The sequence below is a fragment of the Cricetulus griseus genome, chromosome 2, assembly GCF_003668045.3.
Source record: "Cricetulus griseus strain 17A/GY chromosome 2, alternate assembly CriGri-PICRH-1.0, whole genome shotgun sequence".
Taxonomy (NCBI): domain Eukaryota; kingdom Metazoa; phylum Chordata; class Mammalia; order Rodentia; family Cricetidae; genus Cricetulus; species Cricetulus griseus.
Genome location: NC_048595.1, coordinates 173,407,260 through 173,479,348, shown reverse-complemented (window position 1 = coordinate 173,479,348; position 72,089 = coordinate 173,407,260). Strand labels below are relative to the sequence as shown.

General features: G+C 42.7%; 2 protein-coding genes across 4 annotated transcripts in view; both read left to right on the top strand.

Moving 5' to 3' along the window:
* The window catches only part of Sec11c (SEC11 homolog C, signal peptidase complex subunit), a 16,519-nt gene extending 16,365 nt beyond the window's left edge, over nucleotides 1–154 (top strand). For both annotated transcript variants that reach the window (XM_027402715.2, XM_027402716.2), the window contains exon 6: nucleotides 1–154. This exon is cut by the window's left edge and continues 51 nt beyond it. In XM_027402715.2, coding sequence (XP_027258516.1) covers nucleotides 1–3 — 3 coding nt within the window. In that variant the 3' untranslated portion in view covers nucleotides 4–154.
* A 48,211-nt stretch (nucleotides 155–48,365) lies between these two features.
* Nucleotides 48,366–61,038, top strand: Grp (gastrin releasing peptide). 2 transcript variants are annotated; one of them, XM_035439030.1, is made up of 3 exons: nucleotides 48,366–48,510; nucleotides 54,448–54,659; nucleotides 60,719–61,038. In XM_035439030.1, the coding sequence occupies exons 1-3, from the start codon at nucleotides 48,366–48,368 to the stop codon at nucleotides 60,770–60,772; spliced, it is 411 nt and encodes a 136-aa protein (XP_035294921.1). In that variant the 3' UTR covers nucleotides 60,773–61,038. The 2 variants fall into 2 exon arrangements, with proteins under 2 accessions (XP_035294921.1, XP_027258515.2); XM_027402714.2 differs by having other exon boundaries at nucleotides 54,448–54,674.
* The last annotated feature ends 11,051 nt before the right edge of the window (nucleotides 61,039–72,089 follow it).

The following is a 72,089-nucleotide window of genomic DNA, read 5'->3' as shown; positions in this document are numbered from 1 at the left end:
TAACACGAGAAGCCGTCCCTGGGACCAGATTGAAATGAATTCTGTTGAAAAAGAGAAAAGCTAATATATTTGAAATGTTCCACTTTCTGTATAAAGGGAAACCAGGTGGAGATGTTTTTGTCTTGTCCAAATAAATGATTCACCAGTAAAGATGGCTTCCCTTTGTGGCCTCTGATTGGAGTCTGCTCAGTCTCTGAACTGTTGGAGGTAGTGGCTCCTACATGGGGTCGGCAGCACTTCTAGACCCCGGGCCATGTGTTGTGGCCTGGCCTGGAGGAGGGGGCATGGCATAGTCCGCATGATACAGTCCCAGTGACTAGTTTCAAAAATAAAGTTCCAAGTTTACAGATCACTGTGTCTGAGGGAAACAAGCTCTTCAAAGAGGATGACTTTTTATTCATTCACGCATAATCTGATAAACAAATGAAGTCCACAGCCTTTTAGAAGGAGGAGATGCAATCTGTTTTGTTTTTGTGGTATATTTGGGGATGGTTTGGCCAGCTATTTAAAGCATTCAGTAAATTATAAAAACAGCGCGGAAGCTGGAGAGATGGCTCAGTGGTTAAGAGAGCTTACTGCTCTTGCAGAGGACCCAGGTTTGGTTTCCAACACCCACATCAGGCAGCTCATGCCCTCTGGCTTTCTCAGGCACCTGCACACACATGGTACACATATGTTCACATGGCAGATATGCATACACATAAATAGACAAATGAATAAGTAGATATAAAAGAGTGCATACATCTTTGAAAAAATGTAAGAACACAGAAGTAAAGGGAAGTCATTCTTTCTCTCACTCCTTTCCATTTCTCAGGAATTTCTTTGGTGGATTTAGCTATTTCTACTCTAACTGGCCCTGTATCAAAAGCAGTTTCTCATGGAAATACTGAATAAGTATCGAGACTCCTGCCACTGTCATAGGTGCTGGAGACGCACAGCCTTGATGGAGGTTCCAGGGTAGTAGGTGGAAGAGAGAAACAAATCTGGAGTTTCAGGTGGTGATAATGACCATGAACAAAGACTAAGCAGGAGAAGCAAATGGAAGGTATCAGAAGTTACTATTTGAATTATTGGTGGTGGTGGGGACAGGGGAGATAACTCACTCAGTAAAGTGCCTTGCGCTGTAAGGGCCAGAGTTCAATCTCCAGGCATAGAGGTACTCACTTGTTAGCACCGAGCAGATAGACAGATTTGTCCTTGGTGCTCACTGATCATACAGCTTAGTCCACTGGGAGATATCCAGACCAGCGAGAGACCCTGTCTCCAATAAGAAATTTTAAAAAAAGAGAAAAGGAAAAATGGGGGATGATGCCTGTGTCTGAGGACAAACACACCACAGGGTGGAAGGTCTGGGGAAATAATTCAGTGGTAAAGTGCTTGCTGTATAACCATGAGAATGTCTGCTTGGTCACTAGAACCAGTATCCAGCACAGCCAGGAAGGGTGGTACATTTCTAATACTGGCAGAGACAGGTGTGTCCCAGGGCTCACTGATGACCCAGAGTAGCCTATTGGTGAGCTCCAGGCTCAAAAAGTAAGATGGACAGTACCTGGGGTTGTCCTCTGGACTTCACATATGCACACGTGAACGTGTACACCTACACACATACAAATCTACTCTGCATACACAAACACACATGTAAAGAGGTTATATGGAAAATAGGGATGCTTCTCTGAAGGCAAGCTGCATCGATGTTACATTAAAGATTGAAAAAAAAAAAAAAAAAGAGTAGCTTGAACCAAGATGGAGTCCAAATTTGAATTCTCCACTTCTCTCCCTTACCTTCCATCTGTCTATAGTTTGTGATCTGTGGTCTGTCATGTGTGTTCTGTGTCTGTTCCTGTTGCCTATCTGTTCCTAACAAAGGGCACATAAAACATGGGTATGAGAAAGAAATGAAATATTTTCTACAGAAATGTTTAGCAATTTTGCAATGAAAGAACTTTACTGACCCCAACTGACCCAGAATAACACTCCTAAATACACACATTACCAACCTATGCTGATGTTTCTTCCAACACGTACAGGATATTTGTTGTTTGAGGTTGCTTTCAACTTGGCTGGTTTCAGAAAATGATTACCACAACCCACACCTACACCTACGCATGTACATTAGTCTGGGTCCAGGGCATGGAAAAATACTTAATCAAAGCTATGTACTTAGGTTAAAGCTGATTGCATGGGAGGTATAAGGCATAGTAAGGTTGGTTACATAACAGCCAGTTAGGTTGAAACAGGCTGAGCACAATAGGATGCAGATTGAATACATAATCTGAAATTGTCTCAAGGCATATTATTAACTTGGCTGCAAAGTCTGGCAAAAGTTCTGTTTCTTTGAAGGCGTGGGGCTCTCTGCAAACACCACAGCCAGCAGAGAGAGGCAAGAAAGTTCAGTTCAACATGACTCAGTGGCTGGTGTTGGTTTAGACTTTGAAAGTCTGACCTTGAGTAGTTTATTTTAGGCACATTTAAGCATGGTTTCCTGGTGATAACTCAATCCCATGTGCACATCATGTCTTAACATGACTACTTCGAAACTCCTTGTAAAGTGACATCTTCCATAAAGATAGGTTCTATAGATTTACTGAGAAAATACACAGTGAATCTGAAAAAAACTCTTCGGCCACACAGATGGCACAAAAGCCACCAGGCTATTAAGCATGTCTTCTCCCAGCATTCTGGGCCAGAAACAGGTCATAGATCTCTCCCTTTGAAAAGACAACCCTGTGTGTTTAACATTCATGGTTTCCCTAGTGTTTATCTGTGAGTGCTGAAACCTCCATGCCTCTAAAATTAAGGCAAGACGGATTTTCAGAAAGGTATTACTACAGCAAGCATGTGGGTCCTGGAGAAGAGCGTGCCAGCCCACAGGGACAGCAACTGTGAAGCAAGCAGGTCAACCGAGCTCTTCTCAAGCCTGCTGGAACTCGCAGGTCTCTGGTTGTGCTGATGGATTCTGGGTCAGAAGGTCTGTGATTCTATATTGTAACATGCTCCTGGGAGAGATGCTGAGGTGCCCAGACCACAGGCTGCACGGCCAATGTTAGAGGAATGAAAAGAGCCAGTGGTGTTTGAATATGCTCCATTGTTTTCTGAGCACTGTGACATCCATGTCTGGGTCAGAATTTAATCACCTTCAGTCTTTCTTTGGGATTTGTTCCATCCTGATCTAAGAACTTAAAATCTCTGAAAGTTCTTTGATTACCTTCAAGGCCTTAGGCAAATTACTTAACTTTCCTCAGCTACAGATAGAAGATACAAACAGCATGTACCAAACCAGGCCATCATGAATAAAGCAATAACAGAGTGCTGGAAGCATAGGGTTTGACCTGTATACACTTTTCCCTTAATGACTGTTGCCCTTTTGTCAGTGGTCATGGTGGTTGCAAGCCAGATGCACAGGTCATTCATACTTTGTTGCCTTTATAATAGTCTTCTCAGCTGCAAGAGGCTTCTAGCAGATTTCAAGGAGAGGGATCCCCTTTTTCCCACAGTCTTCATGTTTTTCCCTCTTTCTGGCCTGCTTCCCTTTCAGTGCAAGCCTGTACCATGTCATACACCAGCCCAGTCCTTTCCCCCTGGCTTGTGACATATTGAAGACCAGCAGGGGCGTTCTGTTGGGGGCCACCTGCCTTCCCATCCTTTCTGTCTGTTAAATAGGCTGTTGCAACAATAATGGGCCTCATCCTGTTAAAATCGGCCAATTGAAAGGGGAAAAAATGTTTAAAGACTGCTCCCTGAAGATACTGTTCTCCTTAATAAACCGTTGAGAAAAATCAAGTTTTCTTTTCTTACCTAAAAATAGAATCTGAAAATGTTGGGTCAGAACTTGATAATTTTATCATCTTCTTGGGGCTCTAGTTGGTTCATATAAACTTTAAAAGGGCTCTTATTACCAAGGTACTAGGAGTTAGATCCCTGACAGGCAAGCAGACAGGGAAAAGAGGCTGTAGGTGGGTGGTTGTACTTTCCCTCTAAAACATTTAAGGTGACTGACTTCCTGCTTCTTCAAGACAAAGACTTCATGGGCTTTTTCCCACCAGGAAGAACTATTCATTGGGACTTTCAAATCTCCCATGAAAGAGGCTCCTGTGGTAGGATCCAACCAGCTCCCTTTCCTTTATCTGAGGGGAGAAGAGATCTCATCTCATCCTCAAAGACATACAAAAGTTTTGGCTCTGCCAGACAAAGTTGGATTCCCAGGTCTGGACTCTTCCCAAACTTCACCCATCCCTAGCCCTGGGGTAGCACTGTGGGGAGCTTGTTTCTCTGTGTGCCTGGCTGTGTGTGCATGTGTGTGGTTCTGCTTTCAATACAACTCAAATGAGTACTGAGACTAATTTTTTCTGCTTTTTCTTCTTTAAATCTGTAGAGGAAACAAATCCATTCCTGTAACCTTGGACAACTTCACCATCAGTGTGGCTAAGTGTTTTGGAAATTCTTTGAACTTGCTTTCCATTCTGAAATACATCAACCTGGAGTCCTATCACAGCTTAGCTAGTGCCGTTTATTATGGTTGGTTATTAGAAAGATCTTGTGTGTGTTAATGTGGATTGTGTGTGTGTCTGTGTGTGTGTGTGTGTGTGTGTGTATGTGTGTGTGTATAGAGGCATATGTCTGTGTGTGCACATGTATATGGAGTCCGGAGGACAACCTCAGGTGCTGTTCCTTCAGAGGCATCCAATTGTTTTTTTTAAGATGGTCTCTCACTGAGACCTGGAACTCACCAATTAGGTTAGACTGGCCCGCCAATGAGCCCAGGGATCCTCCTGCCTCTAACCTTCCCAGGCAAACACTATCAAACCTGACTTTCTAAAAAGAAAATTAACTTACACAGATGCTGGGGATTAAATTCAGTCCTCATGCTTGCATGGTAAGCAAGTTCCTGACAGCCGTCTCAGCCTCAGTGAGGTCTGTTGTGACCCCTCCACGATGTTGGTCCTTATAAAATGGAAGTGATGAGATTCAGCTAATTCTGAATTGAATTTCTTTTACCCGGGGCACCTCAGTTACAGCCTCAATATCTGAACACACCAACAAGAACCAGAACTCTCTGAGCTGGAGGCATATCCCTCAGGTAGATTTCCTCCTGGTGCTTTTCTGATGCCATTTGACAGGTTTCTCATATGGCTGTTATAGCTTAGAGACATTGAAGTAATAGGTATAGAGCTGGCAAAATGGCCCAGCAGGCTGAGGTGCTTGTCACAGGCCTGAAAACTGAGTTAAATCCCCGGACCCACATGGTAGAGGAGAGAACAGATTTCTTCGGTTGTCCTCTGATCTCCACACACAAATTCGACCCCAGCTCCAGTAAAAAAAAAGAAATGGAAAAGAAAAAAGTCAATGGATTAGTTGTAATATCCACAAAGAAGGGAAGAAACAGAGTATAGAAATCAGATGCAAGGACTTCAGGGTGACACCTCTACAGGACAGTCCACAGGACCTAATGCTCCATGATGCATGTGAAGGCCATTTGGGGCACTTGTGCACTTCGTTTAAGGTCAATTTAGGTTTTCATCCAAACTGTGCAAATTCTGCTGTGGAGTAAGCTGGTTTTCCAAGAGGTTAGTATGAAAATTGTTCCTAACCCACAGGCCACAGTCCTGCCCTTCAAACCCTCCTACTCTAACAATCTGTGTGTTAATCTTATGCAAACTCTAGACAATGACTGAAGTGTGTGCTTGTACACACACACGCCAATGCCAGATCATAGACACTAAATCCCTCTATTAAAAATTTGGACATATTTTGTCTCAGCAAAGCCAGGCAAATGAACCATTGTGACAAAGAGGAATTTTGACCTTTAATTTTTTAAAAAAATTTATCTGTATATTGAAGGCAGGGAGGGAATGCGCACACTACAACACACATGTAAAGATCAGAGAACAACTTGGGTGTTGGCTCTTGCTTTCACCCTGTTTGACTCAGGGTCTTTTGTTTACAACTGTGTGCTCCAGGCTAGCTTGCTGGTGAGCATCCGGAGACTATTGTTTCTGCTTCCCATCTTGCTGAAGGAAGACTGGGATTACAGATGCACACTACCACATCTGGCTTTATGTAGTATTCAGTGGTGTTAACTGAGGTCCCCACACTTGAGTGACAAGAGCTTTACTGAGCCTTCTCCCCAGATGAATTCTGACCTTTCTTTCAGTACATTGTTTTTATTATTTCATTTTATGTGCATGGGTGTTTTGCCATCATATATGTCTATATATGTAACATGTCTGTACAGTGCCCTCAGAAGCAAGAAGGGTGTTGGATCCTGTGGAAATGGAGTTACAGATGGTTGTGAGCCACCATGTGGGTGCTGGGAATTAAACCAATTCCTTTGGACGAGCAGCCAATGCTCTTAACTGCTGAGCTCTCTCCAGCTCTATGACCTTTCTAATTAAGCCAAGTGTGAGAATCTTTGAGCCAGAGGAAGCAAGCCTGGACACCTGGCCTCCTAAAAGCCCATCCCTAGGTGAACAACATGCAGAGTTTAGAACCACACAAGTCAAATTTCTTCACATATTGCGAATAAATTGGGGTTAAGACACTTGGCTGTTCAGGTTTTCTCAATTTCATGAAGTCATTTCAAGGTTTTGTGAGAGGAAGAAAAAGTAGGCACACTGCATCTCCATATTGTCTCATATTTACTTTTCACCTGTATATCCTGTGGTGAAGTGTTCAGGCCTTCTGTTCATCTTAAATCACTTTCTTACTGTTAAAAGTTCTTTTTATATTTTAATTAAGTGTCCTTTAAACAGAATTTTCTATTGCAAGAATTTTCCTCCAATTATTATCATTCTCTTGACATTGTCTTTAGACAAGATGGGGCATGTTCAGGGTGGTATGGTCATAGACTGGACAATGTCTTTAATTGGTATTAATTTTGGTGAAGCCTAGCTCACCAATGATCACCATTAGGTCATATCTAAACCATTATCATTGTATCTAAGGCCATCTATGGCCATCTAAGGCCTTCTTCTATGTTATCTTCTAGGAGTTGTATAGTTGTATTTTGTATTTAAGTTTGTGATTCATTCTAGTTAGATTTGTGGATAGGTATATGGATGTTTGTGTGATTCCGTTTTTTTGTTTGTTTGTTTGTTTGTTTGTTTTGCACACTTATTGAGACTATTCTTTATCCATTGTATTACCTTTCCATCTTTGCCAGGAGGCCAGTTGACTAAATTTGTGTGCTTCTATTTCTCTATTCTGTTTATTGATAAATTTGGCTTTACTTTCCCAGTGCCTTCGTGTATATGTGTGCATGTAAGTGTGTGTGTGTGTGTGTGTGTGTGTGTGTGTGTGTGTGTGTGTGTATACATGTTCATGTGGGTGTATGCTTGTGGAGGCCAGCGTTATTTTTGAAATAGGTCTCTCACAGAACCTGGGTTTATGGATTCAGTTAGACTTATTGACTAATGAGCTCTCAAAATCTATCCATCTCCAACCCAACCACCACTCTGCCTGGCCCTAGAGTTACTGATGCACACTACCTACCACATTAGGCTTTTTGCATGGGGACTGGGTTCTGAACTCAGGTCCTCAAGCTTGGGTACTGGTAGTTTGCCAATTGAGCCATTCTTGATTTGTAAGTGTCTAAATCTAGTCCTCCAACTTTGTTCTCTTAAATATTGTGTTGACCCCTTTGGGTCTTTGGAATGGAAACTCCATATAAACTTTAGAATCTGTCACGTTCTGGGTAAGAATATACCTTTCCCTTGCCTTAGTTGCTGGTTTTATTCTTGGAGCTCATCTATGAGGCAGAATTTTTCCTTTCACTGAAACGCCAGTTGATTTCTTCTCCTTTGCCTGATTGCCCACTGATATAGAAACATTCGATCTCTTCCTCCGTGGTACCTACTAAGAACTTCCTCTGTTGTTTTTCTGATTCACTGTGACTTGCCTGCCATCTTTCCCAGCATCCGGTTTCTCTGTGTGCTGGATAGACCTCCCCTCCTTCTTGGTTATCAGTTTCAAGCCCTCATGATTAGATCAGTGGATTTAAAGTCAGACAGATTGATTCTATCTTCTCACTAGGGAGGAAACAGTTCATAACAGAATCAGGCTGCCACTTAGTGCTTCTACCTGGTGGCACTGGGAGTAGTCACTTAGAGCTCAAGAGTGGATTAAAGACCTGAAGGGAGCCTGGTGATTCACTTCGAAACCTAGCAATCATCCTGGAGATGGGATATTTTGGTCCCTGCTGGTACAAAGCTATGCCGTGTGGTCCCACGTCATACACACACTGTGCATAGGCCAGATGCCTTTTCAACCAGCATGGGGAACAGAAACGGAAACTGGCATGAGAGACTATTTTTCACATCTGTGTAATTGAATGTGATGTTTTCTACTTTCTAACATTTAATGTCTACAAATAAACCACTGGGAGAGACGTTTGAAACTAAACATAGTTCCCAGAACAATGTCTCTTTGTATGCATACAGTCACAGTGCACTGAGCAAACACTGACTTATTACTGGTTCTCTGGCCATAAGGAAGGAGGGAGCTTTCTGTGGGCAAAGGTGTCAGGAGTAGTCTTGTCTATGAAACTAAATGGAAGGACTGTGCATATGACTTTATGGTAAGGTGCTTGCCTAGAGTGAGGCCCTCCATTCAATCCCCTGTACCACACACACAAAAATCAAGTGAAGAACTGAAATAAAGTAAATGATTCTCATAGAAAATTTTCTCTGTGGTTTTAATTCTAATTTCAGAGAACATGTTGAAGCTGTTGTTATGCTGGTAATTTCCCTACTATATTCAGCTCATGAGGAAGCTGTTAGATCCTTCCCAACCCTCCACCCCAGACTGAGATCCCAGAGGAGGAAATTTTAGACAAGAGTGCCTTTACATGCTTTCAAGAAGTGTTGGGAAACCCGGAGCATCATGGATTTTGGTATCAAACATATTATACTGTCTCATTTCACAGGTACATTCTGACAGGGAGAGCTGGTCCTATCAGCAGAACCACCCAGGATACTCTCAAAGCAGTTGACTAGAGAGTGAACTTTCAGTTCTCACAGTAAATTCCTGTTTTCTGGATATGAAGACCACAAAACTTGGGACAGAGACTACACTGACAGAGTGAGTGGAGAAGCTCATGAAGAAACATGGATTCCTGGAATAACAGGAAGAAGAATAAATGAACAGGGGCAGAGAAAGAGAGAGAGTGGGAGGGAGAGAGAGAGAGGGAGGGAGGGGGGAGGGAGGGAGGGAGGGAGGGAGGGAGGGAGGGAGACAGAGAAAGAGATATCAACAAAATCATCAGTAGCCATGAAGATGAATGGAAACAGGAAAACATTTGCTAGGTTCTTATTGACAGGAGTAAGATTTAATAAATTGATGAGGCAAAAGTCATGTTCAGGTTGAAGGGTGAATGAGGTCAGAGGCTGAGCAGTAGTGAAGCTTTATTGGTTGTCCTATGCAGGGTGTTAAGTGAGCCAGGTAGCAATATTTCCAGTGTCCAGATCAGGTTATTACCCCCATACATTTATTCCATCCATCCATCCATCCATCTTTCCCTGCAATATGCTTTATTCCATCCATCCATCCATCCATCTTTCCCTGCAATATGCCTTAACGAAAGCTTGTACTGTGGCATCAAAGCATTGGGAGGACAGACCAAATGCAGCCACCTCAGCCACTTTATCTTTGGCTCCTCCGAAGACCAAGCCTCTCTTCTCTCCCACCAGCCACATGAAAGAATTCCTTTGCTTAAGACTCTAAGGGTCACCTCTTTGAAGCTGTGGCCTATTTATGAACGGCAATGTTCATGTAAGAGTGATCCATTACTACAAACACGTTTTCTTCTTCACACTTTAAATTATTGATCTCTACATTTACTACTTTGAGGATTGCATTGACTTGAAGCAGATCTTTGCTGCACACACTGGAGGTCTTTGGAAGCAGTGTCTCTGGGATCCTAGATGACCACACTGTTGAGGGAAGATGGCTGCTGTTTGAATGAGATTGTCACCTACCCTGTGGGTTCATGAATTTGAACACATGGTCCCAAGTTGGTGGCATTCTTTGGGGTAGTTATGGAACCTTTAGAAGGTAGAGAGCCTTGCTAGAGGAAGTATGTCACTGGAGAGGGGCTTTCGAGTTTTATGACTGACCACTCTGCTTCTTGCTGCTATGCCATCCCTGCCTTGACCTTTGCTGGATCCATAAACCAAAATAAATACTTTCTCCCCTAGGTTGCTTTTTGTCAGGGATGCCATTATAGCATTAGGAAAGCAATACATCGACCTACAGGCATACCTGTGACTTTGGAGCCCAGCATCCTTCCACTAATGGAGATTGGAGAATTTCTTCCAACTCAAAGCTGTCCCTGCCCTTCTTCTCCATAGTGTTTCCCAATATAGTTAAGCTACCCTGATCGAGGGCTTCAGTTCTCATGCCCCGAAAAAGCCACATGGCCAGGGCATTTTGAGTTTCCATGAACAGTCACAGCATGAAGCACAAGGAGGTGGTGTGTTGTGATACATTATTTATGATTTATTAAAGCTTGCCTGAGGATTCAGAAAGCAAAATCAGCCACAAGGTGTAGAAGCCAGGAACACACCTTTAATCCCAGCAGTCAGAATCTAGGAGGTGGTGGTATACACCTTTAATCCTAGGACTCAGGATTAAGAGATAGACAGATCTCTGTGAGTCCAAGACCACCCAGATCTACACAAGAGTAAATCAGTCTGAAAGAGAATTACAGCTCACACCTTTAATCCCAGGATTTATGAGAGGTATTTAAGACAGGGACAGATTCAGTATCAGGCATTCATTCTCTAGCCACAATGAAGAGAGGTTATAGTCTGAGAGTTGGTGAGAGCTCGTGGAGACAGGATCAGCCCATTCAGCCTGAGGTAGAGGTAGAGGTAATATCAGCTGCTTTGCCTTTCTGATATTCAGCTTGAAGTTCGAACCCCAATATCAGTCTCTGGGACATTTATTTTTCGTGCTACAGTGGTAAGTGGCAGGGAGCCTCTGCATGGGGCTCTGCACACAAGAGGCTGTGGCACTGACTTTTGCCACTCCATCCGTGGACTGGCTGCAGCTGTCATTTATTTCTGATGCTATATTCATCATCTCAACACTCTCTGAGAACTGTGATGATTTATTGAGGGTCAGCCCTAAGTGAACGATAAAAAACCCACTAAACTAAAGAAGTTAGTTGAACATCCTCTCTACTCCCTAACCTAGTGCATTTTGTGTCTCCTTAGAGCCTCTCTATGGCGTTATGATCTGAGTGCATCTCTCTTGAGCAAATAGACAAGATGTAGCAAATTATAAAGGCTTGATGCCTATCCTGCTCAGAAGTATTGAGAGAGACGGGGAGACGGGGAGACGGGGAGAGATGGGGGGAAACGGGGAGACGGGGTGGGGGAGACGAGAGAGAGAGAGAGAGAGAGAGAGAGAGAGAGAGAGAGAGAGAGATGACTCAATTGTGGGAGTTTACAACAAACAGGTCATTGCAGATACCTGTGTAGCTCAGGCAGGGGAACTCGGGGTGTGGAGAACTGTAAATTCCCCATCCGTGGATTTGCTTTCATTCAACAATAGGAATTCTAGCCAGTTAGGTGAGTTTAAAGGATGTCTTGTGTGATCACACCTACGTGTAGGCTCTGCGTCTTACAGCCTCTCAAAATTAACTTATGAAAAATGTCTCGATGCCTACCTTGCCACTCTCACATGCAGGCACACACACACACACACACACACACACACACACACACACACACACACTCATATCCCACACACATGTGGGAATGTAAGTTGTTTTGTTGTATAGGTGAGTTTAAAATTTTGGTCCAAACTTGTCCAAAAATAAAAATAGCAAAATTTTATTGTTCAAGCATCTGATAGGAATTTCTAAAAATGAGAAGACAGCAAGGAACATGACAAGTAGGATGTAAGGTGGAGATTAGATGACTTAAGAGGAAATTTGAAAACCAAATAGGCGAAGACAGAAAGATAAGTAACAGATCGAATGGGCCAGGACTTCCGGACAGCTTCTGTAATTCTTCCTGGCTGTAAACGGTGCAGCCCAGCAACTCTGGAGGACTCTAAACTCCTAGAGCCTTCATGGCCCCTGGAGAGATGGAGCTCTCTCTTATTTCTTGCCACATTCAGTTTTTTTCCAGGTGGAGAGTGAGAAAAGGGAGGAGCAATAGACAGAGAAGCTGCCTCATAAACCAACCCGAATCCATTTCTCTCCATTTGGGAGTTGGCAAATTCCAAGATGGTGCTGGCAGATTCAGTGTCTGGCAAAGTCACAATTCCTGGTCCACAGACAGTCATCTTGTTGACTGTGTCATCTTCATATGGTAGAAAGGGACCAGAGAGCCTTCTGCAGTCCCTTTTATAAAGCCATAATCCCCTTCCAGAGGTTCTGGCTCGTGCCTCTGCCACTTTGCAAAGATCTGTCTTTTGATACTATTCTAGTAGAGATTAGGCTTCAACATGGGTATTTGAAGGGGGCACATTGCTCAGTCTTAGGGAGGGAGGCAAACATTTTGTTTTCCAGGTGTATAGCGCTGCTCACATCAGTCCTCCTAAATCAATACTTCTCATATCCTCTCTGTATACAGGAATCACTGAGAACCTGGTACAGTATAAGTGGGATTGGGAGGGGGGTCTGAGATTTCTGTGAACTCTAACAAGCTCCCAACGGATGCAGCTGCAAGACCCCAGGACACTGGTGTCTTCCAGTTTCTTTCTCTAAAGCTTGGGGATTAAAATTGAAGCTACTGGGTAGTGTTAGCTAAGAGTACCAGGAATGGGAGAAACATGGAGTTTCTCTGTGCCTGGAGTAGGATACCTTTGTATTTCTGTTTCTGTTATTACTGCACTAGGGCTTGTGCGAGGTAACAGGGCACGAGGTTTACCTGCAGAAAATCAGCCTGACATCAACACAACAGGGGAGATAGTCTTCCTTTCTCATTCCCCCATCTCTGTGAATGCAGGACTCAAGGCCACACCCTCTCCATTCAGGCTACTGTGCTTTGATAGGCAGCATCTCACAATGGTCTTTATTTTCTATCCTTTGGGGCCCAAAAGAGGAGCCCACGAGTCCACAGCTAAGGGCACATGGTGCCATCTAATGAGCTATGAAGTAGGACACCGTGCTGCAAACACTCCATGAGGGCTACCATAAGTCTTTGCTTTCCTTTCTTCACAAAAAAAAAACCCAGCCTTTTCTCAGTGCAGTTTTCAATCTCTTGTTACTTCCTCAGCTCCTGCATCTACACAAAGTCTCTTCCCCAGAAAGGGTCAGGAGGAGGCATGGTGACCCTCTGAGGAAGGACGAGGCTATTTGTATCTCTAACCACAAGGAAATGACTACTGACAGCCCTAAATAAAGTACAATATTAAGAATGGCCAGTGAAGTTCCTGTTCCAGAAGAAAGATGGAATAGTAATAAAAAATTTTAGAGATCAGAGCACAGTTAGCTATAAATTGTGGGTTAGGAACAAACACTCACAGAGTCTGAGTGGAAGCAAGCTATCTTTGAATCTAGGAATTTGAATCTAGCAACAATGTATTTGGTCTTCACTGGCTCTTTCAGAAGTTTTTAAAGCTAGCTTTATCTTATTATCTTATCTAATTTCCTTATCTGATTGCCTTCCGGAAACACCAGCCGGATGCCTCTCCTTAAATTCTGAAGGAAGACAGGTAAGGAGCAAAGCAAGGTGCTGATAGCCATTTGTTAGTGCTACAGACATTTGAGTTTCCCTGCCGCCAGTCTCTGGCTGACGTATGCAGAGGAAGGGAAATGGAGACTAAACGAAAGTTAGGGTATTTTTGTACTTATTTGTTAAATTTCCTAATGGAAAGGGTAAAGATGGCAAGGACTACCAGGGGTGTTGTCTGTTGCTGCTTAACCTGAAGCTCTTTGCTTGTCTGATGACCTCACCTCTTGTCCTTGGCCACTGTGGGGTGAGGTCTGTGACATGCATACATAATATTAATTTGACGCTGCTAAAGGCCACTCAGGGATACAACAATACTAAATGATGTAGTTTTAATTAGAAATAAATCCATCCATCATATCCTATTTTTATCATCTACTCAAAGAGCCTTTTGAAGCTGTTCATGTGGGCTTGTGAATTAATTAGGGGTCAGCACTCAGGAAGAACTGAACCTCATCTTGGCCATATGTGAAAATGAACCCTGTCTCTGGGGAAAAAAAAGATTCTTTGTGTGAACAGTCCTGGCGCTCCAGACAGAACATGGTAGGCAATTGTGAATAGAATACAGGGACCTTTGAACTCTCTTCTTACATGGGCTACCTAAATCAGCCACTATAAAAACCAACGAAGTCTTCATGTGGGGTACTGAACAGTTTTGAATACGGACTTACATTTCACATACACATCCCATTAGCATATCTTCACAAGCCGTTCGTGACTCACAGGAGGTGGAGTGGAAATGGCCGACTCAGCCTGAATACCCCCAGTCTATTAGAAAAGGAGCTACTTTTCTTCCGGGATCACATCTCATGACTTTGAAGTCCACATCATTTGCCACACAGAATATCAACCGATGTCATTGCAAAGCCCACATCACCTGCCACACTGAGGACACTGATTTTAGAGATCAGGACCCAACAGATTTCTGGTTTTAAGGAAATGAAGGCTATGTGGATGATGGAGGGAATGGACAGAAAAATGAATTTTGAGTTTTTCTACAAAGCAGGGTATTTTGTGCCAGAGTAGCCAGATGTGTCAACATCAGAGAATCCCTCTGGGAGACAAGAGGAGTCTCTTTTTTGTTACCCTCACATCAATCCAGCTTGAAAGAAGTTCTGGAAGTGACACATATTCCTTCCTCCAAACAATGAAGTTCTCTATGTGCCAACATCAACACAGATTTAAAACAAAAAGTAAAAAAATAAAATCCTGCATCTTCATAAATCTTTCCAAAAATGGTATTTCAAACTGTACTTTTACGAGATTCACACAGTTCTCCATCTTTCTGCACCTGGTCTGTTTGAGCCTCTCAGTTGCCTTCAGGATTGCCCCCATCCATCCAGTATCAGCTTTCCCTTTGGCCCTTTGAGTGTCTTCCCTCCCTTCTTCTCAGGGGTCTTTTTAGGCTTGGTCTCTGACTTTGGAAGATCAGGCCCAGCAGACAGCCTTGCAGATCTTATGGCCCATCCATCACCTTGGTTTTAGCTCAGCATTCTTTTTAGCCTTTCTTTGGGGCATGGTGGTGGTGATAGGGGGGTGTAGGTGCTGGATATTGGGGTATAGCTGTAACAGCTTTGTTTAGCTCAGGGAATGTGCTTGTTTCTTTAAACAGCTCCTAATTTCTAAGTCTTTAGTCATGACACTTAAGTAACTAAAACAAAATTCTGCAAGTAAACAAAATGAAAAAAAAAAAAAACCCTAAAAACAAAATGGAAACAGCAGTCTCTGGAGTACTACACTGAAGAGGGCAGCAAATCCCTGTGTCATTGGTGGTAGACTTGGTTTATAAGAACATTTTCCTTTATCTTTATCTCAGATTGCCAACTGCAGACATAAAATCGTAGCCAGGCATGGTGGCACACAACAGTAACACTGGCAATTGAGAGGCTAGGAGGATGGAGAGTTTGAGGCCAACCTGGACTACATAGCTAGTTTCAGGCCAGAATGGGATATATTGAAAGACTTCATCTCAAAAAAAAAAAAAAGTTAAAGCAAAACAACAATAACAAAACCCATAGAAATCACACTTGCTGCTGCCCCTTCTGTTAAGTGTCCAGCTGTAATGTGGGTGGAGAAAGTTAAGTGTGGTGATATCTTGCTTGTGCAAACAAAGCATGCCTGAAGGTCATTGAACGGAGCTTGCCACTAGCTAACCATAGAGGTCTGGAGGTCTGTACAGACAGACAGGAAGTGAGCTAGCCGGGCAGAAACAGGATATAAGGAGAGAGAAACAGGAACTCGGCTGTCTTGGCTGCGGTCAGGAAAAAAGGTAAGGTGGTGGCTTGCTCCTTCTCTCTGATCTCTCAGCATTTCCCTCTATAACTGACACCAGTTTTTTATTATCTAGACCAATTAAGAACTCCATTTACAGTTAAGGGCTCAGGAAAAGCCAAGCATGAAGGGCATGTTTTAATGGGAGTCTGTGGTCCAGTAAGAAGTGCTGTCTGGAGCTGTTGAGGCAGCAACAGAGCATCTAGGGAGAGTCTGCCAATGAAAAGGTAGATGGTATCCTGGATAGTTCATGCTTTGCTCATTAGCAAAACCGTGTAACAGGCACTCAGATGCTTATCTGTGGGGATCTTGGCCCAAAGAGGCAAGGTTGGCCTAATGCAGAATACCTGGGAACCCAAAAGGATTAGGAATTCCAGATGGCCAGGGAATGGAAGCAGAGCCGGCTGGATCTTGGTACATGTGAAAAAGTGAAAAAGAAGCCTGGAGGAGACTGTGGTGACAGCCGATCAGCTCATTGCTGTGTGCTTGGAGGGAAGGCAGGAAGGAAGGCAGGGCTCTTGAGCAGGACCTAGACAGAAGCATGTGTGCGGGAGTTCTCTATGGATGGCTCTGGCTGGTTCTGCAGTGCTTCGGTACCTCTCATGTTACTATTAGAGCTGGTTCTGGACTGTAGGATTAGTGGGGAGTGTAGAAAAGAAGGGGAAGTGAGCAGGGAATGAAGATCCCAGAAAAGATAACCTTAAAGCAAACTTTGAAACTTCAACTCTGGAAAAGATAATCAACAGTAGGAAGATCAATTTAATCGATTGCATTAAATAATAATATAAACCAGTGAAGTGATTTTTAAAAATAATTTTATTCAAGATCGTTAAAGGTAGGTGGGGGAAATCACTCACAAAAACTAGCAAAACATGATAGAGCACAAATCGGGGATAAATGAACTAAGAAAGGGGGTTCATGATTGTTAGAAACTATACAAATAAAGAATAAAGTCATGATAATTAAAAATAGCCTGGATAGGATAAATTCTAGACTAGATTGAGGCAAACAGATGAACTAGTAAGCCCCAGTCCTACCATGTAATGTATATGAGAGAAGACAGAGAAACAAGCGATTTGAGAGAAAAGAGAGGACACGGAGAGGACAGCAAGTTGGAGACTCTCCACAAGAAAGATTTGAGGAAACGCAGAAGAAGAAACTTCAGAGAAACATCATTTGAATAGTTACAGATAAGAATATTCCAGCATCTAATGAAGTCACAACTGTAATAATTAAGGCATTACTTTGGTGGTAGGAAAAATATAGAGAATTAATTCTGTACCTGGACATGTCTTGCTGAAACTCAAGAATATTGGTGAGGAATACAAACAATTTCAGTGTATTGCAAAAGAATCCTCTGGGTTTACAGGTTGGTGGGTGAGCACACAGCAGAAACAAACACAGCAAAGAGATAAAAAGAAACAAGAGAAGGTATTGTGTACATGAGTGTGAGAGTGTGTAAATGTGTGTATATGTGTGAATATGAGAGTGAGTGAATGTGTGAATGTGTACATGTGTGTGTGAGTGCATATATGTATGTGTGCTTATGTTTGTGTATGTGTGTGCATGTGAATAAGTATCTGAGTGTGTGTGGAATGTGTGTGAGAGTATGGTATATGTGTGTGTTTGTGAGAGTATGTATGTGTGTGAGTGTATGTATGTGTATGTGAGTGCATGTATGTATGTGTGCTTATGTTTGTGTATGTGTGTGAGTGTGTGAGAGTGTGGTGTATGTGTGTGTTTGTGATTATGAGCATATGTATGTGTATGAGTGTGTTTGCATATGTGCATGTGAGTCTATTTGTGTTAGTGTATGTGTGTGTGAGTGTCTTGAGTGTGTGTGAGAGTGTGGTATATGTGTGTGTTTGTGAGAGTGTGTGAGTATGAGCATATGTATGTATGCGAGTGTGTGTTTGTATATGTGCATGTGAGTCTATATTTGTGTATGTGTGTGAACGTAAATGAGTGTGTATGAATATATGTATGTCTGTTTTGTATGTTTGTGTATATGTGTGTGAGTATGCATACATGTGCATGTGCGTTGTGTATAATGTTTGTGTGTTGTGTGTGTGAGGAGAGAGAGCGTGAGCAAGTACATGGATGTGTGTGAAAGAAAATATGATCAAACTACATGATGTACATGTATGAAAACGCTATAATGAAATCTGTTATTATGTTTAATTAATATATAGTAATAAAACATTCTAAAAACACATTTTTAAAAGAATAGAGAAGGATTCCTTGCTTCCAGTTAGCAAAGAAGAGTGCAGGAATCAGCTCCAAAGCAAAGCCAACCTGGAACAAAGAACATGGGGGAATTGTTTTCTGGCAGCCATTGCAGAATCACATGAGAAAACACTTCTGGGGCAGGCACATCCTTGACATGCTCAATTAAAACGGTTAAAGTGCATGATATTGAACATGTTCAGTTTAAGGTTATTGTCATAGTCTTGTTTATTTGTTTTTCTCAGTTTGACACAATCTAGGCACACCTAGGAAGAGGAAATCTCTCTTGAGGAGTTGTCTCCATCAGATTGGCCTGTGGGTGTGTCTGTGGGGGCATTTTTTTGGTTGCTAGTTGATATAGGAGGGCCCAGTCCACTATTGATAGTACATATCCAGGCAGGTGAGCCTGGGCAGTGTAAAAAAGGTTGTAAACAAGGCATCCAAAAGTATGATCCTAGGTGGCTTCCTCCATGGTTTCTGCTTTGTTCCTCCCCTTGAGTTCCTGCCCTGACTTCTCTCGATGATAGATTGTGACCTGTAAGCCAAAGAAATCCTTTCCTCCTCAAACTTCTTTTGGTCATGACATTTACCACAGCTCCAGAAAGCAAACTAGGACAGAAATGATTAAAAAACAAAACCAGATAGAAGCATTCCTGGGTACGCAGCTTGCGTCTGAGATACCTGGCTTGCATCATAAGGATGGTGGACTCTGCCAGGCCGGTGGCCTGTGCTTCTGTGAGCTGCCCACTAATGCTGTCCATGAATAAAGTACAAGTAATACTGTCTGCAGAGACTTCTCAACTATGCTTTAGCTGCTCTCAAAGGAAAGAACACTTTGAATGTGAGTTAATATAGGTCACCACTCTCCAGGTTGGCTGCCTTCTTTAGCTGGTAAGGATATCAGAGAGAAATGACCCACAATCTACAAAGAAACATTCTAGACAGAAAGTGAGCATTTTATCAGTGGCAGTTTATCCTAGAAGTTAGTGGAACAAAATCTTTAAAGTGCTGGAAACATATCTATTAACCAGCAACTCCACCCAGGTTCACTATCATGCAAGAAGGGGCCACTCCAAAGACCTTCACAGACTCTCAGAGACTGTGGACAATCAACAACAAAGCTTCATAGCCCCAGACAAATGATGAATCCAGACAGAACACAAATGCAATCAAGGCACAACAGCAAACCCAGAAATGAAAAGGGCATTGGGAAATTTAATTAATTATTGATTACTAAAAGAAGAAGAGCAAATGAGCATATTTTTGTGTTTTAAATTTGAAGCTCTGGACAATAACAAGAAGACATAGGCAGGAGGGTGTCAGGTCTCTCCTGAGTATAAGCTCCCAAGAGTATCTTCTGTCAGTTCCTAGCTTGGTGAACACATAGATGTGTAATAAAAACTTGTTCAAGAAGAAATGAATGAGGGATATAGGAACAGACCTTAAATAGATAAATAGACTCAAGATTCAGCCCTGTTCCGGAAAGGACTGGATACTGATGAGTTCTGCTCAGTGTTGAAAAACCAAAACAAAACAGGTTCATGCTAAAATAAGGGAAATACCTTGCAGAAGAGGTGGGGGTGGGGTGGGATGTGGGGGATCCCACATGTCAGCTTTAATTAAGAAGTGCTGAGAGTGAGAAAAATAGTCCTCCCCAGGGATGAATCCTCCAATTGGTTATCCAATGCTAAGTGATCAACTGTGAGAGCATATACATACAAGTAACACTAAATTGACTGAGCAGATTATTTATTTACACACACCACCAAGTAAAAGAAGCATGATTTTGAGAGAGAGCAAGAAGAATGTATATGGTGAAGTTACTATATTTTAATGAATAAAAGCTTTGTCAGCCTGTCAGAACGCAGAGAAGGGAAAGAAGAAAAGCAAGAAGTCAGTAAAGAGAAACTAGATGGTAGAAATAAATTCAAGTATATCAAGATGTAAATCAAATCACCTTGCCTTTTGAAAAGTGCAGAGGCCACCAAGCTGCATTAGAACAAACCAAATTCAGAAATTTTAAAACAAAGTTAAAATTGAAAGGTTAAAAAAGAAGGTTTGGGAAATGATCCTTCAGGCAAACATTAGTCAAAGGAAACATAGCAACATGAATAACAAATCCATAGCATTGAACTGAAAGAGGAATTTCAAAAGATGAAGACCCCCTCATTGCAGCAAGAAGGATTCTCCAAGGGGCACAGCAGGCACAATCTTGTTCTAAACACACAACCCAGAGGCACATAAAGTAAAAGCTAGGAGAATCTGATGTGAACAAAGCCAGAGGAGAAACCTTGAAATGTTCAGATTCAAATAAAGTTAGAATGTCTGTGGAAGATGACTTTCAGTACATTAAGCAATTTTGACACAAGATTTATGGATACAGAAGTCTGCATCCAATAAGGATGTACAATATTTAGTTTCTTACAGAACACTTTCTCACAAAAAGAATGCCATGTTAGGGCACAATTTTCAAGCAAGTTTTTATTACCACTGTAACAAAATTTTCCATCTTAAACTGCTAGCTAATATCTCTTACCCTCCATAGATCCAGACAGCTTTGCTGGCATATTTCATGTAATGTTCAGGAAGAGATGGTTTGCACATCATACATGTGTATTCATGAAACAGAATATGCTGAATATTCTTATTTAGAATAACAGAAAAGAGTAAGCTTTGTAGCAGGATGGCCATCTCTAAGTGATGGGGTAAGTAGCAACCCGCTTGGTTCAAGGTGTGAGTCCACCGCTACACTTGTGACTGAGGCATGCTGGGGCTGTCAGAGAAGGCAAATACTTGAGTAAAGCTAGATGAATCCTTGCCCTAAGGGAATCAATGGCGCCATGCTGGGACCTCAGTGTTAGCCTCTGCTGTTGGAAGACTGGGCATTCACCAACTGAGCATGAGCCAGGCTGGCTTTGGCAAGGGCAAACCCTTGCTGTTGAACCTCTGAACAGCCTCCATACTGCTCACCAAGGGTGGCTCACTGAGGAAGCATGGAAAGGCACAATGAAGGAGGCTAGTTGATGTCCTCAGGACACAACAGTTTATAGATCCCTTTGCAAAGCCTCCTCTGTAGTAAATGCCTTTTGGTCAAGATTCTTGAGACACAGGTAGTTTTACAATATGTGCCCATATCCTGACCGTTCAATGTCCCTGTCACCAGCATCCAACCTGATTTCCTAGTTGTGACTAGTAGGCTAAAGTATTAGCAACTTCTCATGAATTAATGCCTGTCTGGCTGTCTCTCCTTATGGTCTATTAAACAACAGAACACACTGCTACAAGTTTCCCCACTGGATTTCCCTTCACTGCTGCTGCCGCTACACACAAGTCCTGCTGCTAACCAAGCTGACAGGCCAATTAAGTCAAAGGCAAGGTATTGATACAAGGAAGTTGACTTTATTAAAAAGTTGGCTCAGCCGGAAGAAGGGGACTCTTGTCACCTACTCAGATGTTTTTTTGGTTCTGAAAATCAGAAAATGAAGACTGTTATCCCTTGGGCTATTCTCATCACTGATTCATTTGCCCAGGGGGTGCTTAAATCAGTTATGTGATACCGCACGCAGGCATAGCTGCCCCCAGTCCTTCTTACCGATTACCAAGCTCAGTCAGCCCCCATTCACTCTAGCTATGAGGACATCTATCTGTTCAATAACCCATGCATCCACGCTAACAACCTAAGAGGCAGGTTCATGTGAAGAGAAACCGAAACTCTCTACCGACAGGAGCACCAGCTTCCCAGTCTTGTGAACTGACTTCCTGGAAGGTAGGCTCTTCATCCAGTCACATCCATAGATGACTGAAACCCCCCAGTAGTGTCTGCTTATGCTCTTAGGAGAGACCCCAGGCTTGAAAGCTTCACTCTAACTGCTCTAACTCAGGTAGTCCACCACTGAGCACACTTCTCCACAGTAAGTACATGACTTTGCCTAACATTAAGTGCACAATAGAAGACATCCACAAATCTCTAAGGGATTGCATGCATATTTTTTTTTTATTTCTGTGAGTGAAATGTATATGAAGAAATTAAAAGAACAATACGCTACGGATCACAGAATTTTGAAGTGGAGAGGGAAATCCTGTCCACCCCCTCTCCCACAGTGGAGATGTCTTTTACAGTGTCCCTGACAGGAGGTGACAGGTGTGCTCAGTCTTTCATGGAGCAGTGTGTGCTGTAGAACAGTGTGGGACGTGCTCGCCTCCCGCTGAGCAGAATTCCCTGAGCCTCTCACCCACAGCACTCTGATTCCAAAGCAATATATAAAAAGTTTGCCACTTTTTACATGACAGCCCTTCAAGTGTTTGAAAGCAGCAATCTGGTCCCTCTTTAGACTCCCTTTTCCTGGGAACACATCCTCAATTCCTTGAGGAGAGGAAGAATCTGCAGTTCTCAACAGTGTGTTACATCCACCAGGTGCCTGTCTGCATCTGCTTTGCCATCATCTCCACGCTTCCTGTGATTATCCACTTCACAACCAGGAGAATGGAGGCTCCTGGGACTGAAATCATTAATCCTGAGCTCTCTGGGCTGGCAAAGCAGCAAAGCTAGTGGCTGTGACTAAGTCCATGCAGTCTGTGGATGTGGAGCTCCACGGGATATCAAAGTCCTCCTGTTTTTAAACTCTCTCGCTGTGTGATTTACCCTGATTCTGGCACACAGTGTGATGCGATCACTCTTTGGCATATCCTGTGTCTTTGGTTCTCTAGTTTTTTCAATACATAAGGAAGTCATGGAAACATATAGACTAGAAAACGGAGGCTTAGGAGGGCAGACACCTGGACAAGCCAGCCAATCCCTCAATGGAAACATTGGTATGTACACCTGAATCTTCACATGCATTAAACATGCCTTCCCAGCATCTCGTCAGCTCCATAAGAGTTCACTTGGACTTGGATATCAGGGAACACAACCTCAGCTGGCCTTAGCTTGTTTGTTGGCTTTAGCTTATTTCATTAAGACATTGCTGCATTATATAGATCCTTTTAATGAGTTCTGTCCCAATCTCTCTGGATGTCATAAAAATTTCTGGCACAGGGCCAGCAAAATGACTCAGTGGGTCCCTTCTCCCGGCCAAAGGACTTCAGTTTGATCCCCAGGATCCTCATGGAAAGAGGGACCCAACACCCAGAAGTTAGCTTCTGACTTCCACATGTACATGGCATGCATGAACTCCCACATATACAAAGAGACAAATAAATGTAATGCAATTAGTTTAAAATAAGCAAATAAAAACTTATGCGATGAGTCTGGGGAGACGGTCCAACAGGCAGGCAAAGGCACCTGCTGCCAAGCCTGACGTGTTTTATCCTAGGGAGCCACAAAGTAGAAAGAGAGAACCAACTTCCTCATGTCCTCTGACCTCCATGTGAATATTATATCAAATAAATAAAAATGAAATAAAGAACAATTAAAGAAAAACACCTTGTGGGATATCCTGTGTCTTCCTGTACAGTCGAATTTGTACTGACCCTTGCAAACTCCTTTCTCCCATCCAGAATGCTGGCTCCCAAAGGTGCCAGTGCAGGAAGGTCATTGGAGCAATTACTGTTTCAACAATGTTGGTGACTATTTCTGTTAGAACTGGTCACCATAAGCCTTGATATGCATGGGCTTGATCTGTCGTGTGGTTACTGCTAATGGCTGGACTCAGGTGCATGAGACTGAGCACTGCAGCATAGAGTTCAAGTCGTATGTCCTGAGGCAGTCTGATGATGGAGAGGGAAGCCAATAGATATCAGATGTCAGAACTGTGCCGTGTGATAGCCATAGGCACGGGATGTGTAGCAACATGCATCCCACTCTCCTGGAGGGAAAGGCTTCCAAATGGTAAGGGAAGGCTGCTAGCTTTGGAAGGAATGAGTCACAGATGGGGACATTCCCCCATTTCTGTCTGTCATAAATGACTACTCTGATCATTACAAACTGCATATGTTCCAGTGAATGTTATTCAAGGCCATTGGTCTTTCCCGTCTCTACCTCAGTGGTGGGATTCAGGCTTCATGGAAAAAAAAAAAAAAAATCCCATTGCCATGCTCCTTAGTATGAAGCGTTCATTGAAGCAGATCTTCCCTCGGAATGCGCTCTCTCTCTCTCTCTCTCTCTCTCTCTCTCTCTCTCTCTCTCTCTCTCTCTCTCTCACACACACACACACACACACACACACACACACACACACACGGACCCACACAGAAAAAGAGAGGGAGACTACACAGATGCACATGCATAGAGTGCCTCTCTCTAATTGCTTAGCACCCTCTCCTTATCCTGTTACCATTTTCTCTCAAACAGATGGTGTTTGTAGACAGGAAAGAAATGCAAGTTATTAAGCTGGAAGTCTGATAACCAATATCCAGAAACCTCTGAAGATGTTAGCCCATGGGGGCACCAAGGATTGCAATAACTGATAAATACCCAAGCAGAGGCCAACGTGGCTGGCCTGACCCAGTCTTAGGACACGATGACAACTTGGATATTGTAACTGTCTTGTTCAATGTCACACATCTATATGCCCATCAGTTGCCCTCTTCGCTGTGGACTTTAGGACTGGGTGGGAGTTCTGTGTCCCTATAGCCAGTAGCAAGCAGAGTCCTGCTTTCCCCTGGACCCTGGCAGATCTCACTGCTGTGAGGAATCACAGAGCACTTGCTAAGATTTTTCCCATCTTCTCTCTACTTGCTGCTGTGGGAGGCCCAGGGACAGGTGCTGAGGCCCTGAGGCAGAGAAAGAACTTGCTTTGCTTGCCATGGTCCTGGCAAAGGTACATGAAAACATAAAAAACTCAGAGAGGGACAGAAGAAGAGAGAGTTTGCATTGGTATGCTGGGAACTATGGGAATATAAACCCATCCATCATCTTGTTCTCACAGATGGCTGTGTCCTTTAGGATCTGAGGCTGGTATGTGCCAGGCTTCTCAGCCCTTTCCTTTGGAAGTCATCGCAGCTAGCTACCCTGTTGTAAGTTGAATGATGACAAATAGGTGGCAGCTTTAATCTTTTTTTTTTTTTTTTTTGCCGTTTTCATAGTACTACTTGTTATGTTTTTCCTTTCACTACTTTCATGGCAAAGCAATGGCCTACAGGTATTAATGTGTTCCTGTCCCCAGTCTCACACTGGGTCATTTTTGTCTGAAGCTGGAAACAAACCAATAAGTCCTCTTCCTTCAACATAGGTCTTTCTTATTTTAAAGATCGATTAAAATCAGACTATCTAGTTTCTTTGTAACACAAGAAAGTTGAAACATGATGGGAATGGCTCAAATAAAAGAATTCACTCATGATTCAGCCTGCTTAGTTAGGACATTTAAGGCCTTGGATAAAAAAGAAAATCCCTATACTAAGGGGGGATTAGTGGCTGATTTGTGATGAAATCCACACCTGTGTTCATAAATTATAGATGGTTATTGGGATCCCTTCGTGCCACACCAAAAACCAATTTGATTACTCCCACTCTGCTCATAGAGACTAACAGTTAATTTACTCCAGAAATTTCAATACAGCCAGGTACTGTGGAGGTGCTCCAGGGAGCCCCCCAGCCACACTGCACCTTCCACACTAATTTGCTAGAAGCCATTAACCATCTTAGTTTGAGACCTCCGGTAAAAGTAAATCAAACTAGGCCTTACCAGCCCCTAGGCACACAATAGCATTTAAAAATATCCCGTGGGTCATTTAAAAATGACCAGCAAGAGTCTAAATGCACACATATCTTTGTACAGTGATTCCAGTTTTAGTATCGTACCTAATGCAGGGATATGGACAAATGTGCACAAAAATCATGTGATGTGGACTCTCGTCACAACCCCATCTGTAATATCAAAAAGTACGTGGTAACTCTATTAAATCACTATCATTAGGGAACAGGTTGAAAAAGTCTGTCTTTGCGAAGGGGTAAAGTTCTTTCAGAAGAGTTGGGGGGATTTACATATGGATAGGAAAATATCCTAGGCTTATTGTTTAGTGAATAAAGCAAGCTGGCTTAATCCCCCTGTGGGTGGGGGGAGGAAAAATGAAAGCATCCCAGTGTGCTACATTGGTCACTTTTTTTTTTTTTTTTTTTTTTGCTTCTATGACAGAATTCCCAAGAGAAACAGTTCCAAAAAGGGCTGGGCAAAGTACTTAGAGCACAAGAGTGAGAGCTGATTTTGGATCCATCTGTGATCCTACAGGGTTGGTGGTGCCCAACTGTGATCCTATTGCTTGCTTCTGTGGAGAGATGGGGGATGGGGATCAGAAAATCAGACGCTCATTGGCTAGCTAGCCTGGCACCCTCAGTGGTGAGCAATGAGATCCTGTCGCAAATGAGGTAAAAGGTGAGGACCAGCACTCAAGATCCAACCTGCACACAAGTGCCATGGCACAAGAATGCAAAATCCAAAATGGTTTTTAAAAGGTAGAAAGATTCTGGCTCTCAGTTTCAAAGATTTATGTCCCTGTATGCTGGCACTGTGTCTGGGCCAGTGCCGAGGTAGAGCTCCCAGGTGTGCTGGGGTGCAGCAACTTGCCTCCCTGTGGTCAGGAAGCAGAGGTGAGCAGGCCTGAGTTAGCCTCTCTTTCCTTTTGTTACCTCCTGGCCACTGGCCATGGGATGGTACATCTACATTCAGGGACAATCTTCTCTTCAAATGCCCTCTCCAATGTACCTGTACTGTTATTTACCAGTCTCCAAGGCCCTTCTCAAGACAGTGGAGTTGACAATCAAGATTAACCATCACATAGGCCTTGATGCATCAGCACATGTACTGTTCAGGCAGACTGCCTTGATTCTGGGTCTGGCTTTAGTACCTACTAGCTGGTTACCATAGGAATATGAAGGAGGCCTTGGGTTCCCATTCTGTAAAATGAGACTAGTGAGAACCTTCTCAGAGGCACATGATGAATTCTCATAAAACTATCAGACAAACCATTAAGTACCAACCCTGGGGAGCTGGGCTTGAAGGAAAAAGAGAACTTTAATTGTATAACAGTTCCTTCCTGACTACTTTGTATTTTTGATGAGACCACTTAAATGGACTTAAAAAACCTTTTTATCCATGTGTGTATGTGTGGATCTGTGCGAATGCCCTATGGCCTTCCAGGGAGTCTCCTGCTTCTGCCTCTTATCTTCTTATAGGAGCACCAAAATGACAGATAAGTGAGCTGCTACAACTGGCTTTCTCGTGGGTTCTAGGGATATAGACCCATGTCCTTGCTGAGTTCCCACTGACCTATTGCCCCAAGCTCTGAGTGGATGTCTGAAAAAGATGTTTTCTGGGATGGGGTTGTAGCTGAATGGGAAAGTCCTTGCCCAGCATGATGGATCCACAGCACTGTAAAATGATATAACACCCCCCCCCAACCCCAAATGAGAAGCTGTGTGTTGTGTATTAGTAGATGGCAATCATTTCTGTTCCCTCAGTAGATAAGGTTATCAGTAAACTTGGGCACAAAATAAACAACAGAAGCTTCAGTGTATACTGACACTCTTCCCAGGGGAGGGAGGACCACAGAAAGGTGATTCCTGCCTGGAAAGAGAACTCTATCTTTGCACAGATAGACCCACCACGAACTGCAAAACCCTTGGCACAAATGACTACTTCCAATGAACCCACACACTTAGAGACTTAACAAAGTACCATGGCTTTTGCCAGCCAGAGACTGTGTCCCTGGAATGATGGAGACTGTGTCCCTGGAATGAGCCTTTAAAACCTCAAATATCGTCAAAAGAAACGTTGTTTGTTCCAGTTGCACCTGATTACAGGTCCCTGGTCTCCTATTCTCACAATGGTTATTTCACAAAGTCCAAGTCTGAGGCCTTCCTCTGCCAGCTTTGGAAAGCAAGTCTTCCTCCAGCAACAGCAGTGGCAAAAACGTTTCTTGGCAGCCATCTTTTTAAAAAGCAAACAAGCATAGGCTAGTTCCCTGCCTTCAGATTCTCCATGGGAGAAGTCTAACCTGGGTGGCTACCTTGCTTCAAATTGAAAAAAATGACATCAAAATCATACAAGAAGGCAGATGCAGTTACACATACCTAAATTCCTACCTGGGATGGAGGCAGGAGGATTGTAGTTCAAGATCTGCCTGTGCTGGGTGCTGTACTGTGCCTTGTCAGGTGACCAGCAGTGTCTCTGTTTCTACCTACTTGACGCTGCTAGTATGGCCATTCGACATTCCAGGGGTGACACCCAAAAATATCTCTAGGCATTGTGGAATATCCCTAAGGAGTGGGGTGTGGTTACAGTGAAAGGACAAATTTGGTAAAGATGGAGAAAATTTTGCTTAGAAGATAATGTTATAACTGGCCACTAACTAGTTAAGGGGTATCTAGAATTCAGTTCTCAAACAGAAATGGGGGACATTCCAGGCTCTCATCACTCAAAGCCATGATGGCATTTGCTGAAGATAAAACAGGACCCTAGAACCTGGCATACTTCCAAACTCAAGACACAGAAGGAGATTAATAAATACAGTGACTCAGGAAATGAATGTTGTCCTGGCTAGCCTGCTATTCCAGGTAAGAAGTTAAGAAATTTAATAAAAAAATTGATCTCTACGCACACGGTGAAAGAGAATCTAATGAGCAACAAGCCAGGCAAATTCAAAAGCCTCCAATTATTCTCCCTAATATAGGCTCAACCATTTTTGAACACAATTATAGACTTGAAACCCCACAGGGGAATTCAGTGGAAATCATTTAAACATTTATTTGATCTGAAACCTCTGACCCAAGCAATTCATAGAGCAATTTAAAAAGGGGAGCCTGGAAGATTTGACAGTAGCATCATTTTGGGTTTTGTTGACAAATGGTCAATATAAATAATCACTGGCGGCATCTTAAATTAGATCCGAATTCGAATAGGAACAAGAGAAAGCTCCCGGAGGGTGCAAGACCGGAAACTGTATTATCCAATATACAGTGCTCATTACCAACCTGAAAGTAAATTTGACTTTGATTAAATTTGTAGATAAGACAAAAGCAAGTGAGAAATGGAAAATACAGGATGTAAATCAAAGTTAAATGATTGAGTCCAAAATCTTTGAGAACTTTGATCAGAATTCAGTCGGGTGAAATTAAATGTGAGAAGAGGAAAAGATTCCATAGTTAGGGTTGGTTACTTTCGAGCGCCTTAGTAATCTGATAGCACACACTGGGGGAGGCTGGGTGGGAGTGGATGAGCGCCAGGGAGGCTCAGTATTCCACCCACGCACCTTGGAAGGTGGATTAATAACAGCATATCTGTTGAAGGAGGTTTTGTAGCAGAGGAAGTAAGAAGTGGCAGATCAAACCCGCTGTTTCTGAAATCCTCGTTGAGAGCCAAGTTTTGCTTCAAGAAAATGGAAATTGTGGGGGAGCTGGTGTCCTAGTGTGGCTACAAGCTGCCTGGGTGCCTTGCCCCTACTCTCCTTCTTCCTTCACCATCAACTTTGCCTACTGAGTTTCCACACACAGGTGAAGAAAAACATTATTTTGCTTTTGAATTTCCCCTTTAGCTCTCCGGGGCATCTATTTTCACCCACCCTTCCCACAGGAAGAAATTGGAATGCAGAAGAGGTTGAGAGCCTTGCCCAAGATCCCACAGTCAGTGGCAGGGTATTACCAACTATATTCTCTGGGAAACAGCCTGCAGCATAAGGAACTTGAAGGAAAACCTCGGAGATTTTGAGAGTTTTGAGAAGTGGTGAATTCTATTTGTAGACAACGTCGTCCGAGTCAAAGGAGAAGGACATTTGTTTTCCATCTGCTCCAACCTTAGTTTTCAGAACCTCCCTGCATAATCCAGGAACTTATTTAGCTGCATCAAAGAAGGACCTTTTAAACAGTGGCTTAGATGCATAGGGGTTTATTTGTCACATGTACCAAGAGGACAGAGCAGGATAGACACCAGGGATGCTCTTGCGTGTCGGCAAAGCCAAGCCTCAGCATGTTTCCTGTTCTGTCTTCTGACAACGCAAGGTGGCTGCTAGAGATCCGCTGGAACGCCTACATTCAAGGGAGTGAGAAAGGAGAAAGAATGTATTTTATCGTAGCCCATAGTCTGGTGGTTCTCAACCTTCCTAATGCTGCTGCTCTTTAATACAGTTCTCCTGTTGTGGTGACCCCCAACCATAAAAGTATTTTTCTTGCTACTTCATAACTGTAATTTTGCTACTGTTATGAACCGTAATGTAAATATCTGTTTTCTAATGGTCTTAGGTGACCCCTGTGAAAAGTCATTCAGTCCTGAAAGGGTCACGACCTGCAGGTTGAGAACCATCGTATCAGAAAAGACTTTCCCAAGGCACTGTGGTCTTACTTAAGTTCTCATTGGGCATCATTGCTCTTGGGGAACATGGGACAGCAGACAATGGGATGATGCCACGGAACACAAGCAGTTTTGCTAGCTGAGCCTGGGTTCCAGGGTTTCTTTACAAGGGTGAAAGAAATGGAGTATGTGGGTATTGGGTAAACTTACGACATCTACCACAGTGTCAGTTCCCCACTTTAGCTGGGAAATACAAGTCCTTGATCTGAGCCCCTGATACACTGTAGCTGAAGCAGGGTCCAGGGAGAACAAGCTAGGAGCCTCCTTGTGGTTGATGCTCAGTAGAGTGCCACACAGAGTGCTGAAGCCACAACTCTGTAGAATCAAGGCCACGCCTTTCTGGAGCAGGAGTTTGAGCATTTACTGGAATAAAGATTTATCAATCATTGCTACTTTACAAGCAAAGCCAGAATCAAAGTTTCCCCAAATATTTGGGAATAATGGGATAAATTCTCAAGACGGGGAGGATACATTTTTGTACCAGGAAAAGAATCTGGTCAATGATGACAAACAAACCAACAAAAAACAAAACAAAACAAAATACAGATTAAAAAAGGTCTGGAAGCATCCCAGATATCCATCAACTGGTGAATGAGTAGACAAATTGAGGGACAGCCCCACAAGGGAATAGGACTTAGTAGGAAGGAACAAACATCTGACACATGCAACAGTGTGTCTGAGTCTCAGAAGCATATGGCAAATGAAAGACACCAGATGGGAAGGATTGTATACTGTAGAACATTGCTAATATGGAATTCTAAAACCCAAACTGGTCTGTTGTAGCACAAGCTGAAGCAGGAGGAACTATCTGAGGTGAGAGGGATGTTCAATGTCAAATGTGGTGATCATATATATCTGCAAAAGTCAATGGGTGCATTTTAATATGCAAACTATACTTCAGTAATATTGACTTGTATTTTTTGTTGCTGCTGTTTATTTAAAAAATTTCATACAATGTATTTTGGTCATATTATTTTCCCTCCTTCAACTACTCTAGATCCTCTCCACATCCTAACTTCTTGTCTCTCTCTCTCTCTCTCTCTCTCTCTCTCTCTCTCTCTCTCTCTCTCTCTCTCAAAAACCCTCAAAACATTAGGAAAAGCAACAACAACAACAACAACAAAATCACCAAAGGAAATAAAAACAGACAAACTAAAAAATTATCAGTAAGACAAAAATCCATGTTCACTTCTACACATGCACCAACACACACAAAACAAACAAACAAACAAACCATGGAGTCTATTTTGTGTTGTTCAACTACTGGGCATGAAGCCTGCCCTAGAGTGCAGTTGATATACCCAGTGATGCTCCATTGGACAAAACTGATTTACCCTTTCTCACAAGGTGTCAATTGTAAATAGCTTCTGGTTTGGGCTGGGACTTTGTGTCCACTTCCTCTTCCTAGTGCTATGATTTTTCAAGTTTGAACCTGTGCGGATCTTGTGCATACTGTCAGTCTCTGCAAGTTCTTATGTGTATTAGTCCTGTCATGTTTGGAAGACACTCTTTCCTCTGGCTCTAAGTCTTTCTATCTCCTCTTCTCCTCCTGAGCCTTTCGAGGAGGATTTTTGTTGGGACCTGTTGACTTGTCCACTTTGTAACTGAGAAGGGGAGTGTGGATTGAGGAAAAAAATAGACAAGAGACAGAAGATAGAGTTGGTAGGGCATCCAGTGAATACTGGGATCTGCCCCAAGTTTATTACTAAAAGCTCTTATATACCCCAATCAAAAGGGGGGAAAGACAAAAAGACTTCTTACCAAGATACAAGGAACAAACAAATGTAATTACCTCCTTAACACCCAAAACACCAAGTAACCACACCCTAAAACATATATCCTGTTGTTAAGGTAAGACATCCATTGGCTACACCTTAGGCCAAATATCCTGTTGTCTAGGCAAGACATACAATAGCCACACCTTAGGCCAAACATACTGTTGTTTAACCTTGAAGGAACAATAACAAGCTCGAACTCTTTGACCTTATGTCAAGATGGAACGGAGCCAGTCTGTGAGCCTCCACAGGGTTTGATAAAGACAACCCATTTAGAACTGAGTGCTCCAAAACCTCTTACTCTACCACATTGCCCAACTGTAGATCTCCTTAATAATTACCATCTACTGGAGAAAGAAGCTTCTCTGACGGGGGTTGAGAAATGCTTTATGTGTATAACAATATGTAATTAGGCATCATGTTAGCTCTATGTTCCTTTAGCAGAACAATAGTAGTAGATTTGCCCTAAACCCATGACCTAACTAGTCTCAGGTTCTTGGCCACTTTTGCAGAGTCATGTATGGGCTCCATTTCATAGAGTGGGCCTTAGAGCTGATTTAAAAATGATTAGTTACTCCATAACATTTGTGACACTATTGAACCAGTAAATCTTGCAGACAGGTCATTTGTTGTAGGTCTGAGGGTTTGTAGCTGGGTGATATTGATTGCTTTTCTCCTCTAGCAGCATTCAGAGTGCCTTCTAAGCACCGTGAGCACTAGTCAGTATTGGTGAAACTTAACTTGGCCATCAGCTTGGCTTCTCCATGTTTGATGGCGTAAGTAAGTGGTACCTTCAGCAATATGACCTTAAATCAGGATATAGAGAGTAACCAATGGTCTTGGCAATAGCCTGTGATGTTTGTGGGGTGGGAGTGGGGTGCATGGAACCCATTTGAACAATGACTCCACAAGACTAATCTATTCCTGGAACTGAAAATTTTACTTGGTTGGTTTAAGATGTCTGAATGGGAAATTGTCTCCTCTATTGTATGGTGACTCTATTTAAATTCCTTTCATATATGTAGATATTTTAGGTTTCCATGTTTTTTTAAAAGTCCTTTAGTGTTAGTGTTCTCTTCCTGTATCCCTTTCTTTGCATGGCCCTTTCCATCCTCCTCACTACTCAATCCTATCCTAGTTTCCTCTTCATCACTTTATAACACTATACTATACTGAGGATTCCCTCCTCCCCACTGATGCCTTAATACCTATATACCCTCTGTGGCTATTTGTATTGAAACTCATAAACCTAAACCTTGAAAGCTAACATCCATGTATAAGAGAATCCATGCAATATTTGTCATTTGGGGCCTGGGTTTCCTCACACAGGATGATTGTTTTTTGCTCCACCCACTTATCTGTGAATTTCATGGGTTTGGGTTATTGTTTTTTTAAACAGTTGAATAATATACCATTCTGTAAATGTTCTACTACATTTTAATTATCCATTTATCAGTTGAAGGACGTCTAGGCTATTTCTGATTTCTGACTATTATGAGCGGAGCATCGATGAATATGAAAGAGCAAGTATCTCTGAAGTAAGATGTAGAATCCTTTGGGTATATGCCCAAGAGAGCTATAGCTGGATCTAGTCAACTTTCAACCTTTTGAGGATCGCCCACAATGATTTCCATAGGGATATGCAGTTTGCACTCCCATCAGCAATGAGCAAGTCTGTCTCTCCCCCAGCATATTTAACAGAGTTATCACTTGTTTCATTGATCTTGGCCATTCTGACTGGGTAAGAGTTTTGATTTGTATTTCCCTGATGGATAAGCATGTTGAAAATTTTAATGTGTTTCTGAGCTGTTTGTGTTTCATTTTTTGAGAACTCTGTTAAGTTTTATATGCCATTTTTAGTTGGGTTTCTTCTTGATGTTCAATATTTTTAGTACTTTATATATTTTACTTGCTAATTCTCTACCAGATGTGCAATTGGTAAAGATGTTTTCCCAGTCTGTAGGCTGTAGGCCCCCTTTGCTCAAATGATGGGGACTTGTGCTGTACAAAGCTTTCTAGCTTCATGAGGTCCCATTTATTAATTGTTAGTCTTAATGCCTGTGTTACTAGTGTTCTGTTCAGGAAGTCCTTTCCTGTGCCACTGAGTTTAAGTCTGCACCCTACTTTATCCTCTTTATACCAGGTTCAGAGTATCTGGTTTTATATTTGGAGTTGAGTTTGGTACTGAATGATAAATATGGATCGATTTGCATTCTTCTATGTGCAGCTATCCAGTTTAACCAATACCATTTGTTGAAGATGCTGTCTTTTAACCCCCAGCATTTATTTCTGGCTTGTTTGTAAAAAATCAGGTCTGCTTAGGTGTGTGAGTTACTTCTGGGTCTTTAATTCCATTCCACTGACCAACATGTCTGTTCTTATACTGATACTATACTTTTTATTACAACAGCTCTGCAATAGAACTTGAAATCTGGGATGGTGATACCTCCACCGGTTCTTTTATTATCCAGGATTCTTTTAGCTCTCTTGTTTTTGTTGCTGTTTGTGTTTCCATATGAAGTTGAAAATTGTTTTTATTTCCATTCCTGTGAAGAATGCGTTGGCTTTTTTATGGGGATTGCATTCGATCTGTAGATTGTCTTGCTAAGATGGCATCTTCACATTATTCTTACCAATCCATGAGCATGGATGATCTTTTCATAATCTGGTGTCTTCTTTGATTTCTTTCTTTAATGTCTTAAAGTTCTTTATAATACAAGTCTTTCACTTGCTTGATTAGAGTTATCCAAATATATTTCATTTTTTAAAAAATTTATTGTAAGCCGGGCGGTGGTGGCCCATGCCTTTACTCCCAGCACTTGGGAGGCAGAGGCAGGCGGATCTCTGTGAGTTCGAGGCCAGCCTGGTTTCCAGAGCGAGTGCCAGGATAGGCTGCAAAGTTGCACAGAGAAACCCTGTCTCAAAAAACCAAAAAAAAATTATTGTAGACAGTACCAATTTCTTGATTACGTTATCAATCCATTTGTCATTTGTATATAGGAAAGCTACTCATTTCTGTGTGTTTATTTTGTGTTCTTCTATTTTGCTGAAGGTGTTTATCAGCTGTAGAAGTGTCCTGGTGGAGTCTTTAAAGTCTTCCATGTATAAAATCACATATTCTGAAAATAAAAATACTTTGACCTCCTCCCTTCCTATTTGTATCTCTTTGATTTTGTCCAGTTATCTTATTGCTGTAGCTAGGACTTCAAGTACTATATTGAATAGGTTTGGAGAAAATGAACATCCTTGTCTTATTCCTGACTTTAGTGAAAATACTTGAGTTTTTCTCTGTTTAAGATTATTTTGACTGGACTTTCGGTAAACTGCCTTTATTGTATTGAGGTATGTCCTTTGTATCCCTAGACACTAACACTTATCATGAACGGATGTTAAATTTTGCAAAGGCCCCCCTTTTGCATTTAATAAGATGATCATGTGGTCTTTGACTTCTAGTCTGTTTATGTGATCAATTGTATTTATTGACTTAAATATATCGAGCCATCTCTGTATATCTAGGATGAAACCCACTTGATATTGGGATAATCTTTTTGATACATTCGTAAGTTCAATTTGCAAGTATTTTTTAATGTTTACATCTGTGTTCATAAGAGGTATTGATTTGTAATTTTCTTTTTTGATGGGTCTTTGTGTAGTTTTGGCATCATGGTAATTGTGGCTTCGTAAAAATAATTGGAAAATGATCCTCCAGTATCTATTATGGGAAATAGTTTGAGGAGTAAGTGATTAACTTCTTTGAAAGCCTCCTAGAATTCTGTAATGAATCTATTTGGTGCGGGACATTCTTTAGTTAGGAAATTTTTAATTACTATTTCTTTTTCACTATGGCTTGTAGATCTTCTTAAATTGTTTATTTTATCTTGATTTAACTTTGGTAGGCTGTGTATGTCAAGAAATTCATCCATTTCTTTTGGGTTCTTTTCTAACTTGGTGGAATGGAGATTTCTAAACTATGTCCTTATGATTCTTTGACTTTCATCACTGTCTGTTGGAATGTCTCCCTTTTTATCTCTAATTTTATTAATTTGGATTTCCTCATCCCATCTTTTTGTTAATTTGCCAATCTTGTTGATTTTATCAAAGAGTGAACTCTTCATAGATATTTTTTTGGTTTATTTCTATTTCATTGATTTCACCCCTAATTTTGATGATTTCTTCCCATATACTCTTTTGGGGTATTGTTTCTTCTTCTTTTTTGGAACTTTCAAGTGTATCATTAAGATTTCACCAGGTTTTTGTTTTGTTTGTATGTGTGTGTAGGCACTTAGTGCTATGAATTTGCCTCTTAGAACTGCTTTCACCATGCCCCAAAGATTTGGGTACATTGTGTTTTCATTTTCATTCAGTTCTAACAAAGTTTTAAATTTCATTCTTGACCCAATTTTCATCCACAAGTGAGTTGTTGAGTTCCCAATAAATTTCTGTAGTTTTTGTTGTTTCTACTGTTGTTGATATCCAGCTTTAATCCATGGTAGTCAGATAGGATGAAGATGCCATTTCAACTTTTTTTTTTTTTTAATTTGTTGAAACCTGTTTTGTATCCTAATATGTGGTCAGTTCTAGAGAAACGTCAATGGGCTGCAGAGAGGAAAATGTATTGTTTAGTGTTTGGATATAATTTTTTGTAGATCTTGTTATGTCCTCCATTTGATTTACAACATTATTTAACTCCAGAATTTCTCTGTTTAGTTTATGTCTGGATGGCTTGTTTGTTGGTGAAAGTGGGGTATTGAAGTCACTTACACTCACTGTGTTTGGGTTAATGTGATTTTCGCTGTAGTAGTGTTTCTTTTATGAACTCGGGTGTCCTTCTGTTTGGTGCATAAATGTTTAGAATTATAATGTCCTCTTGGATTTCTCCTGTGGTCTGTGATGAGTATGTAGTGCCCTTCCGTATCTCTCCTGGTTTATACTCCTTTCAGAATCCCTATCAATTATAGAACACCTTTCTACCAGGAACCCTTACCAGGGACCCCATAGTCACCACACTTAACTGGGTTATGGGGACCCTATAGCTGTCATATTTGGCTTGGACCCAGATTGGGTAACAGCAGCCAAAGAACAGAAAAGCCACCTAATTAAGGATAAGACTAGCCACCTACATGAAGAAACACATTAAAAATCGTGATTCCGGATGCTTTCACAATCTTTCAATGTCTGACCAGTTGACGGCCGAATAGACAAAGACTAGCCTGCCCAAGCAGGAAAAATTTGAAGCCTGACTTTGGATTTAAGCTGCAAATCCCGAGCCTCTGCTGCTGTTGCTGCTGCTGCTGCTGCTGCGTGTGTGTGTTTTGATATGCCTGCTGTCTTAGTTAGGTTTCCATTGGGGTGACAGAACATCATGACCACAACTAGGGGACGAAAGGGTTTATTTCAGCTTACACTTCCAGGTGACAGTCATCACTGAGAGAGGTTAGAGCAGGAAATCAAGACAGGAACATGGAGTCAGGAACCAAAGCAAAGGCTGCAGAGGAGTGCTGGTTGCTGCCTTCTCCCTCTCGGCTTGCTCAGACTGCTTTCATATACACCCCAGCACCACCTACCTAAGAGTGGTACCACCCACAATAAAGTAGGCCTTTTCACGTCAACCATCAATCAAGAAAATACCTTACAGGCTTACCTACAGGTCAATTTGGTGGGGGCATTTTCTCAGCTGAGAGTCCCTTTCCCCAAATGATTCACTTGTATTATCTGGTATCAACAGACTTGTCAAGTTTTCAAAAATCACTTGGGTCAGTTTCTTAAAATAAACCTTCCTCAAAATAGATGTGTAGACAAATAGTTTATAGATAGATGGATGATGGATAAAGATAGATACATATGTACAAATAGACAGAGAGACAGAAAATAGATATCCCCATGTAGATTCTCTTCCTTTTTAGCAAAAATTCATTTATTTTATCTTATTTGAGTGGATGTGGATGTTACCCTCGCATGCAAATCTGTATACCACACACATGCTTGTAGTGCCTGCAGAGACCAGGAGAGGGCATTAGAGTCCCTGGATATGTAATTACACTTAGTTGTTGTTAATGGGAATTGAACCCAGCTTCTCTGGAAGAGCAGCCAGTGCTCTGAATCACTGAGACTTCTCTCTAGACCACAGTATTGATTCTTTTTCTCTTGGGAACCTGTAATAATTCAGAAAGATTAAAACTAGACAGAGTGGTGAAGCTCTAGACCAGTGGTTCTCAGTCTGTGGGTTGCAACCCTTTGGTGTCTTGAATGACCCTTTCACAGGGTCGCCTAAGACCATCAAAAGATACAGATATTTACATTATGATTCATAATGGTAGCAAAATTACAGTTGTGAAGTATCAACAAAATAATTTTTTGGTTGGGGGTCACCACAGTGTGAGGAACTGTAGTAGAAGGTCGAAGCATTAGGAAGGTTGAGAACTACTGCTCTGTACCTTGCATATATAAGTTGTCTCTCCAAAGTTCAGTATCTAAGAGGAGTGGGTTGCACCAATAGGAGAGTCTGGTGGCCCCATCATTAACAAAGACTTACAGTTTATGAGACTCATCTGAGAAAGGAACTATATCCTTCATTATTATAAACTAAATTAGGCACCAAAGCAATTCCTATTCTGCCATAAATGATAGTTGCCATCAGAAGGTGACTTATTCCAAGTTCCACACTGTTCATTAAACCTCCGCACTCCTAGTCGATGCTATGGATACCTATGGGTACCTCTGTTTTGTCTCAGATGACAACTGAAGTGGGTCACACTACTGTGAACCTCAGAGGGCCAACACTAGTTTGAACTTGAGTTAAAATTCCAATGTTGGAGTTGCAGAGATAGATTTATTGGTAAAGTGCATACTACATAAGCTTGAGGATCTGATTTGATCCCCACAACCCTTGAAAACAAAAAGCCAGGTATGGTGGCACTAATAATTCTAGCACTGAGAAAGGGGAGACAGGAGGAGCCATGTAGTCTGCTGCCCACCCACCCTCCCCTACTTGGGTAGTTGCTGGCTAATAAGAGACCTTGTCTCAAAAAAAGTGGGGGATTGATCATACCTGGGATTGTCCTCTGGCTTCCACGCACACATACATGCTCATGCACACTCCTACACCCACACACATATGAACACACATAAACAAAGATTCCAGTGTTAATGAGAAGGGCTGTTGAGTTATTGCCATATTGTGTGGGATCAGGGTGGTTTTAAGATGTTTTCTAATAGGTTGCTTGCACTGACCTTATTCTCGCCATCACCATGGAAAGCAGGCTGGGAGAAAGCCTGTTCACACAACACGATGAGGCTTCAGCAGCTGGGCCCAGAGCTTTTGGAACCTCCCCAGGGGCCCTGTGTGGAGGCTTGCATATCCTTGGCCCTTCCAGATACCCTCATTTCTGCTATAATACAATATACTGGTCTGAACTCCTGGGTGCCATCAAGTGCTAGGCGCCATCAAGAAGGAGGGCAAGAGAGATGGATAGATGTCTTCTTGATTTAATAAGTCAAATCAGATTCAACTAATAGCATTTCAGAGATTTTTTCTGAATAATTTTGTCATTGGGAACTTGCTATAAAACTTGCTTGGCAACTTAGCCTGGCCTCAGTTGAGAGACTACAGCTGGAGAAGCTGGCCATCAGCAGGGTGAGCCTTCAGGGATAATTATGTTTTGAGGTTGTGTGGCCCGGTCTTAACAAAGAGTCTGTGAAGTGGTTTCAGTGTCTTGTCTGCAGAAGGGACCTTAGCAAAAAGAACCAGAGTTGCCCAGTCCTAGCATGGCCCCACCTATGCTCTTGTCTTCGAACTATTCCTACCCCACTCAACCTCAAGGTCACACGAACAATGGCTATCTTAGCTGAGGTGTGGTCATTACTTTGAGACCTCTCAGCCTTCCCGGCAGGGTTGACCCAGAGTACACAATGACCCTTACCTTCCCAGGCCTGGGTATTGTGACCAGAGGTTTACTGACATAAGCAGATGTGCAAAGTTTTGGAAAGATACCTTTCTTGTTCACCAGATCCCTAGGTCACTGTTCACTTCCCTCTAGGAATGAGTGAAGGGGGCATGAGTTTGCAGTCATTCCCAGTGCTCCTGTCCCTACTTTGAGGGAGAAAAGAAACCATCCTGGGAAGGCGTTCAGCACAGATGGGATGGAGATGGGGACAAGCCATCATTCCACATGAGGGGCTGTGGATGGGGTAAGGTGTATCTAGTCCACAGAAGAACGGAGGCATTCAACATTTGTAAGTACTTAAGCCTCTGCTGTAAGGAGAGGAGGGAAGGGCAGAATAGGCCTATGAATTAGAGTATGGAGAGACACAGAGATCTCTAGAAGATTCCCTCAGAGGAATAGCTTTTTCAATTTAGGCTTGTTCAGCTATGAGAGGGGTGCACTCTCAAACCCTGGACAAGTCCAAGGGTGGACACCAGGAGCACTCAGTGAAGTTGTAGTTAAGGAGGACGAGTAGCTAGAGAGTAATTGGTTTCAACTGGAGACACCTGACAATACTTGAAGAGCTTCTGATGATTACAACCTCTGGGGGCTGTTGGCTTCCAGTGAGTAGAGGCTGGGCTGCTGCCTAAATCCTACAATGCATAGACAACTGCCACCACAAAGAACTATCCAGCTCCAACTATGCACAATGTCAAGGCTGAGAAAGCTGGCTTAGGAGAAGTATAAGCATGGTTCCAGGTAATCACCCCCTTCAATCTGTCTGGTAACCAGAAGACCATGGGAGTTAATTAATGATATATGAGGACTGTCCAGAACTCAGGGGGATTGTAGGGTACGATTCTGAAGTTGATGAAGCTCAGAAACATATCTTTCCCTTTGGATTGTATTTTGGGATTCTGGCCATCTTTATTGTCGCCAAAACTATGAATCTGTTATTCTCTAAAAAGCAAAATTTTCTGTTCCCACCTCTTCCACCTACTACTGCATACAAGTTGGGAGGTGATGCACACAAACTGAGGGAGGCATTGTGCTTGCGCGTGTGTGTGTTTAGAACAGTGCAAAATAAGCAAATGGAGGGGTTTGTGGCAAAATTTACCTCAATGGCTTCTAAAAATTACCCCCATATCACTTCTAAAATTATCTTTCATAATTCTTTTTATGTCTTCTGGGTGGTGAAATTTGCCAACTCCCAAACAAGCTACAAAGGAGCTGGTTTTTGCCAGATCACTCACGCTCAGAGGCTGGGGAGCAGATGGAGCTGAGGTTGGCTCTTGGATCTGCTGATTGCTCTCTAGGTAATGGACAAGCCATTTAACCTTTCTGAGCCTCAGTTTCCTCATTTATAAAATGGGATGAATAACTCTGACCTCTAAGGATAGCTGTAAAGATTACATAAGCACATACATATAACCACAACAGCCCCTTCTATGTAACAGACTCAAATGGCAATTATTGCTTGTATAGTCACTTCCTCGGGAGACCTAGATAGCATTTAACAATGGGATAGATATTGAAAAAGGAATTATGTCATCTTGAAACACACCCTAACACAGAAATCAGCTTGCCCTGGAAATAGTGCTCTACTGTTAATTATAAAAACTAAGCAGCTGTCTGTTAGTAGATACAGAAGCTATCCACTAACTCCTGATACCATGGGGGGTGGGAGGAGGGTTATTAGCTCATTTACAGATTAAAAACCTAAAAACTCAGTGATGGGCCTGAGGTCACATCATATCTCCTAAAGGGCAAAGGTGAATGGGATTCCAGGTAAGATTGACCCACAAGCCCACAGCCTACTGTCTCTGATCCTACTGTCCCCCTTCTCTGCGTCATACCCTGCTGAGCCTGGGGCATTTTGGAGCATCTTCCTGTAGTAAGACTGACAAGCAAACTCTTTATTAGCAACAAGTGTATGAATGACTGGTATCAGCTTAAGGTCATCATCCTCTTTAGTAGGCTCCATTGATTTAGTAAAACTAACCCCTTAAGGTCCCAGCACTGAGAGGGGAGATGGATAGGAGCTCCATCCTTAACCTAGAAGTTATCTCCAACTGATAACTGGTCACAATAAAAGGGGAAACAACAAACAAAATAAAAAACTAGTCACCTAAACTTGCACAGAGACTTTCAGCATGGTATCTTCCACAGGCAGTTGTGTGGATATGTGAGTTATTTTCTCTGTTTGGAGAAGTCCAGCTAAAAACATACGTTTATCCCCAAACCCTGATAAAAAGGCTAATTAAAATGTACCTTTTTAAAAATGGAATTGGCCTGAGACACACCTATTCTCTGTGAGGATGCAAGTTATTCAACTGGTTAGACACTCATAACAGTTCTAGTGTCCTGGGTAAATTAAAGTAGGGATATAATAAACAGGGCTTGTTTTACAGTAAAATGTTTACCACAACTTGAAGTTCATATGAGAAAATAATACCCATGGAGAAGAACTGTCTGAAACTCACCACACCAAAAGTCATGGAATACCAGACTCAAGACAACATGCTTCAGGGTCTAGGGAGGAGAGATATGTGTATGAGATCCCTGGGTTCCTGCCACACCCTTGCACAGGAATACAGCCCTACCCAGAGCCTGCAAGGTGGCCACTGCCCCATATGCATGTATTCATAAACCCTGAGCAGGTATCAGAGCTGGGTAGTGGAATGAAGATCAATATATAAGGTCTTGAGGAACCTATACCCTATGTGATGCGGCCAATGCAGACAGATCATGTTTCTCTTAGGGACTGGGAATTTAGGAACTGAGAAAGAGGCAGTTTGCAGCAGAGGCTGATGTTAAGAGGTGACATGAAAGCTGTCATCTGATAGAAGAAGCAGGGGTGGCTATGATGGGCTGGGAAGTGGACTAAAGTTACATGAGAATGGGAATGCATAGTGGACACAGAAGTCAGTCACAGACAGCAGACTGCAACAGTCATACAAAGGAGGTAGCACTTTGTGTGGCATGTGTATGGGAGGCCAGTGGTCACCGCAGTCACTGTGAAGTTCAGATGAATGACCCTTGGATTTCCCCTGGTGCCCACCGTGGTCTCATAACTCATCACATCCTACTTTGTTGAGCTAGCTTAAGTGGGTGTTTCTTCCCAGCATACAAATGGGCCTGATTAAACTATACCTTCTAAACCATGATTCTCCCTTCAAATCATGTCATGCTTTCTTGAAATAGAACACTATAAGGCATAAACTGGCCTGAAATATTATGTATCTATAAAGACATATACCATATATTTTATAGAGAATAGAAGTCTAGTGCATGAAACAACTATTAAATTCCCTGGGAAATGTCACCTGGTAGTAGAGATAAGGTTCTGCAGGCTTGTAGCCCTAATCATCTCCCACAGAGATGCCAAGATGTCCCCAACAGTAATGCTAGGTGTCCCCTTAAGTTATGCTAAGTCAAAGGTGAATAAACATGCTCCCATTACTAGCTTATTGTGCTGTGTGTTATTGTGCCTTTGCCTCTCTGCACTGCCATAAACTGAAGCATTAGCCTCATCCTTGACTTCTCTGCATGATGAGTGATCTGTACTTTCCCATACCTTAACTGGGGCTCACACATGTGGCTTGCATGTGACTCCCAATGACACAGGGTAGAAATGTCAGTGTATGGTCTTCAGTATTCTTGACTGGTTCTATCTCTGTCTCTCTGTCTCTATGGCTCTTGCCAGTCTGATGATTATGACAAAGTGACACTCAGAGCCACCTAAGCCAATCCACAGTCAGAATCCAAGACCATGCCCCCCCCAAAAAAAAAACTGGTAGAGTTATCCCAGCCTTGCTGAAGCACAGAGAGCTGTTAAAGGTTGTGTCGTTTCTTGCATAACAAGTTTGTGGAAACAGCTAAAGATAAAATTCCTTTTAAGAGATTTAATTACCAGGCCTAGTGGCTCATGCTTTTCATCCCAACTATGAATGAGATGGAGGAAGGTGGACCACAAGTTCGAGGCCAGCCTGCCATGAAAAGTTTTTAAAGGAAGGTGGGGTATAGTTCAGTGGTAGAGTATTTGACTAGCACAATAAGACTCTAGTTTCAACCCCTAGTATTGAAGTGACTACAGTGACACCATCTTGTCCTGATTCCTCGTTGCTTATGTCTAGACACTTCTCAGCCCTCTACAGCCATGTCTGCCTTGGCAGCATACTTGGATTTTTCATGACCCTGACCATGGTCCAGATGTATTAACTGAAATAAACAATATTTATATAAACTAAAATAGCTGATAAAGGTATAACTCAAAGTAAATTGTCATGTCGTGACTGAAATAACTACTATGTTGTCAAAACAAATGTCAAAAGGTTATTCTAAACTTCATCTGACACTGATAAGGTTGTGGGTTTTGCCTGTAATAAATGCTGTACCCCTTAAGCTTCAGTACCAAGAGTCTTTCTGAGGGCTAGCCCACTCTCAGCCACTGTCCAAAATAAAAGATACCTTGTATTCTTCATTGGTTTAATAAGTATGTTGATCTGTAATTTTCTCCCATGAATCATTACAGGACCACTCACCCAAACAAACAAATAAACAAACACTGAATGAGATGTTCTTGGATACAGAGACGAGTTGATAAAAAGTGCCCTACTCTGGCAACAGCAGCCCTAACCATGAGGGGTGCTGCCTATGGTGGTAACAGGAGAGCCCCCAAGGGACAGGAACTATTGAGAAGAGGAAATAGGCTAGAAGTCCACTGTGTCTCAGGAGAGTCTCCTGCTGGCCAGTTCTTCAGAATTCAGTTGTATTTTATAGAATTAAGTTTGTAACACGCTCCAAGTACCTCAGCCATCGTAAACACTCAAGTCCTTAGCTGCCTATCAAACCTCATCTGCTCCTTCTGCAGTGATACAATCAGAGCTGGTACATGACTACCAGTTTGCAACCTCCAGCCTCCCTTGCTGTTGCCTGTGACCATGTAGCTGGATGACCACAGGGACATGAACAGGAAAGCATGTTACATCTCAGCTGACAAGAAGAAGAAAAGCAAGCACATTTGCTTCATTTTCTCCCTCCTGACAACTGCAACCCAGGCCATGCAGACAGGGATGGTGCTCCTCATGTGTGGTTCAGTGATCAGTACTTGTTAGCCATCTGCAATGGGATTAACTGCTAGTGTATGAACACAATCACTGGTAGCCACAAATAGTGTTTAATTCAGTGAACATTTTTCTTCCAGATGAGAGTTAATTTTCATCGTCATCTTGAATAACAAGGAACACGTGTGACCGTGCCTGGACGGACAATGCCAGAGAGGAGTGACAAGAAGGAAGAGCACTATGAAGATGGGCGGCACTGCTCCATGGTATGGAGGCCTGGATAGAATGAGGGGAGAGAGAGAAAAAGCAAATTAAACGCCAGGGTCGCACACCTCTCTGACTTCTGGCCCTCTAGGATGGGGTGAGCTGCTTTTCCCACAATGGCAGACAGATGCTTGTGTAACTCTGAGCCATGCAAAGCTCTTCTCCTTTAAGTTGTTGCTGTCATGTATTTTGTTTAAGAGATGCAAAAGTAACTAGGACACAAGATGTTCCTGATAATTTATGCTGAAGCAAGTTTTCACATTCTTTGTGGACACGCCCTTTAGGTCTCCTTGCATTAGAGAGAGTGGAAGAGGTACATGAATCCTAACTCCTAAATACCTAGATGGAACAACTGTCTTGGACAAACCCCCTCCAAAAAAAAAAGAAAAAAAAAACCCAAAACCAAATCAAATCAAATCAAATCAAAGCAACAAGAAGTTATCTGTCACATGGACCTTTGCCTGGTGAGAACTTTCTCACAGGAGTTTAGCTTTCCCTTTAAGTCAGTGAGGTTAATTATTTCTAAAAGGCAGACCATGGGGGTGGCCTTAAAGGGGATCTAAGTAGTCACACAGGACCCATTGAGGCTTGTTCATATTTCTGAATCAAATATACAATGACTCTACCCTCTACATGGCAACAAGCCAGTATCTTTCTGGCACAGAGACAAGCTCATCTCATGTACCTGCAGGACGTTGTATCCACTCACATCTTCTGAACCCCTTCTTTGTGGGCCAAACAAGACGCAGCTGTGAACAGGGCTGACATCATGGCTGCCTGAGTAGGATGCACATATAACCACATGGCTCTGCTCTAGGTGGCAGAAGGTGTGTGGGCTGGGGTCTTCAAAGTTAAAGCTCCAGGCATGAGGCACAAAAAAGTGAGGTGTCCTCAGTCACAGAAGAGCTGTCCCTTTTGTGCCCCCAATGTTCTGATTGTGGTTTTCCTCTGTGTTGCAAGGAAACCATCATTTTGAATGATTGTATTGACTAATTTTGTGTTGCTATGACCAACATATTCAATAGATAGAGCTTAGGGAAGAAAAAGGCTTATTGGGGCTCATGTTTTCAGAGACTCTCCACAGAAAGGCATACATATTGGAGTTCATAGTGGTGAGAACAGGGGTGAGGCAGGCAGGGGGTAAGCCATGGACTGTGAGGCAGAAGAAGCAGGCTGGAACCAGTATCAGGTCTGACCTTAAAAAGCCACCCAGGCATCATCTCTTAAAGGCTACATAATCTTGAACATAGTGCCGCTGGAACAAACATTCAAAACACAAGCAAGGTTCTCAAACAAAGGACCTTCTTCTGGCATATAGTTTGGAGAGGGAAGGTTTTAAAGCTCCTCTGCAGGTGTAGAAGGCATTAGACCTGAAGTTTCTTGGGCAAGTCTTTCACTCATCAAACATACTGAGCAGCCTGTGATCCGGAGCTCTACAGGTAGAATGGAGAAGCAAGACCAGGTCCCTGACAAGTCCCAAGTGTGCTGCTTGGGAGGATGCCAGTCTATATGTGTTCAGGGCACGGTGCTGCTCACAGACAGCCTGGGGATGGGCTGTGAAGGCTGGGAATCCAGGAGAGATGGGATCCAGACCTACTATAGATTCTTTTCTCTGTCTCTGTTTCTCTTTATGTGTGTCTCTGCATCTCTCTCTCTCTCTCTCTCTCTCTCTCTCTCTCTCTCTCGGTGTGTGTGTGTGTGTGTGTGTGTGTGTGTGTGTGTGTGTATCTATCTGCCACCCCATCCCTCCCTTCTCCTTTTGACTTTGATTTTCCCTCGGATCACTCTCTCAGGATAGTATTACTGTATTTCCTTGGCTACTAAAACCAGTCTTAAAATCAGCATTTTTCTCCTTAGAACCAGACACATGCATAAAAATACATTTCCAGTCCAAGAAAACTGCCATGCAATGTGCTGTGTGTGGTCGCTTAAGGAAGGCACAAACGTAGTATGCTGCCAGAAACTCAGACCGGAGACTTTACCAACCTGTTCACAGGGAACAATCAGGCCCCAAACAAAGAGGCAGTTCACCAGCCCTGGGCTAGAAACCGGCCTCACCTATTATGAGCACAACCACAGGATCAGCTTGGGCAGCCAAACCGTGGGCAATGACTTCCTACAAGCTTCTATTTATTGTCACATTGCTATGGTGCACGTCCCCTCAGCATCCATGGAATTGCGCGGGGTGGGTGACCAGTCTTCAGAAGTGAGAACAGAACGGGCAGAGGGAAACTGAGCACTTCTACAGAAGCCTTGCATGTGTGAAATAGCTAAGCGACACTGAGTTATTGGTTAGGCGCTGGCAAGGGAAATTCGCAAGAGAGCGTCCCCCGCCCCACTTTCTTGGAAGCAGTATGTCTGCCAGAGGGCCAGTGTTTAATCGAACTAGCTTAGCTCTGTACACAGAAGCACATCCTCTTGTTCTATCCTGCATCTGGCAGAACAAGTGAGGCTGCTGCTGCTGCTGCTGCTGCTTGCTGGGGATGGCCCGGGCATAGCAGGGGTTCACCATGTCTTGTGGGAGAAGACGTCTAGGATGGCAGAAATTAATCGGATGGGACTAGAAGAGAAAGGGAGATAGGTCAAGGTACACTCAGCCTTTCATCACTCGCCATAGATGGATGGTTTCCCGGGCAGGCATCCGGGAGCCGGACTCGCTATAGGGAGACGTCAGTGCGCTCTGGTCCCGGGTGGAAGAGCCCCCCGGCCCCTCCCGCGCAGGCTTCCTTTATATAAAGTCCCGGCCTCGTGGAGTCTGCAGCGGTGGCGCTCGAAGCGGCAGTGGCAGAGCTCCTTGGAACCATCCTTCTGTCACTGCTCTGCCGGGACAGCGCACTCTCAGCTTCACCGAGAGCCAGAGCTCCGAGGGCTTCCCGCCGGGACCATGCGAGGCTTCGAGCTCCCACTCTTGCTGTTGGCACTGGTCCTCTGCCAGGCGCCCCGGGGACCAGCAGCCCCAGTGTCGGCAGGCACAAGTGGAGGGACTGTCCTGGCCAAGATGTACCCGCGCGGCAGCCACTGGGCTGTGGGTAAGTGTCCCGACAGTGAGATCCTGCATTCCTGTCCCCAGAGGGAGGGAATGTAAGCTGGAGGGAACCTCTCTCCCCAACTTAGCATTTTGCTTGGGAGTTTGGCTTGGCTCCTTTCCTTCTACTGAAACACCCGGATCTCTCCCAAACTCCATCCCACCTTCTCTTGTTCTGGGAAACCTGCTATGTCCCTTGCCAGTGGCAGACTGGTCCTCAGGTCCCTTCCCTCTAGCTTCCCACCTGTGAGCATTCTTCTGCGGGGCTTCTGGGGCATTCAAGCCACCTCAAAGCTCTCTCCCCAAACCTCTCAATCTCCCTTGCAGCTCACCTTCCCTCTACACTTGCTATTGTTCACCTAGTCTTGCCCTTATTCTCAAACAACTTTGTGGGGAGCGAGATCCCCTGCTGTATCCCAGATCCTAGTCCAGCCTGGTGGACTGGACTCCCCATTCGTGTGGGCTGGAATCCAGGCTGCCATTGCACAGAAGTGCAGGGTGTGGGGACCAGCGTCTCCCACCTTTGGTTCAAAGACTCTCCTGAGTTTTCTCACCTCTTCAACTCTCTCTGAAGCGATGCTGTTTCCCTGGTCCTTATGCCACCCCCCCCATCCCCGCCCACTCCCTCCCCTCACTCCCTGCCTTGGTCGATTTCAGAGATCATGCTTCCTCTCCAAGTTTACCTGCTCCTGCTGCCCAAACCCCAGGCTTTTGTCCAGCTCTTAGATGCACATCACGGTCTTCCCTCTCCTTTCTGACTTCTGCCAACAAGTCCTGTTTCCTAGGTACAGGCTTCTGAGCTTCTTGGTTCCAGTCTAGGTGGAGAGGACTGTTGTACAGTGAGGTGAAGAGTGAGTCTGGGTCTGGGCTCTGAGGAACGCAGACTTCCAGAGCTTTCCTGGAACTGGAGGCCAGCCAGCATTATTACTCCCCAAGCAAACACAGTGTCCATGGGATGCCGATACCAAGGTCTCCTGACCTGCAACTCCATTCAATTTCGACTACTTCGTATTTTCTGGGAAATGGGTTCTTTCCCTAAAGTAAGTGTGTGTGTGTGTGTGTGTGTGTGTGTGTCCCTACTCAGATACATAGGAGCAGGGAACAGTGTATGGGAAAGGAAATTACTCAAGCAAGTCTCAGATTCTGGGTGCCAAAATGAGGATGGATTTTGGGGAAGGAACAAGGCTGGAAACTCTGCCTCTGGCCTTCCATGTTGTGTTTTGCCAGAGAGGCCAAGAGCACTGGGTTGTTATCCTGTAGTTTGGGAGGTCTTGATCAACATCCCAGGAATGAAAGAATTTGTGGAGGGCCACTAGAATTCCAGGGGTCTGGACAGAGAATGGAGTACAAATTGACATGGGAGAAGCAGAGAAAACTGCATTTCCTGAATGAAGAATACTGAAAAGGTGCAGAAGAATCCAAAGTTAAAGCTGATAATTCTTAGAAAGGGATCCTCAGGGCTTAGATTAAAAGGTCATTGTGTGATCCAGCCACCAGCCAGTGGGCAGGGAGGGAGAATGGATACTCCCAACTCTATTATTTCTCTCTCTATCACCACACAAGAACAGCTCATGATCTGTCAGCTAACCGTTGAAGACTAAAAGCACAGCAGAGGTGAGTAGGAATCTAGTGTCATGTCTATGGTGCAAGCCAAAGCTGACTGGCTGTCATTAGGAGGCACACGTGTCCTGGAATATTTAAGGTACTTCCCTTAGTCACCCTCCACAGAGGTTCCACAAACATTTAAAATTTTATTTGCAAATGTACTCTCCTCATTTTAATATTTTTAACTGTGGGGGATGGAATGCAGGGTTTATATACATTAGTAAGAAGTCCTCTACACTGAGCTACAATCCCATTCCCCATTAGGGTTCCATATGGCTTAGGCAGAGTCTGCCTAAGGCACCCAGCCTACCCCCCAACTTGCTATGAAGCCCAGTCAGGCCACTTGTGTTTGAGGGAAAAACAACTACATTTTGGAAGAGCATCAACAGGGATGAATGATGTGAGATTTAACTTTAGTTTTAAAATATCCCCCAAACAATGCCCATTCTCTCCAATTCCTAAAGACAGATAGCTCAGGGTTGTTTTTGTTCTGTTTTATTTGAATTTTGGTGATGCTAAGAGTGAGCCCCTGTTAGCAAGGGCTCTGTCACCGGGCTATGCCACCTGTACTTGTCTTTTTTGAGCCGGCCTCATGATGTAGCCCAGCCTAGTCTTGAATTTGTGATCCCCCTGCCTCAGCTTTTGTAGCGCTGGGTTCACAACCATGTGCCATCATTCCTGACTTAGTGACACCCTAGGACTAAACCTCTATTATTGTCCGAGAGGAAACTGTCAGTACAGGTCTGTCAGGGAGTTACTCTTTCCAGCTGAGAGAAGCAATGGAAAATGAACCAATAGCTTGGAAACTGCCTACACTTCTGCAGGGCTTCGTGTTCATGGGAATAGTTCATGTGTGTGGTGGAAATAATAGTCAACACGAAAAACTAGTGACTATTCTCTGTGCTTCCCCCAAAATGCTCCTGGTTTTGGCTCTAACTTTGATGTGGAGCAGGACTTGGGAAGCTGAATTGGGTGACATCACTGTTTGGATGAGGAGTAGATTCACACTAACCACAGGGCTACATCCAAGACTGAAATTTACAGAACGCATTTATGAAGCCTATTTTTCTATCTTCCATTTCCGTGTGTGTGTGTGTGTGTGTGTGTGTGTGTGTGTGTGTGTGTGTGTGTGTGTGTTTGCATGTGTGTGGGCATTATATATGTGTGTGTGAGGGATACCTAGAATCATACTTGATTGCTCTTCTACCTTATTCATTGAGGCAGGGTCTCTCCATCAGACTTAGAGCTGTCAGACGTGGCTAGTTTTGCTAGCCAGCTTCTTCCACCTTTTGAGGCTGGAATGACCAGCAGGCCACCAGGCTCACTCATCATTTACACAGGTTCTGGGGATCTGGAGTCTGGTCCTCACGCTCACATTGGCAAGCGCTTTAACCATTGAGCCATCTCCTCCACCCCATAAATACGATTTCTTGGAAGTACATAATACTTTATATCTTAATGATATTTTCTCAAATTAGGATTGTTTTCTAGTTTTGACTGTGAAGAAATTAACTCACATCTCAAACCTACCCTTTAGTGTGATATTATACAATTTTAAGGCACAAAAATCTTTTCATTCAGAGCAAAGCTTTATTATTATTTTTTAAATACTTGTCTTTTCTCCATATTGAGATCTCCATTATTTTGATATGGATGTGTGACAGATGATTATAGGAGATGAAGTGGAAGTGGGTATCTTGTCCATGTTGCCATGGAGATTATGATTTGGTTGACAGTAGCGAGCTCAAAAATGAAATAGGACCCAGGGAATGTGTGCTTCCCTGGGATGTTATAGATGGCGCACTTCCTGTAATAACCCATGGTGTGTCGACAAGTGGGCAGTTGAACAGTACATGGCCGGCAGGCAAGTACTGACATTCAGTCTAGTGTCATCAGGATCTATGTTAGATCAATAATAAGATGGGCAGTGGCTCTATTTTCCCATTAGAGAAAAGTCCACAAATGTATTCCAGCATAGCAAAGCGAAGGTCTTCATAAAATTATCTCCATCACCCCACTGCTTTATTGGCAATGACTCCTTTCTCATTTTCAACATCCTAACTAGATGACAGGCAATCAGAGATTCCAAGAGTGACTGAGGTAATTACTGTGAGCATCAGGGTTCCAATGCTGTCTTCTAGTCATCATGATTCAATTTCCTCCATGTAACTAAAGCTGACGACACATCAGCTTCCTGGGAAGTTGTGCAACATAATCACCGTGAGGGCCGAGTGGATGGCCGTTTAGTGGACAGCTGGGCACCAGGTTGACCTAGCAGATGACTGAAATGATGTAAGATTCCAATCCTTCATTTGGGACAGTGTCCCTAACAAGCTCTTCAAGCAGCATAGGGTCTCCTGAGGGGCAAGTACTCACTCAAAATCTCATTGGAAGACTGGATAATACTAACAGAACTAATTTTTTCAGTTCACAGATACCATTATATGCTGAGATACGATCCTTGCTCTCTCAAAATCTCATTTTAAGACTGCCTAATATTAGCAGAAATAAATTTTTCAAGCCGTGTGATACGCTGATATATGGTCCTTGCTCTTCTTTAGGACATTAGCTGTTTGTAAATCATATTCTTATTTGCAGATCTCAGGATGACACTTTGCTGTTTTAAAACCTTGGGGACTTAAAAGACACTTGAAATCAGTATAATGTGTTAGAAACTGGACTCCAGCCTTGTTAGAGTCCTGGAACCTTTGCTTATGTCTAGAAGGTTTCAGCAAGTCCCATTTCACTACCCTGTTGTGGTGTCAATCAAATGAAAGTATCCACAAGCAAGCATTCTGCAAACCACCAATTGCAGTTCACATGACAGACATAAAGAAGGTGGACAGTGCTGCTGTGAAGGGTCTCTTTCCATTTTAAGCCATAGACAATCATTCAAGTTTTATTCCTGCAATGTTTCCCTTGATGGAGTCTTATGCCAGTGAGTGCTGCAACCACGAGACTTCTGTTTCTCTGGACCCTTTAAATCAAAAGCACCAAAGGCTTATTAATAGAAGAACTCCGTGTCACAGAAACTGGGAGTGAAGATATACCAAGTGTGTCCTTCCAATGGATGAACTCAGACCTGGCTGGGTGTGGTGGTGCATCCCTTTATCTCAGACCCCAGTAGGCAGAGGGAAGCAGATCTTAATGAGTTTGAGGCCAGCTGGGACTACATGGTAAGACCAGTCTCAAAAGCAAGGAAACAAACAGACAAATGAATGAACGAACAAAACAAAAATATGTGGATTTGGGGTTTGCACTTGCCACCAAGCTAGGCAAGCTGAGTTCAAACCCTGGAACCCACAAGGTAGAAGAAGAGAACCAACTCCTGCAAGTTATAAGTTATCCTCTGACTTCACACATGCATTGTGATCTCTCCCTCTGTGTCTCTGTGTCTCTGTGTCTCTGTGTCTCTGTGTCTCTGTGTCTCTGTCTCTCTCTCTCTCTCTCTCTCTCTCTCTCTCTCTCTCTCTCTCTCATGCACACCTGCGCTAAATAAATGTAAAAACAAGTGCAGCCCTGGGATTGGCCACCCACTCCTTAGATACAGGCATATTCCTGTTTTTTGTACTCTGGCCTCCTTCATAGGATTAACTAATTGATGTATAAGGTGGGCATGTGTGCCTAGAACTGCAGAGAGATTCTGGGAGACCCCAAAGACACCTCCAAATTGATGTGACTGCTGAGCGTCAGTCAGAACTAGTTTTCCACCTTGTTTTCCATTACACTCTTAACCCACCATCACTTCCAGGTGAGGTTTTCTAGATTCAATTTCAGCTAAAATTCAGAGAAAGTTTAAATGAAAGATTCCTTTGGTACAATTGTGTTACAGATAAGAGAAAGGCAACATTTTTTTAAAAAATCATACAAAGAAATGCACCCAGACTTTTATTTTCAGCAGAAACTTGAAATTGGTGGTGGGAGACGTCAGGATTTTGCCTTTCAGTTGGACACACGGAATTGATAGGACTTTACATTTGGAAGCTTTTTAGGTGTGATTCGGTCTGCCCTGTTCCTTTCAGAGTTGATTACACTGAAGGCTGGGGTGCTACAGCACTTGTCTGAGGTCACCTCACTAGTCAGTAGAGGTGTTAGAGCCAAACCCAGGGCCCCTGAGTCACACACAGGCCTGGATTTTGTTCTGTTTCCACATTTTGAACGGAAAGTAAAGTCTGTGTGCTACGCATAGACTAACTTCCTAATAGTAAAATAACACTGTCTATTCTGCCTCTACCAGGAAGCAGTTACCCACCCTACTGGTGTCCATTTCAGTTGCTCCTTCCTTCATTCCCCTTGGTTGAACTTGTGGCATCCTGGTTTTGTTCTGTTTTTATAGGACACCTAATGGGGAAAAAGAGCACGGATGAGTTCCGGTCCCTGGGCGTGTCTGAGGGAGATGGCCTGAAGGAGCAGCTGAGGGAGTACATCCGATGGGAAGAAGCTGCAAGCAATTTGCTGGGCGTCCTAGAAGCCTTGGGGAACAGAAGCCATCAGCCACCTCAGCACCAGCCTACTTGGGATTCTGAGGATGGCAGCTACTCTAGTGATGTTCAACATGCGAAGGTGAAATAAACAGGCTTCTGACACGGGGTGGAAGGTATTTAGGGAGAGTTTAGGGCGGTGGGGGTTGGGAATCTGATCACGGGAACATAAACTGCTTATTGCGAATATTGGTTACTTTTTCCATTGTTGTACAGAAATAGCTGATCAAAAGCAATTTGAGAAAAGCTGGGTTTGCTGTGGCTCACAGTCCGAGGGTACAATCTGCCAGAGTGGGGAAGGTGTGAGAGCAGGATCGTGAGGTGGTGGGCCATACTGAGATAATGCTGGTGTTCCGCTTACTTTCTCTTCCGCCTTCAGTCTATCTGGGACCCCAGCCTTTGGGGTGATGCCACCCACATTCAGTGTGGGTTTTCCCACCTGTTAAGCTTTTTGGAAAATAGCCTTACAGACATGCCCAGAGGTATGCCCCTAGGTGATTCTAGATCCAGTCAAGTTGAAATGTAGACTAACTATGGAAGGAAGTCTTTATGTTGCTACAATAAACCAGCACCCAAGTGCTAAGCAAAGTATTACTCAATTTTCATGCTATCTTTTCTTTTGATAGAATAGTTTTTCTCTTAGAAGAAAAAGCTAAGTTTCAAAGTCCAGTTCAGGAGTTTCCTTAGTAATTATGCTCATTTGAAACAGTGACTATGGTTTTCATGAGAATTTTTGCTTATTTGTAGCTCAGGCTGGCCTCTCACTGGAGATTACCCTCCCATAGCCTCTGAGTGTTTAGGATTACAGGTGTATGCCACCACCCCTACTTCTTACAATGGTATTTTGGTAGTGAGCCCACAGACAGTATTTTAATACATTCTTGTGGGTTTATAGATACATTCATTTCTGATGTGCACTAGAGAAAGAAAGGTCCTATTTGCAGATGATTTCTTTTCAGAGGAGAGAGTTCTTACTTATGTACAAAGTTGTATTTTTTTCTATTTATTCCAAGATTGAATAATTTGAGTTCCATTCTAATATCCAAAACTCAGGGAGTGTGTCTGAAGCCAACTGATTTATTGGAATATAATAACACTAAGTGATAATGTTCAGGTACAAAGATAGCAAATAAGTGAGGCTGGATTTTATGGGAAGCAAGGCAGCTGACAATGCTGCCAACTTTGAACAATTATACATTAGAAGGTAAAAGTAAATAATAACAGGGTACAAGCATACTTTCTCCACTTCCTGGCCTACTGCTGCTCTGCCATGCCCTCCCATGATGGACAGAGGAAGCATTTGAAACCATGAGCAAAGTCAATATTTTTTTCCTTAAAGAGTAGAGAGATGGCTCAGTGATTAAGAGTATATACTGCTCTTGCAAAGGACACAAGTTCAGTTCTCAGTGCCCCCATTTGACAGCTTACAACTGTCTATAACTCAGCTCCAGCAGATGCCTTCTTGGGGTCTTCACTCATGTGACCAAACCCTAACTACTAAGATAAGTAATTTACCTCATTTGGCATTCACACTCTCAGGAATTCTATTTATCTATGTTTTTTGACGCTAGAAATGAATCCAGTGTCTGTACATGCTAGGAGTATGCTCTATTACTAAGTATAGCCCCAGCCCCTGAATTTTGAGGGCAAGGAAACTGAATCATATCACTTTTCATTGATGATTCCAGAGCAATAGCCTGGGACAGTATTGCCCTGTAGGTCCTCTTCCAGGAAATGGTACCCACTCATCTTAACACATGGGATGCAGGAAGGGGAAGGTGGCCTTGCTTTGCTGTTCCTGGAAATGGTTAATATTCTTGTCAGTCACAGAGCTCAGAGACCTCCCTGCTTCACTGTGTCACGTGGTTAGCTCTTTGATGACTTTTTCCAGAGGCTAGCCTTTTCAGAGGGTGCTTTCTGTTTCACTTCTCACCCATCCATTGGGGGTAGTTTTGATGGTAAATGCAAATTAAAATCTCTTTTGTTGCATGAAACACCTAGAGAGAAAGCCTTTAGTAGCTTTTAATCAGAAGAAAAAAAATCTAGATCAAATCAACCAGTAAAGAGATCAGTTCCACAAAGATCTGAGTTGCTCTCTTTGTAGTTGGGTTACAAGTGGTAGGCAGTCAGCTCCCCTTTTGTCAAAGGCCCATTTGCTCCCAAAGGTGCTGGGAACTTGTAACTGGCTTCTCAGTCCCTACTTGGCCACACTTTTTCTTAGTCAAATGTTTTCCTGGAGTGTATGTTTAATAACTGCACAGTTCTCATTTATTTGAAGAATACAAAACTCTCTAAAGCCCTCAAAGATAAATTTCTACAAGCTTCAAAATGTATATGCTCTTGTAGCTCATTCATAAAACACTATGGTCACACATAACCATGTTATTCTTCTCCAGTGCTTAATGTTCTTTAGGAATTAAAAATATATTTATATTTCTGGTGTACGGGTGTTTTGTCTGCCTATATGCCCATACACCAAGTGTGTGCCTGGCCTTGCAGGTCAGAAGAGCTTGTTGGAACCCCTTGCACTGGAGTTACAGATGGTTGTAAGCCTTCCTGTGGGTGCCGGGACTCAAACCCTTGTGTTCTTCGGTGCTGAGCCATCTTTCCAGCTCCAACTGTGTTTCATTTTCCTAAGCAAACAGCAGTGTCCAGTTGGAGTTACCTTGTCCCCTGAACTTGGCTCTGCCAGTCATCGAACTCCTTAAAAATTCAATTCCTTTCTCAAGAGCCCCCAGTGTCCCATATTCAGCAGAATATTCAAAGATTTGAGGAATTATAAAAGAATAGAGGTCTCCATGTGGCAATTTTATAGGATGGATTAAGGGGGCAGTCATAGGAAGTGGCTGCTGCTTCTCTTGACACTACAAAGGTTATTTTTTTATTTAGCCAGGCTATGCTTTCTGATCTATCTTTTTATGCACTGTTTTTCTTTCCTCAAGTCTAAAAGCCCATCCTGTTTAATTCCACCTCAAGTTGAATAATTAGCTATCTTTGCACACATCCGTCCTATTTTCTTGTATACATTTCCCAGAACTGTGAAAAACAAATTTAACAGTGAGTTTAGTCTTCACTGAGAACAAACTAGTTAATTGTGTCTCTTGTTTTGGACATTTTGCCTGAATGAAAATATGTTGTTGTGAAAATTGAAACCATTTTATAATCATCTTATTCAAAAAAGAAAGAGTGCCAAGAGAACTGGTCTATTAGAAATCCATGTATCTCCCAGTGTCAGAGAGAAGTTTAATAATCTAGCTGAGAACCAGCAGAATTAGCTGCAGGAGCTTTCAGAAGCTGAAGGGCTCTGCTTAAAATTAAAAACTCTCCACACATGCTCTCCTCTCTCACGGCAGCCATAAAACACCGAGTCCCATTGCCAATTCACCCAGAGCTGTAGTTAGAAACTGAGAATTTCCTATGTTTTGATGGCAAAGATATTTACTTAATTCAGAGCTGTGTGTGGGAATGTTCACTGACTGCAGATTACTGGATCAGAGCAGACAGGCCCCAGAGCTTTGCTAGCACGAATGGCCGGACATGTTCGAGTTAACGTTCATCTTTCTTTTGTCCATTTTTCTTTCCCCAATCTTTTAATGCTATCCCGAAAATAATGGAAATTCTATCCCATGGTCTCTACAGCATGAGGTGAGGTTCAGGTCAGATCCAGGGCCTACTCCATAATCTTGGACTTGATTGTAGAATGTTCTAATAATTAATGAAGCATTTCTTTAGACCCTGGCCATTACTTTTTGCAGCCTTGGACTTTTCCTTTTATTTATGGACATGAACATAGGGGTTGGGGATGAGCTTCCAGAGGCTGATTGGGAAGGAAATGGATATGTAAGTTTGCCCTCACTATTTTTTTTTTTTTTTTTGAGGTAGAGTCTTGCTGTGCAGTCCAAGCAGCCCTGCACTGGTGGTCTTCCTGCCATCAGCCTCCAGTGCAACTGAGATGACAGGCATGCACTACCATGTCCAGCTTTTGTCCTCATTTTAAAGGGGTCCCTCTTATTGTCCAATAAAATCAGTCTAAGGCATAGGAAGTGTTTTCTTCTTAATGTTTGAAATGTCCCTGTGATGGTTAGCTTTGTCAATTTGACACAATCTAGAATTCCTTGGGGAAAGTCTTGGTGAGGGATCATCTGCATTGGGTTGGCCTGTAGATGTGTCTGTGAATGATTGTACTTATTGGGTTAATAGATGTGGGAAGACACAGCCGCCATGGGTGTCACCATTTCCTAGGAAGACCCAGCCCACTGTGCGTGTCACTGTTCCCTAGGAAGGGGTTCCTGAACATAAGCTGAACATAAGCAAGCAAACATTTATTTCTCTCTGCTCTTGACTGTGGCTGTGATGTGACTGACTGAGTGCCTGCCTTGACTTCTCTGCAATGATGGACTGTAACCTGGAATTGTGAGCTAAAATAGACCTATTCTCCACAAGTTGCTTTTATTTTCAGTATCCTAGTTTGGTTTTTGTTGTGGTGATAAATACCACGGCCAAAGGCAACTTGGAAAAGGGAAGGAAAGGGCTTATTTGGCTTACAGGTCCATCAATGGGAAAGCCAAGGACCCTGTAGGCAGGAATTGAAGAGACCGTGAAGGAAGCACACAGCTTTACTGGGTTCTTTCCAGGCTTATGTTCAGCAACTCTTCCTACCCAGCCCAGGCTCACTTGGCCAGGGTTGGTTGCATTGCCAATAGTGAGTTGTTCCTCCTACATAGACAAGCAAACAAGAAAATGCCCTACCCCAAATGCCCACAGGTCATTCTAATGAAGGCAGTTCCTCAACTGAGGGTTCCTCTCTCTAGGTGTGTCAAGTTGACAACCAAGATTAGGTATTACACTCAGGAAATTTTATCATAGTAACAGAAATGAAACTAGAGTGATTCTCAAGGGAGTTCCACATAGAAAATAACATAAATCAAGAATAACTGATAATCCGCCAATGATCCCAACAACTTCTGTGCAGGAAGAGTGTGACTCCCCCACCTCCCCAGCATCTCTGTCTGCTGGACCCTGATCCTCCGAGTACTTCACTTTCTTCTCCCCTTTTCCTTTCTACTCCTTTCTCTTCCTTGAGTTGAGCTGAAACTTTGAATTCAACCTTTGTGAGGGGGATGGGATGGGGTGGGGGGTCCTCCTCATCCTCAACTGGCTCCTTTTATGGTCACTGGGTCATTTGGCAGGAGAGATGGTGGACTCTAAAGGCTGGCAGTCAGGTAGTTGCAGTCTTGGTCCCCAGAGGGGAAGGCAAAGCTAATTGGCTTATGTGGGAATCCATCCCCAGCCCAGGGCTCATTAGCATCTGCTGCACACAGCCAAAGCTGCAGAGGAGGTACCATTTGCCTAAGAATAGCTGTGCTTCCCTTATTAGAAACAAGTGACCAGTCTGGAAGCCGGAGAACTAAATTGCCAGAGAAACCTGGGAAGAGTAATAAACTCTTGTCTGGGTTCAAAATAATAAGACCTAGCTTCTCATCTCACTGGGTAAAACTTGCTGAAGGGGAATAAAGTTTTTAACAAACTGTAGCCATTTTCTCCTGTATTCTCTGTGAAACTGAGCAGAAGCCACAGCAAGCAAATGGCAATAAATTTAGCATTTGGGTGGAGACCCAGATGAACTTCTCTTTCCGAGTTGCCCACACTGCTCTCCTTTCCTGGTTCGGTTTGTTGGTTCAAAACTGAGCTTTGACTAGTGCATTGCAGCCAGGAAAAAAATAGCGTTCCATAGTTCCCTCACCTCTACTTCCCCAGTTCTAGTCGAATAAGTAAAACCCTTAACTTCTAACAGTGGCTAAAACACACCCAAGAATTTAGATCAGAAGACAAGCTTAGTAGGCATAACATGAGTACCCCCAAGTGAACGGTTCTAAGGTGGTGGCAGGAGTTACTCTCAGAAGTATGAGTGCTTCTCTAATACTGTATTTAGAATCCCCTAGAAGACTTGTGAAGGCAGAGCACAGGGCTCCTCACCAGAATGTCCAAGTCAGAAGATTTGGGAGTTGACCCAAGAATTTGTCTTTGTACCAAGTGATGTTGATGGTCTGCTGGGGATGGGTACCCCTTGACTTCCCCATTACTCATGTGTGTTCGTAACTGTTCCTAATATATTTTTTTTTTAAGTTGGTAGACTCTCTGCTCCAGGTTCTCAAGGGGAAGGAAGGAACCTACAGCTGAAGGGACAACGACAAAGACAGCTTCCAAGGAGCAAAACAAAACCCTTCAGAGACTTCACTCCTAACATCCATTCTCCTGGACCATCAACTGGATTTTCTTTGTGCAATTTACTTAGTGATTCTTGTATCTTTCAGCTGTGACTAAACTCATGATTTTCAAGCATCATCTTCTGGTTTGAACTTGTTTCTGTGAACAACTGCCTAGAAAGCTTTCCAATGAATGCTTTTTCTGGCTAGGCTTTTTGTTGATTGGATTCAGGCCTCCAATCTGCTACCATTCACAATAAAAGCTTAATTAATCACAATGCCCAAAGGGCAACTTGTCCTCTTATTTCAACTCCAAATGAAAAGATAGTATGGCAGAACTCAAAAAACACCTTGACCATATACTTTCCTGATAAGTATATGATGCTCACTGATTAAGGCAGGAGGAATCACCTGCTCTCACCTCTGAGGACTACTTAGTGCTCTTGTGATGAGTAATGTCATGCATGAGATGGGCTAGGCTGGCGATGGAAGCTGGCCTTCCCCATCTCTTAGTGATTCCCTTATCTTCACTCCTTAGCACATACAACCCCAGGTGTTGCTGATGTTATGATACACTCTTCAGGATGGCCCCACCAGTTGAAACTGCTCACCCTTCTTTAACAGATGAGGAGACAAAAGGTCACAGAGGTCAGGTGACTTTCCCAAGGGCATGTTGAAGGTGAAACTGGAATCCAAGCATGGTTTCTACATCCCTCCATTTTTTTCAAATTAAATTCTTTTTTATTTGAATTAGAAACAAGATTGTTTTACATGTCAATCCCAATTCCCACTCCCTCCCCTCCTCCCTTACCACCCCCCCAACTAATACCCTAACTATCACATATCAACAAATTAAATTTTTAACACAATCTTTTGCCATCTTAGATTTAGATTTACTTTTTTTTTAATTTATTTATTAGTTCTAGTTAGGGAACAAGCTTGTTTCACATGTAAGTCCCTTCTCCCTCTCCCTCCCCTCACCCCATCCCTCCTCCCCCACCCCCAACTTACCCCCACCCCATCCACCCACCACTCCCCAGGCAGGGTAGGGCCTCAACGGGGGCTCTGCAAAGTTCACCAAATCTTCCTGTGCTGATCCTGGGCCCTTCCCATGTGTCCAGGGCCAGAGCGTAACTCTTCTCGTTACATCCCTCCATTTTAAACCTTCTTTCAGCATATGTAGCAAGCAATTCTGTTTTTTGTTTTTGTTTTTGTTTTTGTTTTTGTTTTTGTTTTTGTTCTTGAGAGGAGTAGTAGTTTGCCCTGCCAGATCCACTCAGGTTCCCCATAAAATGACAAGATGAATTCAGGAGATTTCCTTCTTGTTTTCGAAGAATGTGGCCTGACTGTCCATGAACACTCCCTGGCCCCATTTTTATCATGACATTTGCACATGAACAGATTTTGAAACTTGTTGCCATATGGTTCCAGACTTTCTTCATTTAGGAAAAATTGCATTTGAAATCTTAAAAAGATTTATCTCGCTCCTGGTGCAGCAGAGAAACATTAAAGACCCGATGTGTTCTAGTATCTTTAAAAACCTTGTTGATTCAAAGCTTACCCAAACCGAGAGCTGGAAGAAACATCTTGTCGGTATCTTAACTGTTTTAGGGCTCCTACCCTCTGCCTTTGGGCTCTTTGGGGCCTCTTTCACAAGAACCTCACAGGGCTGGAGGCATGGCTCAGTGGGTAATTGAGGGTACTTGTTGTATAAGCATAAATACCTGGGTTTTGTCCACAGCACCTACATAAAAAGCCAGGTATGGAGGTGCCCACTCTGTAACCTCATTACCGTGGAGGGCGGGGAAAGGAGGATTGTAGGGGCTTTGGGCTGCCAGCGTAGCTCCATGTTCAGTGAGGGATGTTGTCTTAAGGGAACAAGGCAGAGCATGGCAGAGCAGGGCCCTCAGCATCCTTCTTTGGCTTCTGAATGCCCCCCAACCATTTAAACTAAACAAACAAACTTGATCATGAGTGGTGTCAGCTAAAAGCTCATGTACTACTAATAAAAGAGGGTAAACTTAGAAGGCCCGACCTTCCAACAGGAAGAAGAAAACACTCCTGCAGACTCTGGTGAGGCTTTCCCTAACAGTGGCATTTTAGGAACGCAAGGAGTCAATGGTTGAATAATCCCTGTGAGATTACCACTTGCTTGCTAGTCTCCTGAGAGCAGATGTATATCCTGTGTTGGTAGAAGTCACTTTTCTTTATGGGTTCTGGCAGAGACATAAGAACATTCTCTCAACTCTGCTGTCCCTTGCAGGGCCCCTTAATGACAAGCTCACTGAGCATCCAAATTCCATTTTGGGAGAGTCAGGCTCCTCCCAACCAGTAGACACTGCCCCTCATCACCTGCCTGACAGCCCAGCACATGGAGCCCTGAAAGCCTCTTCCACTGGAGCTCACCCATAAATCAGCCATAACTGAATGTGTCCTAGTGGTGAGCCCCTTAGCACACGACTGTGTCTAGCTGCAAGGGCATCTGGGGAGTGTAGTTTTCAGGCTTCTACTTTGAGAATGTGGCATTAAAATCATGGGATCCTACCAAACAGGAAAAGGTTAAGCCAAAGACATGGTCAACCACACATAACAGATGTCTGTTGGTCTGTCTCTCTCTGTCTCTCTGTGTGTCTGTCTCTGTCTCTCTGTCTCTGTCTCTCTCCCTTTCCACCGCCCCCGCCCCCCCCCAAAAAAATCCCTACTTGGCTTTTGCACTCTCTCATGCTGAAGACCTGTTAGGCTCCAGCCTGAAGTTATGGAAAAGTACAGTGTAGGCGTGGGTGGGGTCACACTAGGACAGCTGTCTATACAGCTGCGTACACAGCAAGGCTACTGTGTCTAACAGGAGATAGTACTGAGAAATCCCCTCAAAGCAGGGTGACCAAGAGGATTCATCTGAATGGGAAGAAAGCAGTGACAGCCTTTAGGTTTGTCAAGTGCTGTAAAGTGGATAGCTCTGGGTAATCCGTCAGTCTTCACTTGGATTACAGGTTCATAACACTAAATAGGCTGCTCAGGCAATGCTGTACAACTTGCAAAATGCCCTCCTTCAGTTCGCACTGGGGATGCTCTGCCATCACAGAACATTTTGACCCAGCTTGGATGAACAGGGAGTAATCCAAGCAGAGTGTGGGAAGTGCATCATTCCTTCCTTCCAACTGGGCTGCTCACAGGAAGTCCACAGCATAAACTCTGCCCCCTAGCCCTCACTCCCCCCATCCCCCACCCCATACCTGAAGTGAGGAGGCTTATGCCTCACCTCTCTAGCTGTTGTCTTCTGGTTAATCCACTTAAATAAGAACCAGTTAAAATATCTCTCCACTTACCCCAGTTTCCTTCTGTATGGACTGGCTTGGGTGTCAACTTGACACAATCTAGAGTCATCAGAGGAAGGAGCCTCAGCGGAGGAAATACCTCCATGAGATCCAGCTCTAAGGCATTTTCTGAATTGGTGATCAATGGGGGAGGGCCCAGCCCATGGTGGGTGGTGCCATCCCTCTGCTGCTGGTCCTGCAGCAGATTGAAGATCCAAATGAAAGCAGATTGAGCAAACCAGGGGAAGCAAGCCAGGAAGTGGCACCCTTCCATAGTTTCTGCATCAGTTTCTGCCTCCAGGATCCTGCCCTGTTTGAGTTCCTGTCCTGACTTCCTTCAGTGATGAACAGCAATGTGGAAATGTAAGCCAAATAAACCCCTCTCTCCCCAACTTGTTTTTTAGTCATGGTGTTTCCTAGCAGCAATAGAAAACTTAACTAAGACACATTGGCACTATATATGTCCACAAACATTGTATGACATGTGGCTTTTTGGAAAGAAGTAGACCATACTGTTACCACAGGGACCTGGGAGGACATTGATCAATGCCCAGTGAAGCATCATAGTCTGAAGGGACCTCTCACAACCTTCAGAAAGAAGACAATAGTAACCCTTTCTAATGATGTCACCATGTCACCGTGTCTTACTTTTCCTAACTGCTGTCTAGTTGTATGTTTAAATACAAAAGAAAAATCTTTCCAGATCAAGTTGGGGAAAATGTCCCAGTTAGCTTGCCATGCAAGCATGAGGTCCCCCGAACCCATGTAGGGAGGGGCAGAGACCAGAGGATCCCTGGCGCTTACTGGCCAGCCAGCCTAGCCAAATGAGTGAGCTTCAGACTCAAGTGAGAAGACCTTGCATGAAAAAGTAAGGTGCATAGCAACTGAGGAAAAGTCCTGATGTCAGTCACTCTTGGTTTCCACATGCATGCAGACACACATGTACACAGGGACATAAGCATGTACACATACACACCACACATCATTGTCATCTCAGGGGTTTAAAATTTTATTTTCATAAAAGGGGCTTGTTTAATGCCTTGTGCTGCTGGTTAACAACTAAGGGCTGGAAACTGGTGGTAATTTGCCTGTCAGTTATGTCTATACAACAGAGATTGTGGGTAAATAAATGTAACAAAACAAAACTAAACACTATCTGTGGTTAAAGAGAATAGAGGTTGGGGCCTGAAGAGATGGCTCATTGGCTAAGAGCAGTAGTTACTCTTCCAGAAGACCAGGGTTTGAGTCCTACCACTCCAGTCATAGGAGATCCAATGCCCTCTTCTGGTCTCCATGGACATGTCATCCATGCCATGTATAGACATGTATGTAGGCAGAATACTATAGACATGAAATAAATAAAGCTTAAAATTAAAAATAATTCTTTGCTTGAATATTTTTTAAAAAGAGGATGAAGATTTCATTTTCTCTCATATCACAAAAAATCTAGAGGCAGGCAGTGGGGGCCAGCAAAGTGATCTCAGGATTCAGGATGCCTTGTGATTTTAGTCCCAGCATTGCTGCCATGGCCCTAGTCAACACAACCCACTCCAAGAAGAGAAACAGAAAAGCCTGGGTCTGTATTATAAAAGCTTTCTCAGAAACCTTGTAAATGTGTTTTCATTAGACATCTGTGACATGTCACTTTGGGCAGCCAGTGAAACAAATGTCATTTCTAGAATGAGGCATTGCTACTGTATCACAGCCTCAAAAAAACAGCAAAAACAAACCTCTCTTCTCCTAATAAGCAAAGGGTATATGCTGGTGAGGCAACTAGTAAGTATTTTCCATGTCAACTGTTATGACACTGGATCCTGGGAGTGAACCAAGCTGGAAGTAGGAAGTCTTAAGTCCAAGATGACCAGGAGGGTCTTAAACAATAAGTTTCCACGTCTGTTTGGCTGCGTGTTTCGTACTGCATGCGGTCTGCCAGAAGCTCACAGCATACAGTGTGCTGTCTTCATGACCCAGCCTTTCCATCCCTTGGTGTGTCATCTTTTAAGTTTTCTCCCTCATTTTTATTTTAGGTGTATGGGTGTTTTGCCTGGGTGTGTGTACAGTGCAAGAAGAGGGCAGAGGACTTTGGGTTCCCCGGGGCTGCAGTTACAGATGGTTAGAAGCTGCCATGTGAATGCTGAGAATTGAATCTGTGTACTCTGGAAGAGCAGTCCGTGTTCTTAACCACTGAGTCATCTCTCCAGCCCCATATACCATCTTTAAATTTTTTTTTGTGTGTGTACACCACAGTGCACAAGCAGAGGTCAGGGGACAAACTTGCAGTATTGATTCTGTCCATCATTTAGATGCCAGGGACTGAACTCATCATTGGCATTGGCAGTAGTTACCTCACCTGCTGCTACCTCCCCAACAATTGTCTTAACTTCTGAAGTTAATTTAAGATGTGACTCTTTTTATTTTGAGATTTTGAGAGCTTTATTTAAATAACTGAGAAAACATTATTTCATGTAACTATCATTTACTTTACTTGATATAACATCACTTAATCAGCCCTCAGAGTTAGGAGGAAAAATTCTGATAAATCCCCAGCAATAATACAACCAACTGAAAGGGAATACTACAGAGGCAAAAAATAAAAGTGTAGGGGTCTTGGTTGTTTATACATCACAAATCATATTTTCTAAGCTCTTTGGTTAGATTATCTCAAGAAGGAGCCACTAATTATTTTCCACTCATAGTTTTCACACAAGATTATGTTTACAGTTTGGAAGCTTAAGCCCAAACTTCTTCCCCCAGAATAATGCCAAGATAATGCTGAATCTTCTGAGAGATTTGCATCTGAATGTGGGAACAGAAACAAATCAAACAAGGACACCGCGCAAAGCTTATGATGCAGTAAGTGGTGGAGGTCTCCAAAGGGAAGAGAGGAAGAGTTCCCTCTTCCCCTTTAAGGGTCTCAATCACATAAGGGTTTAGGCATCAAGAAGTATTGTCTACCCTTGTCTCCAGGGAGTATCTTGCTTCAAGGTTTGAAATCCCCAAGGCTGTCTTTTCCTGGCTTTCCATAAAAAATAAATATACAAATGAAGAAACAAATGACTGCTCAAAGAAATCACATTCCTATTCTCCAAAAAAGAAGTATTCCTACTTCTCTTTTGGCTTATTCAAGTAATCTTCATGGTGCTGAAAGATTTTTTTTAAATTTTATTTATTTATTATGTATACAACATTCTGCTTCCATGTATATCTGCACACCAGAAGAGGGCACCAGATCTCATTACGGATGGTTGTGAGCCACTATGTGGTTGCTGGGGATTGAACTCAGGACCTCTGGAAGAGCAGTCAGTGCTGTTAACCTCTGAGCCATCTCTCCAGCCCTGAAAGATCTTTTCTACTTCATTTTAGTTTGAAAGACAGGCCAAGGTTATAGCCCATTGTACTGGGGAGTCACAGCAGTAAGAATTTGAAATAGCTGTTCATCTTGAATCCACAGTCAAGAAGCAGACTAAGGAATCAGATGTTGAAGAATCTACATGGGAAAACCAGTCATCTCTGTCACGCCCACCTGGATGAGCTCATGAATATGTATGAGAGGTACATTTGCATGTCTCTTCCTCTTCCCCTCAAGGTAAGCCAAGTGCATTCAGGAGAGTAGTCTAGACTATGCAGAATGTACTTGCAACATTGGTTTTTTTTTCCCCTGTGATTAGATTCTTTAATTAGTGGGGAATTAATGAGTGATTCCATAAACTCTACATGGAAAACAGACTACTGTGGACCCTCAGAAATAACCATTGTATCAGTTAGAAAGCTGTTAATCAGTGGTTCTCAACCACTGTGGGTCACTACCCTTTTGGTGGTTGAATATTAGATATGTGGCATATCAGATATTTACATTAGTATTCATGACAGTAGCAAATTTACAGTTGCAGAGTTGGTGAAAAACCTTTCCTTATTCTGTTGACTGATTTTTTTGTACTATTGATGGTGTCCTTCACCTTACAGAAGTTTTTCAGTTTCACGAGGCCCTGTTTATTAATTGTTGATCTTAGTGAGAGTGCTATTGGTGTTCTCTTCAGGAAGTTGTCTCCTGTGCCAATGCATCCAAGGATATTCCCCACTTTCTCTTCTATCAGGTTTTTATGTATCTGGTTTTATTTTGAGGTCTTTGATCCACTTGGACTTGAGTTTTGTGCAGGGTGATAGATATGGATCTCTTTGCATTCTTCTACATGTCAACATCCAGTTACACCAGCACCATTTATTGAAGGTGCTTTTTTCCCCATTGTGTATTTCTGGTTTCCTTGTCAAAAACAAAGTGTCCATAGGTGTGTGGATTTATGTCTGCTTTTTGATTCAATTCCATTGATCAACATGTCTGTTTTTATGCTAATACCATGCTGTTTTGAAGGCTGTACTTGGACTTTCTTTTGGACTACCAGAACCCAAATGATACAGAGACTTCTTGTTAATTATGGAAGCTTGGCCTTAGCTTAGACTTGTTCCCAACTAGCTCTTATAACCTAAATTAACCTGTTTATATTAATCTACACTCGGCCACATGGCTCATTACCTCTCCTCAATACTGTGTGTCCAACTTCCTGTGTCTTGCTAGCAAATCTCCACCTCACATTCTTCTCAGAGTTCCTATCTGTGCCTGGAAGTCCTGCCTATTCTCTCCTGCCTAGATATTGGCCCTTCAGCTCTTTATTAAACCAATCAGAAAGTGCCTTACACACGCAAGAAAGAGTAGTAACACGTCTTCATACACTGTGATCAAGCATCCTGCAACAGAAGGTGGTTGTATTGAATCTGTAGATTGCTTTGGTAGAATGGCCATTTTTACTATGTTAATACTACCAATCCATAAGCCTGGGAGATCTTTCCAACTTCTGATGTCTTCTTCAATTTCCTTTTTCAAAGACTTGAAGTTTTTATCATGCAAATCTTTCACTTCCTTGGTTAGAATTACCCCAAGATATTTCATATTATTTGTGGCTATTGTGAAGGGTGTTGTTTCCCTGATTTCTTTCTCAGCCTGTTCATTATTTATATATAGAAGGGCTATTGATTTTTTAAAAATTAATCTTGTATACAACTGCTTCACTAAAGGTTTTATCAGCTGTAGGAGTTCCCTGGTAGAATTTTTTTGAAGTTGATTAGGTATACTATCAGATCATCTGCAAATAGTGATACTTTGACTTTGTCCTTTCCAATTTGTATCCCTCCTTTCCAATTTACATTCCCTTGATCTCCTTTTGTTGTCTTATTGCTCTAGCTAGAACTTCAAGTACTATATTGAATAGATATGGAGAGCGTGGACAGTCTTGCTTATTCCTGATTTTAGTGGAATGGCTTTGAGTTTCTCTCCATTTAATTTGCTGTTGGCTAAAGGCTTGCTGTTTATTGCCTTTATTATGTTTAGATATGTCCCTTGTCTCCCTCATATCTCCAAGATCTTTATCATGAAGGGGTGTTGGATTTTATTGAAGGCTTTTTCAGCATCTAATGAGATGATCATGTGATTTTTCTTTCAGTTTGTTTATATGGTGGATTACATTGACATATTTTTGTGGGTTTTACCATCCCTGCATCTCTGGGATGAAGCCTACTTTATTGTGGTGGATGATCATTTTGGTGTTATTGGATTCAGTTTTTGAGTGTTTTATTGAGTATTTTTTGCATCTATGTTCATGATGGAAATTGGTCTGTAATTATTTTTCTTTGTTGAAACTTTGTGTGGTTTGGGTATCAGGGTGACAGTGGTCCCATAAAATTAATTTGGCAATGTTCCTTCTGTTTCTATTTTGGGGAATAATTTGAAGAGTATTGGTTTTAGGTTCTCTTTAAAAGTTTTGTGGAATTTTGTTCTAAAACTATCTAGCCCTAGACTTTTTGTTGTTGTTGTTCAGAGACTTTTAATTATTTCTATTTCCTTGGGGTCTACAAGTATATTTAAATTGTCTATCTGATCTTGGTTTATCTTTGGTAATTGTTATCTATTGAGAAAGTGTCCTTTTGTTTAGATTTATATTTTTTGAAGTATGACCCAATGATTCTTTAGATTTTCTTGGTGTCTGTTGTTATGCCCCCTTTTCATTTCTGATTGTTTATAAATTGGATATTCTCTCTGTGTCATTTAGTTAGTTTGGATAATGGCTTGATTATCTTGTTGATTTTGTCAAAGAACCAACTCTTTGTTTCTTTGATTCTTTGTATTAGTCTCTTTGTTTCTATTTATTGATTTCAACAGTCTTAGTTAGGGTTTTCATTGCTGTGAAGAGATAACATGACCAAAGCAACTCTTATAAGGAAAACATTTAATTTGGGCAGCTTACAGTTTCAGAGACTCAGTCTATTATCATTATGGTGGGGAGCATTGTGGTGTGCAGACAGATGAGATGCCAGCTACATCTTGATTTGCAGGCCACAGGAAGTTGACTGAGATATTGAGTGGTATCCTGAGCATAGGAGACCTCAAAGCCTGCTCCCACAGTGACACACTTCCTTCAACAAGGCCATACCCACTCCAACAAAGCCACACCTCCTAATAGTGCTACTCTCTATGAGCTTACATTCAATTACATTCAGACTACTACATCATCCCTGAGTTTGATTATTTCCTGCCTTCTACTCCTTTTGGGTGTTTTTGTTTCTTCTTGTTCTAGAGCTTTCAGCTGTGTTGTTAAATTGCTAGTATGAGATCTCTAAAATTTCTTTATGGAGGCATTTCGTGCTATGAACTTTCCTCTTAGCAATGTTTTCAGTGAGTTCCCTAAGTTTGAGTTTGTTGTACCTTCATTTTCATTGAATTCTAGGAAGTTTTTATTTTCTTTCTTATTTTTGCCTTGACACAATAGTCATTCAGTAGGGAGTTGTTCAGTTGCTGTGAGTTTGTAGACTTTCTGTTGTTTAATCCATAGTGGTCTGATAAGATTCAGAGCGTTATTCCAATTTTTTGTGGTTTTTTTTGAGACTTGCTTTGTGACCGAGTATGTGGTCAGTTTTTGAGAATGTTCCATGAGGTGCTGAGAAAAAGATATATTCTTTTATTTTTTGGGGGGTGAAATGTTCTGTAGACATGTTATGTCCATTTGATTCATAACATTTATTAGCTCCATTATTTTTCTGTCTAATTTCTGACTGGAGGACCTGTCCATTGGTAAGAATGGAGTGTTGAAGTCCCCCACTGTTAATGTGTGAGGCTTGATGTGTGATTTAAACTTTAGTAATGGTTCTTTTACAAATGTAGGTGCCCTTGCATTTGGGACATAGATATTAAGAACTGGAACACCATCTTAGTGGATTTTTCCTTTGGTGAGTATGAAATGTCCTTCTCCATCTTTTTTTGGTTAATTTTGGTTTGAATTCTTTTTTTTTTTTTTTAGGTATTTGGAATAGCTACACCAGCTTTCTTCTTAGGAACATTTGCTTGGAAAATCTTTTTTCAACCCTTTACTTTGAGGTAATGTCTATCTTTGATGTTGGGGTGTGTTTCCTGTGTGCAGCAGAAAGATGGGTGCTGTTATTTACCCATTCTATTTGTCTGTTTTTATTGGGACATTGAGTCCATTGATATTGAGAGATATTAATGACTGTTAATTCCTGTTATTTTGTTGTTGGTGGTGGAGGAAGTAGTAGTAGTAACAGCAGCAGCAGCCACTGCCAGAGCAGTTGTGTGTGTTTCCCTTCTTTAGGTTTTGCTGGTATGAGATTATTTATTGCTTTTTTTTCATAGGTGTAGTTAACTTCCTTGGGTTGGAGCTTTACTTCTAGTACCTCCTGTAGGGCTAGATTTGTGGATAGGTATTGTTTAAATTTGACTTTGTCATGAAATAATCTTGTTTTCTCAATCTATGGTGATTGAAACCTACGGTTGTGCTGGGTATAGTAATATGGACTGGCATCCATGATTTCTTAGAATCTGCAAGACATCTGTCCAGGCCCTTCTGGCTTTTAGAGTCTTCGTTGAGAAGTTGGGTGTAATTCTAATAGGTCTGCCTTTATATGTTACTTGGC

Bases quoted from the DNA above. Each gene is read 5' to 3' on its own strand.
- Grp (XM_027402714.2), top strand. From the start codon at position 48,366: ATGCGAGGCTTCGAGCTCCCACTCTTGCTGTTGGCACTGGTCCTCTGC. The intron at 48,511-54,447 runs GTAAGTGTCCCG...CTGTTTTTATAG, and splicing joins CGGCAGCCACTGGGCTGTGG to GACACCTAATGGGGAAAAAG. The intron at 54,675-60,718 runs GTGAAATAAACA...TTTTTTTTTAAG, and splicing joins GTGATGTTCAACATGCGAAG to TTGGTAGACTCTCTGCTCCA.